The following is a 69,309-nucleotide window of genomic DNA, read 5'->3' as shown; positions in this document are numbered from 1 at the left end:
TTGGGTGAGACAGGCCTGGTCCTCACCCACCCAGCTGGGTCTCTGTGAGGAGGAGGGTCCTGTGCCCCAGCGGCTGCCCCCCACCCCCCGCCCCATCCAGGGCCGGACAGCAGTCTTGCTGTCTGGGAAGAGCGGGACCAGCCGGGGTCCGGGAGGGCTGTGGGCACAGCCTGGAGGCAGGGCATGGAAGAGGAGGCACCTGCCAGGACTCGCTCCCCACCTGGTGGGGGGACAAGGCTCTGATCGGTGGGGGGTAGGGTGGGTTGGGGGTGGCGCCTGAGGCCTTCTCAGGCTTCTTCATTCCAGGGTTTCCAAAACTGGCACCATTCCAGGCCCATCACGACCTCATCACGGCAAAAGAACTAAAACGCCTCAAGAAACACCTCGCGAGTAGAAACTCCCCAGAGGCTCCGTCCCCACAGCCCGGGGCAGGCATGGGGGTCCCACAGAACCCTGCGCATGCTGCCCAGAGCCTAGTGTCCTGTTCCTTCTCCTGCTGGGCCCAGGGGAGCGTGTCCACCTAACTCTAGGGCCCGGGCCCAGGGAGGTTTGCCACCGGTGGGTGGGTCCTGAGCACCTCCTGTCCTTCCACCAGGACAAGGAAGAGATGAGGCTTTACACCCCAAATGGTTTCTGCAGTGCTTCATCGGCTGGGCAAGGCCCCCAGGCAGACCCAGTCCCACCTGCTCCCTGGCCCTGGCCCCCAGGGAGGCCCGAGCTCAGCCTCACCCCTCAGACCAGCCGGCCCCCAATCAGCAGCCCTAAGGCCGAGGTTCATGGCCCAGAACAACCCCGGAGAACCCAAGAGGACCCCTGAGGAGGTGCCAGGGGACCAGCTGTGTCCTCTTTAGCTCCCCAAGGAAGGCCAGGGGAGCCTGCAGAGCGACAGGCCCTCAGCCCATTCTGCGGCCAGCCTCGAGCCTCTCGGGACGGGTGGCCCCCGAGGGTGGGGCAGAGTCTGTGGCCTCCCAGGTTCGCATGTCCTGCTGGCCAGGCCCTTCCCTGGAGCCGTCCGGAACCCCATCTTCCCCGGGAGGAGGGCACCCACAGGAGGGGGTGCGGGGCCTTCTCCGATGGAGGCAGGGGGTGGCGGGGACTCCCCGTGGTCCCGCTCTCCCAGACCCCCTTTTCTCTCACCCTGAAGCTGTGGGATGTCCACATGCTATATGGGGAGTGCAAGCTCACAACCATGGCACACACCATCCTCAAGGTGCACCGCAGTAAGTGAGCCCACGGGAGCCCAGGCGTGCACGAGGGTGGGGTCAGGGGCGTTGGGCCAGTGTGCTGAGGAACTTTCAAGCCTTGGTGGAGGGACGGAGGCCAGGCAGGTGGCTTGGGCAGGACTCCCTGCAGAGGAGCAGCGGGCAGGAGGCCTCCCCCTGCCCCGGCTCTGCCTGCCGCGCTCCTGGGCACAGCTGGACCTCAGCAGCTGCCCCTGGGAGGCAGACTGGGGTGGCAGGGTGGGGCCCCGCTGGCTCGGACTCACACACATTGCCCGGAACCCCTCCTGAAGCTGCCTCTGAAAGGTCTTCGGGACTTCCTGCAGGACACGTTAGCCCAGCCCCTGGCCCTGGAGGATGAAGTGTCAGGACACCGTCAGGCCTCCATGGCTTCGCTCTGAAGGATGAAGTGTGACCTGCCCCACCCCCAGGTAGGCTCAGGGCCCCCACCCCTCCGGATTCTCCCTCCTGGGCAGCACACAGTGGACAACGCCCCAGAACCTTCCTCGTCATCTCTGTCCCTCTATACTCCTGGCTCCAACCTCGGGGACCCCAGGCCAGGGCGGGACATATGCCAGCTCCCTGCAGGGGTTGGGCATCAGCAGCCTGGAGGGTGGTTGTCGGGGCAGGCCAGGGTGGACACGCAGGGAGCCATGAGTATACCCTGCGGGCCCAGCCAGCCGGGGACAGACAGCCTGCTGGAGGCGCTAACCCAGTCTGCCTCTTTGCAGTGGGCCCTGAAGAGTTCCCAATGCCCCTGGGCCTGGAGCAACGTCCCCAATGCCCAGGCCTCTTTTCGCTTCTCGCGGTGTTGAGATGCTCCCCAGAGTGAAGGGGTGGCACCCCCAGGCCCGGCGCACACCCTGAGCAGCCAGGAGCCTCCCACCCCCAGCCAGGCCATGCTCAAGGCCAAGGAGCCACTGCAGGTGGAAAAGTCCACGGAGTCCGAGGCTGCCCACCTGTGGCCGGGAGCCCCGGCGTCAGGTTCTGGCCCAGCTGCCCTCAGCCCAGGACCCCTGACTGGCCCGCCTGCTCCCACAGTGATGGAATTCCCCCCCCCGCCAGCCTCCCAGCGCACCAGGAGAATGCAGGAAGGGGAGTCCCAGACATGACGCCGAAACACTGGGTCCTTTTCCCTTCAGCCCCTGCCTGGGCCACCCCAGCGGTCACACCACAGACCAGGCCCCAAAATGCCCCTGGGAATCCTGGGACAGGGTCTCCCCAGCCCACTACAGATGAAGCTGTAGGGCCCAGGACACCCTTCCTGCCCTATGGCCTCTGCAGCTCATGACCCTCTCTGGGGAGTGACTGGCACAGCTGAGACACATCTGGGCCAGCGCTGAGCCACCAACCCCAAGGCCCCACACCTTCCCAGGACCCTTGGATTCCACCTATACAGGGAAACTAGATGCTTCCTGGCCTCTGGAGTAGAGCACGATGCTGAGCGTGCGGACCCTGAGGCTCTGGGCAGCCAACACCATGCCCTGCCTTGTCACACTGGCCTTCCTAGAGGACAGTACCCACCTTAGGAGGCACAAGTTCCTAACCCAGAACGATCTCACTGAGTGGTCCCAGGTCCTGGGGGGTCAGAGACGACCCAAGTCCCCCTAGGACCAGAAGGAATACTGATGGGACATAGGCCCCATGGCCCTGGCCAGCCCTGGGGTCTGTCCCAAATCTGTTTTAAGTTCTCTCAGGGCTCTGTGTGGCCAGCTGGGACCTGGGCACGCCCCATGGATCCACATCTCCGACCTAGGGCAGCACTGGGGACCACATCTCACCCCGGTTAGGGCAGAGCAGGGGCTAGCAGGTGGGCCCCGCCCACTGACCCCCACAGTAGGAGACAGGTGCCACCAGAGGCTGGGTCACCAGCAGTCTCATGGCAGCCATGGGGCAGAGGAAGAGGTCATGCAGACATGCCAGGACCCTGTCCCGGAACCCCAACACTTCCCTCTGACTCGGATCCGCTGTCCTCAGCACCTGGCTTTAAGGGGTCACTGCATGGAGTCAGCACACCCCCAAGGTGGGGCACACTAGCTCCCGTGCCCCCTTGGGATTTCAACATTCTCCTGAAGGAAAGGCGGGTCTCCATCCCCAGGAGAAGGCTCCCTCCCTTGGTTCTGAGACCCCGCTGACTGTTGAGAGTTCAATAAAGTGGTGTCGCGTGAGAATGCGAAGCCGGCCTGTTCCCACAGCGCCACAGCTCTGTGCCAGAAGCACCAGACAGACACCCAGAGAGAAGAGGGTGGCTCTGCCCCGGCCGCCTCACCAGCCCTGCAGGCATCCCCGAGAGGGGCTTCCAGGCAGACAGACACAAAGCTGAGGGTCCCAAGTGCCTTCCCATCTTGGCCAGACGCCAAGGTCAAGACCATCCAATAACTGACTGGGACTCAGCCTGTGGCCACAGGGCCAGGACGGGGCTAGGAGGAGAGTGACAGCTGGGGTGCTGGGGCCTCCGGTCAGCACATCTGTGCAAGCATCCTGGGAGGTCTACTGCCACTCTGTCCAGCCGGTCTACAGTGACTGTCCAGGGCGTCTGGGGTGGCCGGGGTCCTTCTTCCTTCCCCTGCTCCTTCCTCTGTCCCCCCTGCTTCTGGCATCCAGCACCTCCCTGCCCTTGCCTGTGCTTCTGGGGCACAAGAGGGCCTTCGGGGATGCCAGGATGGCCTGAAAGGGACGTCAGGAGGGGGGGGACTTGCAGCTCATGCAGCCTGGGCCACCGTCCTTGGGTGAGCTCCGTTTCCCCAACCTGCGCTCCTGGCTCTCTCGCACCAGCATCTAGAAGGCGTCCTCACGTCCTAGGAAGAAGGGGCTTCTTCAGAGTAGGAATTGGCCTAGTGGCCTAGCAGGGGGAAGAGGACTAGTGGCCTAGCAGGGGGAAGGGGACTGAGCGACCCAGTCCTTCCCCACCTTCTCTCTACCCCGTATGGGTTCGGCTCATCCGCAGCCCCACGGCGATCCTTATCAGGCAACTCGTTCCTCCGGACCTCCCCCACGGGGCCGGTCCTTGGTCTGGCTCCCAGCTTGAACATCCCCTGTCCCAGTCCTAGCTGACCGACCAACCTTGTCCCCAACAACGCACGAAGGGGACAGGGCCAACAAGGACCACCCTAGCAGCAGGGACTTCTGACTCTCCCTGGAGCTGTGTCAGCCCGGACCCTGGCCCCCCCTCCCTCCTTTGGCCCTGCCATCCAGGACACTCACAGCACTAGGGACTGCTGGGTCCCAGGGGTCCCAGGGCGTCCCCGAGAGTCCTGGCGCTGGAGCCCGAGCTTTCCCTGGAATCCTTCACTCCCTGCAGTCCCATCTGCTCCCTGCAAGGAAGAAGGTGGGAACTGGTTGTCATGCTGCAGGCACGGGCGTATCCAGGACCTTGACAGAAAAACATGAGGAGAAACAGGGACAGGGAGACCCCCGAGGGCCAGCCAGCAGCTCACCTGTACTGGAGTCCTTGAAGGACTTGGTGTTGTTGATGGTAAACACACACAGGAGGTCTCCTCCAGTGGGCATGTACTGGTCTCCGTGGAGCTAGACGCCTCCTGGCCCGCGCGTCCAGAATGTCCAGCAGGCTCGTCTCACCATCCATAACCACTTGCTTCTTCCTGCCAGAGGACAGGACTTCAGGAGCCCACTCCCGCCCTCCTCTCCTGGGATGGGGAGACGTGCCCCTCCCGGGGACCTCTCCTGCTCCATCCCCAGGTCCCACAAGATGGGGACAGCCTCCTACGGAGCACCTAGCAGACAAGCCCACGTCAGGATTCACGGCCAGGGGCAGCAGCACCACTCCCGTCCGTGGCGGGGTCACACTCAGCCACAAAGTCGGTCCGGATGAGCTGGATGGTCAGGGCATCTCCCCACACCTCCAGCGCCCACCTTCCTCCGCATAGATCCTGAAGTCCATTCTTGTCTCACATCACTGGGATGCTGGGGAAGGTTCTGGTCAGCCTCCTGGCTGTTGTCCTCAGAATCAGCAGGCCCGTCTCCTGGACTGAGCCTTCCGGGCTTTACCCTCGAGGTTCCTCCCCGTCTGGGTAGCGGTCTAACAGTGTGTGTATTTTACCCTGACCCGGGGCTTGCCCTGCTTCTCAGCGGGGCGTTGGCCTAAGCGTCTGCTCACCATCTCAGGAGATGGGACCGCCTTCCTCTTTTTGAGATACAGAATACAACCTGTGCTTGGGATTCTACTCCAAGCCCTCGGGAGGCCCAGAGAGACACATTTCTGAGAAAGAGCGGTGACTCCTGTAATCTGTGCCTTTGGAAGTAACTAATTTAGGATTAGCCACTCACAATGGCCACCAGGTACCCAGACTGGAATGACCTGTTTCCCCACCCTCTTGGGAAGGAGACTGGAAAGGGGAATAAGTTTTCTGTTCGGGACTCAAGGTTTTCCAGGAGGACTCATGGCTCTCACGTGTAAAAACCATTACACTGATTTACAGTTCCTGGACCAGGCACCTCAGGTCTGCTGTGACCTGGCCTCACTTTCAGGACCAAGAATGTCACAGGGGCCATCCGGGTTTGTAGGTACAAGGCGCCCCCCCTCATGCGACAGGTCTCTGACTGTCCCTGGGAAGACCCGGTCCACGGACGCCCCGTGGCTCCTCCGCTATTACTTCGGTGGCCCTCCAGGTCAGCCCCCCTCCCGGACCCAGGTTTTAAAGCACCTGGTCGAGCTACAGAGCTCTCCGCTCTCCACACAGACACAGCTCTGCCTCCCGCCCCTATTCACCTGCACGTACCCTGTGTGGGCTCACCCCGCTTTCCCGTCTCGCTAGTCCCCGTAGCATCTGGGTCTTCACTCACACCCGGAGAATCAGCACCAAACCCGGGATTCCGGCAAGGACAGACCGTCCAGAGAACCCTAAGGGGACTGGGGAGGCAGGAACACGGCCCGCACACCAAGGAGTCGCACTGAATCCTTGCAGGCTGGAGCTGGTGTGGGGGGCACGCGCCCACCGGGATCCCCGTTTTCTAAGATGCATGCGGAGATTTTGACAGATGAAATAGACCTGAGGTCTGGGGTTTGCTGGGACACACTGGCTGCTGGCGACGCGTGTGGTGAGCACAGGACCCGGGGCTACAACCTGGCTGACCACACTTGGGGATTCGTCATAATATTTGTCTTTACAAACAGAAGAAATTGTCTGAAATAAAACGCAACAACATTCAGAACTGTAGAAAAACACCAAGAGGGGCTGTCCCTTTGACCCATGTGACCCTCGTTTGGTCCCTGTGTGTCCTTGTCCAGCCGAGTCTGTGCTGCCTGGTCCCCGGCTCCCCTTAGTGTCCCCGAACCACAGCCCCACCCTCTGTCCCCTGCCCTTCATATACTAGCTGCATGACACCTTTTGGAGTTCAGCTCACATAGGGACCCCGGGAGGCTCTCGACCTCAGACTCTCAGGGTGCGCGGAGGGGGCACCTGGCTCGTCCACAGCACTTCTACCATGTGGCAGTATTTTGTTTGCTGCCAACGTCCCCTCCTCTCCTCAGAGAGAACCCACGTTCCCCACACAGAAGCCCAGGGGGGGTCCCCAGAGTGTCGCCTGTGGACCCCAGCGCCCTGCTTGCCCGGTGACCTCACCCGACGCCATAGCAATCTCAGAGCACGATGTGGTTGAGAAGGTCTGGTTTTAGTCCATACTGATCTGCTTCATGTCCCCGGAGAAGAGCGGGTCCTGCCCCGTCCTTGCCTGTGGGCAGAATGGGGGAGGTGCAGCCAGCAACTGCAAACGGAATCTAACTGCCACCAACTGCCCTTCTAAGCAGGAAGTGCCGTTAGCTGCCACATGAGCGGGTCGTGCACAAACCTCCTTCTGTCCCCTGCCTCTGAAGCCGGGACTGGGCACCTGGGCCCCACGTTCCCGTGCTGTCTGTGTCAGAGACTGTGCTCTGCCGCCCTGGGTGGGGAGGCGACTCCGGATGGTTAGCCCAAGGCCCCTCACCTCCCCCTGCCCCAGGGCCTGTCCTCCAGGACTGAGTACCAGCCTGGGCCCTGAGCTTGACTGCACTAGACAGCAGAAGCGAAGGCAACAGAAGCAAAACTGAACTAGTTTGACTCCCCCAAATGAGAGAGTATCTGCTCAGCCACTGATGCCGTCAACCAAACGAAAAGGGAATCTACTGACTGGGAGCAAATACTTGCAAATCACACATGTGATAAGGTTCATATTCATAAACATATAGAACTCATATTACACAATAGCAAAAATAAAAACATTAAAAATAGGCAGAAGGTCCCAACAGACTTTCTCACAACAAGCCCTACAGGTGGCCAACGGGAACATGAAAAGATGCTCAACATCCCGGTCGCGAGGGAGCGCAGGTCTAAGCCACGGGAGTGACCGCCTCACCCCCGTCAGAAGGGCTGGCATCGGAAAGACAAGAAACACCAAGTGTGGGCGAGGATGTGGAGAAAAAGGATCCCTGGGGCACAGTTTTTGGGAATGAAAGTTGGTGCAGCCCCTGTGGGGAACAGCAGGGAGGTTCCTTGAAAAATTAAAAATTAGAACAACAACAACAACAACAAAACCCTCACTGAACAGAATTACCTTGTGAATCAGCAACTGTGCTTGGGGGAGTTTATCTGAGAAAAGCGAAAAAATAAATGTGAAAAGACGTCCGCCCTCCACCCTTACTCCGCGGGGAACGACCCCGTGTCTGGCGGGGGAGGAACACACAGAGAGGACGAGTGTGGACACACCCCGGAATATTCCTCAGCCGCGAGCACGAGTGAAATCCCGCTGTTGGCAGCGACGTGCCTCGGCCTCGGGGGCATCGCGCGAAGTGAAATCAGTGAGACCCAGAAAGACAAACCCGGACGGTGTACGTGGTTCACGTGCTCTAGCGCACACGTGTGCGAGTGCCCACAGGCACACGGGGCACCCCGTGGTCCTCAGATGCGGGCAGTCTGACTTCCTGGGTGCCGCCCCGGGGAAACTGTCCCTCACAGGGGAAAGCCGCCTGCAAGAAGGTCTCGGGGGTTGGGGGGTGGGGCGCGGGATGATGGCAGCAAACCGCACCCAGCTGCGCGGTTACATGCTCAGGACCACCCAGGTGCCCCCTCCCAGCACCCCAGGGTCTGCGACCTGCGGACCGAATGAGGGCCTCACGGACCGAAGGGACAGCACTCTTGGTGTTTTCCTATAGTTCTGAGTGTTGTTGCGTTTTGGACCCTTTCCTCTGTTTGTACAGATAAATAGGTGAGTGAGCTCCCTAATGCCGTCCCGGTGCGGCCGCGGGTCCGGTGCTCACCACCCGCGTCGCCAGCAGCCAGTGTGTCCCAGCAAACCCCAGACCTCGGGTCTATTTCATCTGTCGAAATCTCCGCAGCATCTTAGAGAACGGGGACCCCGGTGGGCGCGTGCTCCCCACACCAGCTCCAGCCTGCAAGGATTCAGTGCGACTCTTGGTGCGCGGGCCGTGTTCCTGCCTCCCCGGCCTCCTTAGGCCTCTCTGGACGGCCTGTTCTCATCAGAAGCCCAGGTCTGGGGTTGATTCCCGGGTGCGGGTGGGGCCCCCGGCGGCACAGGATGCCAGCAGGACGGACGGGAATGCAGTGGGAGCCCAGGAGGGCGGGGTGCAGGCCGATCGCTGCAGGAGAGGCAGCTCGGTGTGTGAGGGCTGGGCGGCTGGCTGTGTGCTTCAGAGCCCGTGGGCCCGGGGAGGCCGACCTGGAGGAGCCGCCGGACAGCCGTGGACTGGGCCTCCCCACGGGGCTGTCCCAGACCTGACTCGGGAAGAGACACTGATGTTCCTCCACCCAGGGCCGTCGCCCTAGCACCTCCAAACCTAGGGGCCGTTGCGACAGCCTTGGCCCTCAGACTGTGGCCGGGTCACAGCTGACCTGTGATGGCTGGTCCAGGCTGAGCCAGCGTCCAGCAGCCCTGCGGCCCCGGGGCACCCCCCCACATCCATCACCCCATGACCGCTGCTGCACCACGCACCTCGCAGAGAAGGCCCCGATGTGAGAGGCAGGCCCGGCCCGGGGCTCACCTGCCCACGGGATCAGCAGCTTCTCTAGGCTCTCATGGCGAATGCTGCGGCTTCTGGGTCGGTCTGCTGCCATCCTCGAAAGCGGCCTGTTCTCTCCGTGGACTCGGCCCAGCTGCATCCCCAGGAGGGACTCCGTGTGCAGCCCTTACCGGCCTCACCGGGGGCGGGAGTGCATTGTAGGCATCAGAAAACCAGTGCGCCGAGGAGGGTCAGGCCGCAGGCTTGGAGGAGGAGGCTGGTCGGCAGAGGGAAGACAGGCGAGAGAGGACTCCTGGGTAAACCGGAGTTTATTTCAGTCAGAAGCGCGCGCTCTGCAGAGCCACCGTTGAGAGCGCGGAGGAGCGCCGCGGGCCGGTGGGGGGCGTGTTTCTGTTCCTGCACCGAAGGCAGATGGAGGACACGCAGCTCAGGGACAGAGAACTCCACGCAGTGCACAGGGGACACAAGCTCTGAGCAGACACTTGAGCAGAGAGGTCGCGCGCACGGGGCTGGGCACGCATCCCGTGGGGGGACAGCGCGAGGAACCAGTGCCCCACGCCAGGACCCCATCGACGCTGCGCACACACCTTGGCTGCCTTGGGCTCAGGGAAGGAAGCCAGATGGCGTCTGGTCATGTCCCCGGGATCTGGAACCAGCCAGACCACAGGGAACAGGGACCTCAGGGGCTTCGGGGAGCAGTGTGGGGGGAGCACCTGGCCACCAAGGGGACGTTCATGGTGGGGCCGCTGGTCCAGGGCCAGAGGGCCCAGCTGGTGGCTCAGGGAAAACCCAGGAGCTGCCCAGCCCACGGCGGAGCTGTCACGGAGGCGACGGAAAACACCAGAATGAAAATTGACTCTGTCACACTGGATGTCTGAGGTAGCTGCCTGGCATTGCGTGGAGACCGGGCCCTAAAGACGTCAGCCATGGAGGTGCCCTGAAGACCGCAGGCCCCGTGCGCTGGATTCTGCCCCGCACAGAGTGAGCGACGCACCAGGTGAGGGAGGGCGCAGGTGCGGGAGGGAGACGTCGGGCTTCGTGATAGAACATGTAGAAGTAGGATGTAACCTTTGTGGAGCCGGACTCAAACAAGCCAACAGTTAATTATTTTTGAGACAGCCAAGGTAATTTAGAATACAGAGCAGGCATTAAGTGACCGTAGATAATAATTACTAGTTTTGTTAGTTGTAATGATGAATACCAGTTCGATTAGTAAAAAAAAAAAGTGTGGCTGGTGATTGGTGGATTGTGTCTGTAGTGGTGGATGTATACTGAAGTATTAGGGTAAAAGTGTGTGATGGTTTGGATTTCTCTACAAACTTCCCAATAAGAGAAAAGGAAAAGAAATAAGGGGAATGAACAGATGAAACAGTGATCAGAAAATTGTTCTAATTTTTCCTGCTGAATAAAAGGACTCCCATGAATTCATTATGCTGTTCTGTCTCTAAACTTTCTGTCTGCAAAATTTTCCATAATCAAAGTAAAAAACAGAATGATTAAGAGATACTGTTTCTTGCAGTCATCAGAACCCAAAATATCACGGAGTGTGCACTCGATGCCAGGGACTTTGGGACGGGTGGGGAGACAGATGCTCGTCTTCTGAGAAGGGATTGTGCGTGTATTAAGGTAAAATGTCCTAGGAAGGAGTCCAGCAGCAAAGAGCACCCACGTGAAGTCAGGCCAACTGACTTTTGAGCAAGGGAGACAGCACCTCAGGAGAACCAAATGGAGGGGCAGCGGGGTGATCAGAGGACATGGAAAATGATGGGTTGGGGCAAAATTGAATGGAGCTGGGGTAGAGATACTCTCTGCAGAGCAGATCTGCATGTAAAAGGGCTTAACATTGGGCCCGCTGGGGAAGCTGACTCAGAGTCCCCAAAAGTAAGATTAATGTGGGATGTTGTGTCCAAGGCACCCCCCCCCCAACACTGAAGCTCTGCATGTAGTTGGAAACGGAGGCTACTTCTTTGTGTCAGAGACCGCCCCCCCCCTCACCCTCTGGCTCCGATCTTGCAGGCAATAAAGGGATGTTCCATTCTTAATGACACGGCTTCAGATGGCGGAGATTTTACGGTGGGAGGGACTCTCAGCACAGTGTCCTTGATGTTAACAAGAACCGCTGCCCAAGTTCACGGTGGTATCCCCAGGATTCACCTGCCAGCCCTGCTCCTCCTCGAGAGCATTCCCCACATGCACCCCTGCCCCTAGTAACAGTGACCTTGAACTGAGCGCAACATAACTCATGCACCAATGACAAGAGCCCACAAGCCTTTCCCAGGGTTTACCACTTTCCCGGGACTGGCCAAACACGTGACAAGGTGTGCCCCATTTTCACTATCCTGTGTGAAGCCTTTAGACTCCGAGGTGTCTGGGCATGTTCCCGTTTGGGGAAATCTCAGCTTTTGGAGGCTAATTCCCCGAGCTCAACACCACCACCAATCCCAGGTGCCTTCACTGCCCTCGAACACGAGGTCTTCGAGTGGGCACAGCACTTTTAGAGGGAAGGGAGGCCTTCTGCCCTCCCAGAATCTCATCAAGCACACTGAGTTCTCCTCCTTCCTATTTCTCCTTCTGCCTAACAGGTATTTACAAGTCTCCATACACACCTGGCCACGCAAGGATGGGCAGATAGGGTCCTGGTCTCCGAGGAACTCCGCCCCCCAGTGGGCATCCCTAGCAGGAGTTCTTTACCCTCCACGTCTGGGTAGGACTTGTTCAGGCCAAGCGCATTCCTTCCTTAGAGGCAGGTAAGGAAAGCTGCCTGCTTTATGCTGGCGTTATGGTCACCGCGTGCTGCCAGGGCTCCTACTCCCTGCCCTGACTTCACCTGCCTGCGGAGGATCTACTGCCCCTAAAGCTTCCCTTCTGAACTGCGGCACCCCAGGGAGGGTCTGGAGCTTTGCTGCCCCCTAGAGGTCTGCCTAAAGAATATCACCTGGTGCTTCTAGGGTTATGCTTGCGTGCAGAACAATTTTTCATTTTTTAAAATTTGGTTTGCTTTTACTTTTGAAAAGCTACAGCAAGATATTGAACGATGTCATCGCTGTGTGGTAGCAAGAGCTATGGACTGGACATGTCATTCCAACAATACCATGCTTGTATGGGTAAACATTTCAGCTCAAGAGCCCTGAGGATGAAGTTGATGAGAACTCAACTTTATCATTTTACGGAGTTTGTCAAATTCACTTCCAGCTGGAGAAACCAGACACCTTGTGTCTATTCACTAGCCTAAATTATTTTTGGGACATGCATGTCCATTTTCAAGATTAAAATTGACTTTAAAACAAGGGTCAGTCTGTCTGGCCTCCTTAGGTCAGACTGCCCTGTCTTTGTGCGGGGGGCTTTGCAGCCAGGCCAGGCCTGAAACGCTCTGCATTGCCCAGACTCACCTCCTCTCCATCTAAACTTGGCTCACCAGGCTCTCTGGAAGCCTTCCCTCCCTCCCTGGGCAGGCTGGATTGTTTTCTGTTCCGAGTCTCACACTCTCTTCAGGGGCCAGCTCCTTTGTCCCTGATACACCTGGCGCACCGACTCACCTCACTCGACCCCTCGCCCCTCAATCCTGAGCTCTTTTCTGCTGCCTCTGCCTATGCAGCATTCGGGGGGCCCAGCCTTGTCTGAGCGCCTTAATAAAGACCTGGCGATCAAGTGAGGGGGAGGGGAGAGCCAAGGAGGCGAGCACACCAGGGGATGGGACCCCACGTGCGAGGCCGGGAAGGGGACAGCGAGGTCGTGTGGGCACAGGACATGACAGCCTCAGGGACCGCTCCTCGTCCCACCTCCCTCTGCCTGCTGTTCTTCCTTCTCGGCAGTCGGAGGCAAGCCCTTCTCTAGCTCACAGACTGGGGCCTCACTCGGCTCTGGGTACTCTTCCAAGTGTTTAATGTATTTGGACTAATTCTCATGTCGACCGTTGAACTGTGCCCCCCACCCCAAAGCTGATCCCTAGTACTGGAGACTATGCCCTTAGTTGGACAGAGGGTCTCTGCAGATCAAGTTAAGAGGAGGTCATTAGGGTGGGTTCTGATCCCATATTGATGAGGGAGCAGGAGGCTGGCTGAGGACAAAGCAAAAGCTGGCGCCTTGCCTTGCACCACCCCCTTCATCCGCACCCCTCCATATGTGTAGCATCCCTCAGGCAGCCCTGACTGCCATGAACAATAAGCAAATAGTTAACTTGCAGAGCTCACAATCCTGCTAGACCGGAGTCTCCCTTGGCTTACAAATGTCCTAAATCTCACTAACAAAGACGATTGATAGCAGGATTGTGACACCCCACCAAAAAGTCTCCCAAAGATCTTAATGTTAATGGCTGGTCTAAAGACAACATTGATCCAGCAGCAAGGGCAAGGCCTCCGGCAGGCCTGGAACATCCTGGCACCTTGTAGGCCCTCTTTAGCATATGAAAACTCCACTGAAACCTCCCTTCCCCTCACCTTCCCCCAACAGCAGGGTACATAACCTGCCATCCCTCACAACCCGGGGCAGCAGCTCTTCCTGCCCACGGGTCCTGTCCCCGTGCTTTAATAAACCACCATTTTGCACCAAAGATGTCTCAAGAATTCTTTCTTGGTCATCGGCTCCGGACCTCAGCCCACCAAACCTCACCTAGGTTCTAGAACTTCATCATATGGCGCCCAGCGTGGGGCTGTGAGTCTTTACATTTGGACTCTGAGCTTCGGTGCAAAATTGGTGAGTACTTTCTTTCCATTTACTCTGATTTCAGGGGCTTTTCAAGGAGTATGGTCTTATTGGAACACTTGCATGTCAATTGCTCAGGCTGTAATCCTCTAGCCCGTGGCTACTCTATGGGGAGGAGAGTGTCTGCCTTTTGGCTGTAAGCTAGTACCCTGGCCGGAATGGCAATAAGACCCAGAAACTTGATGGCCTCACTCTATTCCTGTTCTTATAGAAAGTTGTCTCTCTTGGGCACGGGACAGCCAATTAAGTCACCAGGACGGCTGCCAATCTTAAGACTCCCGTGTGAGGTTTCCTCCTGATTGATCTAATGTGATCCCCTCCACATGCCCGGTCTAGCCACTTCTGGCCGCGGGACCTCCACTGGGAGCCGGTCGAAACCAGTACCCGATTGAATTAAAATGCAACCGGGGACCGTTTCCTAGGGAAGTGGGCTGTAAGGACCACATGTGTTGGAATGTCGCATAGACCATGATGGATTTCAATCTTTACTGTTTCTCGTCAGTGTCTTCTGCAAACCGCCTAAAGCTATGAAATTGAGTAATTTCCCCTTGCCAAACTTTTCTAGTATTTCCATGGGTTAATATGGCAAAACAGTATGCAGTCTTCAGGACATACGATAGCATGGCACAAGCGTTTTAGTCCATTCACCAGGCACCCATCAGCAGCCTAGGATGCGATGGGGAAGTGGAGGGACGCCGGCACCCCTCCAGGGCCTTTAACGGCAGGAATGTCTTCCCAGGGAAGGCAAAACGGTGATCAATAGCGATTTTTGTTGAGGGACGCCTCCGGTCGCTTTTGACACACAGGAACCTCTGACATATCCTGCGTGGGACGCTACCCAGGAGTCAGGGGGGATTTGGTAATGGACCTTCATTACTTTTCTGGAAGCATGGCCTCAGTAGGCTTCTTCAGTTCCCAAGGACTCTACCTTGGGGTGCCTTTTAACCCACTGGAAATAATTTGGATTGCAAAACTTAGGAAAGGACTGAGCTGTAACACTGCATGGCCTCAGTGGGATCTATCAGTTAGATCTCCTCTGCAGGAAACAGGGCAAATGGACCTAGGATACCTTCACTGCTCATACCTAGGCCTTTATTGCTCTATACCAGGACCCCAGACTAAGGGGCTTTTGCGAAATGTGTTTGCCCAAATGAGTCAGCTAGTAAACTTTCTCCTGACATATTGGATGGTAATTACGTAAATAAGCCTTCTTCTAGTAAACCCAGGTTGCTGGGCCATCCCTAGCAAAGGGGACTCTGGCTTTATTTCTCTGTTTCTCTTAATAGATGTGGGGGCTTCTCCCTCACTCACGTCCCGTGTTAATGGCTATAACTGGAGCCAACTGGGGTTGGTCTAACTCGAGACAGAGACTATAAGGAATATTCCCAAGCAGCTGCCGAAACTCTCTTTGTTTCGGGGAAGTTTCCCTGTGTTCTCTGGCCTGACTTGGACTGCCTAACCCCTCCCCCCTTGCTGGTGGGAAAGCATGGCATCTGCTCCTCTGGGGCTTATGAGCTCTGAAACCGGGAATCCTTTCTCTGCCTCCTGGCAGCACTTTGTTTCTTCTGTTTCCCCCTACTCCTGTTTCTGTGCACCAACGTGCGTGCAGCCTGCATGACTAGCTTCTAGATCATGCACCACGGCTCCTTCTCTCTTCACTGTCAAGGAGCAAGAAGAGCACCCCCACTCCAGATCTTCCCACGCATGTCTCAGGTAAACATTCAAAGCGGAGTGGGCCCAGGTGGAACGTAAATCGCTATTGAAACTAAGTTAAGTTTGTTGGTTTAATTAAGATAGATGCATCTTTGAAGTTACCAGCAGTAAATGTGAAGCTTTATTCTATCGAAGTTTACTGAAGGTTAAATAAGCTTATGTTACTTGTTAAAATTTGTTAGCAAAGAAATGACTAAACTGATGGTTAATTGTCTGTCTCAAAGTTCTAATGGGTAATTGCTGAAGTAGCTTTCAAAGTCTTTGGTAACCTGAAAGTTTTAAAGTTTTGCTTGGATGACAAATGGAATTAAATTGTGGACATCAGTATCTTAACCAAACAGGATAAAATGCTAAGTCGTTAATTACTGGATGTAGGTTTGTGCTTTTGACTTAACTGCAAAGAAACGAAAGGGTATTTAAATCTGTTGGTAAACGTGTTTTGCACTTTTCATAAATTTGCACGGTTTTATAAATTTGTCATCTAAAGAATTGTTGTAGCAGTTCACAATTGGTTAATAACTAAAGGTGTTTCTAAGAATACAAAGTTCTGCTTAGTGTAACTAAGACTGATGGAAATAAAGGGAAACTCTGTATGTAGGAAAGTAGGAGATATGTAAGGAAGACTTAAGGAATGGAAGGTAAGGGAAGGTAATTTTGTCCTAAATGAGATGGTTGTTTAGAAAGAAATGGCTTGGGACAAAACCTGAATGCAAAGGAAAGTTGTGGAAGGTTTGTGAAGGGAAATCTTCAGAAAAGGAATTTTATCTATGGTCAAGAATGGATTAAGATTGAAATGAATGGGTTTTAAAGGTACATTGGTACAAGACTGAAATTGTCTCTGTTCAAAAGGACAATGTTTTCTTAGATCAATTGATCTGCTGTTAAGAAAATGTAAATGGTTTTCTCTTTGCCAGCCCAGAAAACCCAGTTTCTATGTTTTGTTTTATCAGGTGTTCAACATCCCTAATTATATTTAGGCATGTGCTTCAACACTTTCTAAGATTTTAGGAAATGTTGACAAGATTTAAATCGTAAATCTCTTTAACTCAGGCTTTTCCTTGGTATGTGAAGTTGCTCATGAAGTACTACTGAACCAATGATAAACCTTGGGTTACATTTGGGAAAATGCTATAACTATTCTAGAGATTCTACGCACTTCCTAAAGTTTTAACGTTTTGAGAGATCATCGCTTGATACTGTAATTATGGAAATGTTATGTATCACAGAAGTAACCTGATTTCCTTGCAGCTAAATTGTATAAACTCTCCTCATCAACTCTAACCATATCCATTCTGAATTTTTGTCATTTATAATTGTTTTAATTCTCTTGTAAAATTATCTTCAAGGAGATTCCTGTAAAGGACTTTCAGGACAAATACAGATATTTGATATGCTTGAAAATCCTAAAACTGAAATGGGTAAGAATTTCCAAATGGACTTAAGCCGCATTCACCAGAATTAGTAACCTGGGACTAAATGAACTAAAAGATTATATAGTGTTGTGTCTCTTAATGTTTTGTCTTACTTTAAACATTGCTGGTTCTCTCTAATGTTTGCTCTTCCAGACTAGGGATACTTTTTCTTAAGTTATCTGTAACTTTACAGAGATGTAAAAGTGCTCATTTGTAAAAGTGCTCAAAGCATTCACCTTTTCTCTCCATCTGAACCCTCTGAAACCAAAAGGTCTCAGTTAAGTATTCTTTCTTCCATAGCAATCAGTCATTTGCATAAGTTCAATAAGAGTCTGTTCTCCTTTAACAGGACACCATTGGAAACATGGGTTATTTTACCAAGGCTTTGGCTGGAATGTCATATTTGAGAAAGACATGCATAGACTCAGATATGACCAGACAGCTTTAAAGGAACTAAGGTTGACTTTATGAAACCTGGAGCCATAAAGCCCCTTGGGACTGTTGGCCTGATTGATACGTTGCTTACAGAGTTCCCAGCAGCCTCACCAGGTGAGTAAAGAATGTCACTCTTTGGTAGGTGCGGAGACTCAGAAGAGGCATTCGCCCAAATTAACAGGTATTGCAGGCATGCCTGATGGCAAGTATGTGGCTTGGCTTCTGGCCCGGAGAGGCTACTAAAAGTTCAACCTAGAGATTCCTTATACAAAGTTCCAGCAAAGCAGATTCTAAAAGATCTATATGATCACACTCAACTGTTCTTGCTGAGCTTATGTAAATAATGGGCCAAGTTTGTTAAAACTGGACTTGTTTCACAAGTGAATTAGTCCTGATTTGGCTATCTCTGTAAATGAGGGTTATTTTAGAGAGAAAAATTGTTTTAGTAACACCTTTATGGATGTTAAATTCTAGATTTGATTGTCTTTAAATGTTTGTTTACCTATGCTAAACAATTTGAGGTAAACTTCAGAAAAGTTGCACAATAGCTTATTTAGTCGATCTTATTATTTTGTGGATATATGAACAAGACCCCACAGCACATGATTAAACAACTGGAAAATGGGATTGATTCCCCTACAATTGTATAACTTAACTAACCCCTTATGTGTGGCTGGGATAATGAAATTGCCTAAAAGCCACCATACCACACTCCATAGGATTAACTATGGACTTGTGGAGATAATGGATGACCCCACTTTCTTTATGAGTGGATTGGATGATGCATGGCGGACTCCCCTTATCTCTTGACAAGTTTTCTCACTTGCCAGTGATCCTCTGTAATCAGGATATTGTTAAGGCTGGACCACTCAAAGGTCTTATTGGTTTTATCCCTTAGTCATATTTATCTTAGAAGTCACCTCTGTTGAGGTGCAATTGCAAACAGATGCTTTAGCGAAACTTAGAACAGCCTTCCTCATAAAAAGAGCCTCAAAGCTCACTATGGGACAGTCCTTGACTGTAATGATGTCACATCAGGTCCAGATTTGTCTTAGAAGCCAAAGGCCACCAATGGAGGATGTAGGCCAACTAATTAACTATTGGACTATACTTACAGATATGCCAGAAATAATATGTAAAATTTGTCAGACTTTAAACCTAGTTACCTGTATGCCTGAACCTGACCTGTACTCCTTTCTCTATAGAGCAAAAATGTTCAGAGGTTATTGATCTTGCTTACTCTATTTGTCCAGATTTAAGATGCCCCTGTTAAAAATATGAATGACAGTTGGTTTTCTGATGACAATAGTTTTCATAGAGAAAATAAGATAAGCTAGGTGTGCCAAAGTGCTCACTAGCACTTTTCAATTGCCAAAGCCTAAAAACATTAACACTGACTCCAAATATGCCTTCCTGGTACTACATGCCCATGGAGCTATTTGGAAGGAAAGGGGATTGCTGTCAATCCATAACTCCCCAATCCAATATGGGCCTAAGTTCCAAAACCCTCCTTATTGCTATACTAAGGATGGCCTTAGATGTCCTGACAGCAGCACAGGGTGGCACATGTGCAATTATCAAGACAGAATGTTGTGTGTACATTCCAGACTATCACAAAAATGTCACAGGACTAATAAAAGACATGAATACCCAGATTAAGGCCCTACAAGATCCTTCTCTCTCAGTGAATGGTTAAGTTCCTGGTTTGAAGGAGGGCTATGGCCAAATCTCCTTTTCGGGCTTCTCATTCTTATCGCCTTATTAACTTTAATATGTTGCTTTGTTCCATGTTTCTCTACTTGGTGCCGAGACTCCATTGCTGCAATGACTTCACCACGACAGATGATCCTTACCACGCGCAAAGACACTCCTTCACTGTCAGCGCTGGATTCGGCTGCCTCTGCCTTTCGTAACTCCCCTATACATTCCTCCACTGATCAATATTGACCCCAGTAGGTAGGGACAGCTCTACGCCCCTATTCAGCAGGAAGAAGTTACAGAAGAGGAGACCTTCCACCTTCAACCACCTTAAAGATTTAAGGGTCAAAATTGTTCAGGGGGGAATGATGAGGGAGCAGGAGGCTGGCTGAGGACAAAGCAAAAGCTGGCGCCTTGCCTTGCACCACCCCCTTCATCCGCACCCCTCCATATGTGTAGCATCCCTCAGGCAGCCCTGACTGCCATGAACAATAAGCAAATAGTTAACTTGCAGAGCTCACAATCCTGCTAGACCGGAGTCTCCCTTGGCTTACAAATGTCCTAAATCTCACTAACAAAGACGATTGATAGCAGGATTGTGACACCCCACCAAAAAGTCTCCCAAAGATCTTAATGTTAATGGCTGGTCTAAAGACAACATTGATCCAGCAGCAAGGGCAAGGCCTCCGGCAGGCCTGGAACATCCTGGCACCTTGTAGGCCCTCTTTAGCATATGAAAACTCCACTGAAACCTCCCTTCCCCTCACCTTCCCCCAACAGCAGGGTACATAACCTGCCATCCCTCACAACCCGGGGCAGCAGCTCTTCCTGCCCACGGGTCCTGTCCCCGTGCTTTAATAAACCACCATTTTGCACCAAAGATGTCTCAAGAATTCTTTCTTGGTCATCGGCTCCGGACCTCAGCCCACCAAACCTCACCTAGGTTCTAGAACTTCATCAATATGGCTTGAGTCCTTATAAAAACAGCAGAGTCTGGGCCAGTAAAACACACAGGGAGAGCAGCCGTGTGAACATAGAGACCGGAGGGACACAGCCACACACCAAGAGCGTTGGGGCGGCTGGAAGCTGAATGCGGCAAGAACACATCCTCCCCTAGAGTCTGTGGAGGGAGCGTCGTCCTGCTGACACCGACGGCCACCTTCTAGCCCCAGAGCCACAAGTAAGTTTCTGCCGTTTCAAGCTGCCCCATTTGTGGTACTTTGTGGTGGCCTCCCCGAAAGCTATTTACAACCCTGTTATGATGTATGATCAACCCTGGGGCCACAGAGGCCCAAGGTCATCCGTCAGCAGGTGGGAAGCTGGAGCCCAGGCTGGAGTCTCAGCCACTGCGCTCTACTGAGCCTCAAGACTAGACTGGAACCTTCTTTCATCTCTCGTGATGGATGAAACGGGCAGGACACTCAAGCTCGCAGAGCTGGTCCATGAACCTGCAAAGTGGGAACAAAACCCAGATCCGAAGGCCAGGGACTCGCGGGAGCTCAGCTGCGGAGCTCAGCAGGGGCTCGGCGTGAGCAGAGCGCGCTGAGGAGCGGAGCTCCCTGACGGGGCACGGACTCGCCGGCGGAAGGGCCTGAGCGCCTCACTCCAGAGCTCGCCCACCCCACCAGCCCGCATCCTGGTCCTCTTCCCTGAAACTTTAACCTGACCTCAAAGGGGCGAGGACGCATCTGGTCCGGGAGACAGTCTGATTCATGATTCAAAACTCAGAAGCTTCTCGCTCTCAACCGAAAGCCCGGCCCCAAGCCCCAGCTAAACAAGTTAACTTTTACATCTCTACACCTTAGAAGGAGGATACGTAAGTAGCTCCATTTCCAATGGAAAACATTTTCCTATTAAGTAAAGAGTCACTTCTGCATAATTCTGTAACTTTCCATTTCCATGCTTAGTCGTAGTCTCTTTTCCACTGTTCTTCCTCCTGACCGCGTACGACTGCCTCTAACGAAGCAGAGAGAGGGAAACAGACAAGATTTCTTCCATATGCTTGTGACAAGAGGAAGCGAAGGTCTCAAAAGCAAATACTTTCAGTCAGCAAATAACTACCATAAAACAAGGATTTAAAAGTAAGGACAGTCATTACGTTCCTTTATCGTACTCGACCAGTTGCTTCATGTATAAAAGTCCCTCTAAAAGTATTAAATAAAAATAAAAATTTATTTTAAATTTACCACTGGTAAGTGTATACACAGTATAAGGAAAACTAGACCATTTCCAGATCACCGCAGTCCACACACAAACGGCTAATTCACAATCTTCATTCTGGTTTTGTCCTGAATCCCACGAAAACACCAGTTTTTTTGAGTCCTAAAGCCAGTCTTCCTTCCTGTTACCAATGAACGCCCACCTTTTGAGGAAATAGTTTTCTTTGTAAATACTCCACCAATTCCACTCTTGATTTTAGCAACTCAATCTCATAATAGGGGACCTGTAAAGGGAGGGAAATAAAAGACATCATAATGGGTCCACACTGTGAAGTCACCTTGGTGTCCTGGTTTCCTGAACCCCCGTGGCAGAGTGCAGGCTCCCGGGGGGCGAGGCGCACAGCCCTTCGTTGTGTGGCCCCAGGGCCTCCGACAGTGGCTGGCACACAGTTGGCACATAGTCGGGGCTCCGGGAGCCAGAACACGCGGGAACAGTGGTGCTCTAGGGCCGGCAGGAGCGCAGCCGGAGCCGGAGCATCGATACTCCGAGCAGCAGGGTCCAGTCTGATGGGGGAGGCAGCCAGGGCAGAAGGAGAGCCCGTGGGGGCACTGGGGGCGGGAAAGGGGCCACAGAGCTCGGCGTGGCTGTGGAGGGTCCTGAGCGCTCAGGTGCAGAGGGCTTCTCGCTTTCTCCCGTGAGCGGTGAATGCAAAATAAAGGCTTTGGACACGCAGTGGGGTGCGGGCTTGAGAACATCCGTCTGGGGACGCAGCTGAAACCCGCGGTGGGGAAGGGACCAGACAGGACAGCAGACACCGGCAGCTCCAGGCACCTTCCTCGCAGGAGCCCCTGGTGGGCCGCTGCTGACGCGACCACGAGCGAGGCCGAGGCACAAGGGTGGGGGGACCCCGGATTTCACGGGGCCTCCGGCTACTCCCAGCCGTCGAATCGGGGGAACCGAAAGCACAACAGGTATTCTACTAATTTAGAAATTCTAGAAGCAGAGGTTAGCATAGCTTATGGAGAGTACAGGGACAGAAGGTGTGAATGTTCTATATTTCCAATATACATACAGAGATTAAGCCTAATGAACAGAGTTGGCCTTTACACTAGATGTAAGATTCTGGGTGTCCACTGGGACCAGCACCGTGGACAAAGCCCATCACAAGCAGCAACTGCTCTCGCAGCAAAGGCACCCTAAGTCGTACCTGCACCACGTGGAAACCCAGCAGGCGCAGGTGTCTCTGTTTCGTGGCTTCCTTTCCCAGTAAGTGTTTGGTATTCAGAGAAAACCTGTTTGGATCATCGATGCACAGCGCTACCCTGAAAGATTGGAGGGAGAAACTTAATTTTTTACTATTTTTTAAAATTCTTTATTTAAATTCAGTTTCGTTAACAGTGTATTGTTAGTTTCAGAAGTAGAGGCCAGGGACTCCCCAGTTGCGTGCATCAGCGCTCCCAGTGCTCACTACACCGAGCGCCCCCTCAATGCCCATCACCCAGTTACCCCGTCCCCTACCTCCCTGCCTCCCCTCACAGCAACCCTGTTTGTCTCCAGTTAAGAACCTCTTACGGTTTCCTCCCTCTTTCCCCTGCCTCCCCTATGTTCATCTGTTCATGTGTTCGATTCCACATGAGTGAAATCATACAGTAGCATTTGTCTTTCTCTGGCTGACTTATTTTGCTTAACATAATACGCTCCAGCTCCAGCCACATTGCGAATGGTCATCCTTTCTGATGGCTGAGTAATACTGCACCGTGTATGTACACACCACATCGTCCTTATCCACTCATCTGCCAGTGGGCATCTGGGCTTTTCCACAGTTTGGCTTATGTGGACATCGCTGCTATGAACACTGGGGGGCACGTGCCCCTTTGGATCACTACGTTTGCATCCTTGGGGTAAATACCTAATAGTGCAGTTACTAGGTCATAGGTCGCTCTATGTTTATTGTCTTAAGGAACCTCCTGTTTTCCAGAGAGGCTGCACCAGCTTGCATTCCCACCAACAGTGTAGGAGGGCTCCCCTTTCTCCGCATCCTCGCCAGCATCTGTCATTTCCTGTTCTGTTAATTTTAGCCATTCTGACTGGTGTGAGGTGGTATCTCAGTTGGTTTTGATTTGTGTTTCCCTGATGCTGAGTGATGTTGAACATCTTTTCATGGGTTTGTTGGCCATTTGTGTGTCTTCTTTGGAGAAATGTCTGCTCATGTCTTCTGCCCATTTCTTGACTGGTTTATTTGATTTTTGGGTATTGAGTCTGAGAAGTTCTTTACAGGTTTTGGAGACTAGCCCTTTATCTGATAAGAGGGAGAAATTTAATTTTTAAGACAATCCAAAATACTTATATATTCTTAGTGGCAGAGATTCGCTTGGGATTCGGTTATTCCTATGTGTCAGCATGATTTCCAGTAGCTCACAGGTGTGCTATCCTTTCCTGTGTTGAAATGGCACTCAAGTTTATTAACATTAATGTCTATGTTACACGGAATTTCCACAATCGGGATGCTGCATGCCAGTGCCTTCACTTCTAGAACCTCGTCTCCTCTCCCACCCTGGGAAAACAGCATCGGTTACCAAGCCTGCCAAGTCTCGCCACATCAAACCACACCAGTTTTCTTTACCTCTTATGCACATCTTCATTGACTGTAAATGGCAGTACTAATCCTTCTTCGTCTAATTTAATTTCAACATCTGGTGAGAGAAGAAAGGAAACATTCTCCGTGTGATACCCTCACAAACACTACACGCCTGTCCTCCTCCTCCTTCTGTTCTGAATTCTTCCACACTGCGATGGGCCAGCCACGCTGAAGTCTGCGAAGTAATGACCACACCAGACCATGGTGAGAATTTCACTTTAACCAGCTCTACAATCACCCAAGTCAGCCTTAAGTTAAGGAGGCTCCGCCATGAGAAAACCAGGAGTGGCGCCCTCTAGATACCGGGCAGGACAAGAACCTCGCCTTTCTTCTTCTTCTGTAGAAAGTGGCGGGAATCCTTCAACCCAGAGAGTGAAGGAAGCCCTTTAAGCGAAGCACGAGTATAACCTCCGCAAGTCAGGACTTTCATCACTGCGGCTCCCAGAGCCTCCCCGAGCAACGCCTCCTGCACCCTGATGTGCGGCCGCCGGGCACGGCGGACCACCGCCTCCTTCCCTCTGACGTCCTGCCATTCCTTCTGTAGAAAGAGCCTGTGTGAAGAAGGTGAGCTATGATCACCTGAAGCTGATAAGGCACTGTCACCTTTGAGCTGACTTTCTTTTACTCATTAATTAAGGAAAAAAAACGTGACGGGCATAAGAACGTGAACTCTCTGGTCAGTGCTGTGCAACAGAACTTTCTGTCGCGAAGCAGGTGTTTTCACCTTTGCTGTCCATCACAGCATCCGCCAGCCTCCTGGGTGTTTAAGTGCTTGATGTGTGGCTCATGCAACGAAGGACTGAACTGTGGATGGGTTTTCAATCGAAGCTGATGGAAACTTAAGTAGCCACGGGGACTACTGGCCGCTGCATTGGCCAGCGCTGCCCTGGATGGCGACAGCAGCTAACAGGGACGCAGCGCGTACTACAGTCCCGGTACCTCTCTACACTTTCCCTTGGTCCTTATGCAATTCTGGGTCACTGTGCTTCTTACATTCATTTTACAGAAAAGCAGCAAGCAGAGAAAGGTTACTCTGCCCAAAGACATTCCGCTACCACATGGGACTCCCCTGACTGTCTGGACTGCACCCCCACCCCCCCAATGTGCCTTCAGGGAAGGGCCACCCCTGCTACATTTCTAGACCTTGCAGGGGCGACTAAATCCCACAGATTCCCAAAGAGGACAGCATGCCGAGGCTGGTCAGGCACAGCAAACCCCCTACTACTTACCTATTGTGTAACAATACGGCGTTAACACTTTCGGAGCAAAATACGATCTTGCTCCCAAAAGGTCAACCAGTCCAATCTTCACAAATTTGTAAAGCTGGAAATCCACAGGCGTCTCCAGGGAAGAACATGGAGTAAGAAATGATCTCACTCGGTATTTAGGAAGAAGTTTCTGACCCTAAAAATTGGATGTTTAAACATGAGAAAGGAAGAAATGATACAAAACAAGAAAATAAATCCAATAGTTCAATGTATCTTATAAATATGTTTTAAAAGTAGTCAGTGGGGGCCCCTGGGTGGCTCAGTGGTTTAAAGCCTCTGCCTTTGGCTCAGGTCATGATCTCAGGGTCCTGGGATCGAGCCTCATGTTGGGCGCTCTGCTCAGCAGGGAGCCTGCTTCCCCCTCTCTCTCTGCCTGCCTCTCTGCCTACTTGTGATCTCTCTCTCTCTCTGTCAAATAAATAAATAAAAAAAAAGTAGTCAGTGGTCACAGAAAGAAAGGGAGGGGTAGAACAATAATGCTATTACATATTACAGCTCCAGAAACATCTTTGGAACTCTTAGAATTACTTTACGGGCCTTGAGGACACTCGTGTTTTCAATAGAGGACAGTATGAAAAAGGTGACATTTCAAATCAGGGAAAAAAGGATAGCTATATAGTAAATGCTGCAACTGGTAGTCCACCTGGGAACGAGCTAAGTGAGAGTTCCAGCGAGCACTGTGGACTATCAGAAATTCCAGGTGAGATAAAGAGCTAGATAAAGAAAGGGAAATGATACTTTTGAAAACTTAGAAAAATATTTATACTACCTTAGGACAGGTAAGGTATTCTCAGTGAGAGAAGAAACCTTAAAAGATGGATAGATTTTACTACAGAAAACTTAAAAATTTTTATATAATAGAAAGATACCATAAACAATATTAAATTAAAATTAAAAAGTAAGAACTATAGGGGCACTTGGGTAGCTCAGTCAATTAAGCGTCCAACTCTTGATTTTCAGCTTAGGATCTCAGGGTCCTGAGACGAAGCCCGCTGCCGCAGGCTGTGTTCAGTGTGGGTCTGCTGAAGTTTCTCCCTCTCCCTCTGCATCTGCTCCTCCCCTGCGCCATGCACACACACACACACACACAACCTCTCAAAAAAAAAAAAAAAAAAATTTAAGAACTACAAACCAGGAGGGCACCTGGGTGGCTCAGTGGGTTAAGCCTCTGCCTTCAGCCCAGGTCATGACCTCAGCGACCTGGGATCGAGCCTGCATTGGGCTCTCTGCTCAGCGGGAAACCTGCTTCCCCCACCCCCTCTCTGCCTGCCTCTCTGCCTGCTTGTGATCTCTCTCTCTGTGTCAAATAAGTAAGATCTTAAAAAAAAAGAACTACAAACCAGGAGAAAATATGTACAACATACACAGATATACAGGAACTAGTATCTCCATCTCACAATGTGTTCTAGGATGAGACAAAGAGAAAAAGGACAAGCAACCGAACAGGAGCGTGAGTAAAGACACGGATTCGAAGAGGATTCGTAGCAACTTAATTTCCATGAAGCACTGTGGAAGTACGTTCAACTCGTTATTGCTCATGAAAATGCAATTTAAACATGTGACACAGTAGTGTTCCTCAGGGAGCCGAATGGTAACAATTAAAGGACTGATAACACACAGCGACAGAGGGGCAGGGCCATGGCCGGGGAAGGGACATCTACAGCCATCAGCGCCAACAAGTGTGTAGGTAACTCAGTCATCTCACTTTCAGGAATCTAGTCTCTAGATTGAAAAACAAAAAGGCTCCAGTAGGGAAGGACACGTAAGAAGGTTCACTACAGCCCGCTGATGGAGAGAAACGCTGGGGAAAAACCTGCGAGTCCAACAATGATGGAACAGAATAAGTATCTGGAAATGGCGTGCCATTCCTAAAAAGAGCACATGTCACCTTTGTGTACTGTTCCCAAGGAATGTCCATGATGTACTGTGTATACATAAAAGCACCCTGTCCTGGCAGTAGCCCCATTCCAAGGCAAGAGAGAAACCAGGACAGTGTTCGTGCCATTGTGTCCATTTGGACATAAAAACTGCGGTCAACACCGCTCCCTCAGGGATGGAAGGAGGCTGGGCTAAGTCACTGCTCTTAAGCTGCCTTAGCACTGTTGAAGCTGCTTTAAACAAAATAGCTGGCGGTGGTGGGCGGGGGGGGATGGGGTGGGGGTAGCCCAGTTGGTTAAGCATCTGCCTTCGACTCTGGTCATGATCCTGGGGTCTTGGGATGGGGCCCCGCACCAGGCTCCCTGCTGAGCGGGGAGCCTGCTTCCCCCGCTCCTGCTGCTGCTCCCGCTGCTTGTGCCCTCCCTCCCCCCACTGTCAAATACGTAAGTAAAATCTTAAAAAAAAAAAAAAAAAAGAAGAAGAAAATAGTGGCATCTCCATTTTTACACCTTACTCTGAAAGGAGCTGCTCTTTTTATTTATTTATTTATTTATTTGACAGACAAAGATCACAAGTAGGCAGAGAGGCAGGCAGAGAGAGAGAGGAACAGAGAGCCCAATGCGGGGCCCGATCCCAGGACCCTGGGATCATGACCTGAGCCGAAGGCAAAGGCTTTAACCCATTGAGCCACCCAGGAGCCCCTGAAATGAGCTACTCTTAAAGGCGATCCAATGTGACCCGGAGGACCAGGCAAAACGAGCAAGTCTGGAGATGCCATCTGGGACCCCACACATGGGGCCTGATTAAGTCAGGACAGTTACTCTCTAGAGGCCTAGATGGGAAGCACAACCTCCACCTCAACTAAACAGAGAAGAGGGAAATTTCTGGTCTGGCTTAAACATGTGCTTGTAATCATTTAAGATTTGTTCAGTCCAGAGATTCGCAGCTTTGTATCCAACAGCTGTGGGGAGCGCTAAAGCTCTTCACAGCCCTCAGAGGGAATCTAGGGGCGCTCTGACTGTGGCACTTGATGAAATATTCCAAGACACCCTGTCGCAGGAAACGGTCCCAAGTCGGCAGCAATGGGGTAATTTCTCAAAGAAAATGTTACCGGGTGGCAAGTAACTCCAAGTGAAGGAATGTTCCGCTTTCTGATGTGGTTACTGAGATAAAAAGAGGACAAGTTTCAAAGACTAGAGGCGTGGACACAAAGCAAGCTGCCTCCATGGCGGAATCAGGCAGCAGGGCTCTCGCTCTTACCTTATAGAAAGGGCATTCTAGGACTGCGCTTAAGAACAGTTGGGTCAGCTGTGCGAGGCTCAGTCTGTCCAAATGTGATTCTTCACCTGAAATAAAAAAGCGTTCCGGTTGGGGTTACATTTAGATTTTGTTCTGTGTGATGACAGAAAGGAACATCCAGGAACGTACAATGTATATTAACCGCCCCGGAAGTAACGTACTTTTAAACGACCCTGGCAGAAGAACGTGTCAGAGTTAAGTACGCTTGCCATCCGTGAGATCTCATTTTAACTTCCAAGGAACTCAAGCTCCAAATGACAAAATATAATTAAAAGAAACAGGTATGTTAAAATCAGTACGGAGTCCCTTGAACTGGAGACATGGACACCCGACATGTCTGGGTGGCCATCCACTGAGCTGACGGACGCCAGCCTTTCAAAACCGGGAAGTCTCCAGTTGCCCTCACAGCTTCTGACGTGTTGTGACTATGACCGGGGCTACGTCATCCCACAAGACTCGGGCCGGCAGTCTGTTGAGCCAAAACTCTTTTCCCTGTGTGTATTCCATCACCCTGGAACTCTATGTTTTGATTTGCACCTGACTCTCTTATTAAGGTTATTACAAAAGGGGCAAGTGTATGGGCAGACAGGTGCCTCAAAAACCTCACATGTTCCAGGGTTAATTTCCCCACTTGAACTTATAACCAACCCACCTTGCAGCTTTTGAAGAAAATAAGGGCTGAATATTTTTGCCATGAAGTTGACCGGATGGCATTCAATTAGTGAACACGTATGGAGAATTTTCAGTAGTGTTTTGGGTGGAAAATAATTGAAATGAGTGAGCAACGTGTTTTCTAGCTTTCTAAAGAAAGCAGAGGCATTCGGGGGCAAGTAATTGAGTTTTCCAAATGGTTCAATTAACTCAGAGATCTGATGAGGTGAGAATTTTTCTGATTGGCAAACAAAGGTTTCTGCCACTGCATCGAGGATGGATTTTGAAAGAATCCGCTTCCTACTGCAGTACTCCGTGACCTTGCTGACAACCTCAGGATCCAAAGTGAGACACACTGAGGCTACATGCTGCTCAAGAGCTTTTGTAAAAAATCTGTCGTTGTGCCCAAAGTATATGAAAGCCTCTAAGACTTTTCTGAGCTCTTCATTAGTAAAACGAGGGATATGCCTCACAACGTATTTTCCCAATTTTATAACCAGAGGAAGTGCCTGGGTTTGATCAAGAACCACCAGGGCACGGAGGATTTGGCTCATCGATGTCGGACTCAAGCTGTAAACTACGGACAGAGCAAAGTTGTTTAGCTTATTAAGAAATGCTTGGTGTTGGCCCACTTTTTCAGTACAAGCCTGCAGGATTCTATAAAGAGCCACGATACCCTCAGGGGTAAATTCTTCCAACTTTTCCCTTTGCAGCTGACATATCACCAGTTCTAGTGTCGTGCAGCCTGGCCCCTGCAGTTTGATCAGACTTTCCCCAAGAATACAAAGACTGTGGACTTCCAGGCCACCCGCTTTGAGGCGACGCTGGCATTCTGCCACCAGGCTCAGAACCAAGCTACTGTGGGGATCCACATGCAACAGAGTCAGAGCTTGCAAAGTGGTCACCAACACCGTGTCTGGCAGACCTGAGGGTTCCTGCTCACACTGAATGCACAGCGCCTGAAAGACACGGTTCTTTAGTATTTCTTTTGGCAGCTTTTCATCACCATCTTTTCTCTCCACTTCACAAATCCGCTGTAAGGCGCCTGCTGCTAGAGTATCAGGCAAAGTTTGCAGTTTGCAGCTTATAAAACTCAACACTTCTTCTGAGGACGTGAAGCTGTTTAGTCTCCTATAAAATGTCTGCTCATCCACACTTGTAAGACTTTGTTCAGGCCTGTCCCAGTCGTGTGCTTGAGAGAACACTGCCTCATCAGCCGGATGAGGGTCATTTCTGTTTTCTGAATGGAAGTTTTTACAACAGCCGTGATGGAACCTGACCCCGAGAGGCTCAGCCTGCGGTGAGCAGAACCACGGACACAGACGCTCCTCGGCTACCTTGTGAACATGAATCACAGGATGGTTTTTCAGAGCGGCCAGAGCTCGGTGGATCCGAAAATCAGATAAATGGCAAAGGTTCCTCCACAAGGTAATTAAGGCCATGCCATCAGATTCTTCACACTTCTTGATTTACCACTATAGGAAATTAAAAAATTAAAAAAAAGTCAAATACATACAGTGCATACTCCAACCACATGATTGCTTAAGAAACCGAGCAGGAGTACTGGAGACAAGTGACTCATAAGCCCAAGTACCCAACACCAGTCTCCGCAGCGGCAGCTTGGAAAGGCGGCCGGCATCCAAGAGTCATACTCACCGCTACCTGGCATCCTCCCGCCTCCCCCTGCTTTACCGGCAGAGCTAACCCTCACCACACAAGGCATCAAGTACTTCTGCTCATTCTACAGATGAGAAAACTGAGCCCAAAGAGGTTTGCGCGGCTCATCCGCGGCCGAGCGGGGACTCCCCCTCGCGCGGTCCGCACCCGAACACGCCTCCTGCGCGGCGGCTGGCCGCACTGCGTTTGGGAAAACACACCCAAAGGGGGCAACGGTAAACGTAGGGGCCACGCAGAGCGAGGCTCCAACGCGGGGAAACGCCCGAGGCGTCGCCCTCCTCGCGCAGTTCCGATCCGGCCAGGGCTGAGCAAGAGCGGGCTGAGTTCGGGGAAAAAGGCAGATGTGAAAGAAGGGACACGACGCAGCGCACGGAGGGGAAGGGGAGAGCTCCGGGTCCACCTAAGCGCTCGCGTGGGACCTGGGGACACGAGTGGGCAGGCCCGGGGGACGCGCGCCCCAGGACCCGCGTCTTCGGAGGGAAAGGACCCCACGCGCCGGGCGCCTGTAAACCCGGCGACCCGGGAACCTGCGCTCCAGCCCGGGGAGTGCAGGGGCGGCGGCCGGAGAGGAGTGGGCGGGCCATGGCGACACGGACACCTCGGCGGCGCCGCGGGCTCACGTTGCGGGGCCGGGACACCTACCGCGCTGGGACACGTACGGCGCTCAGACCGCGGGAGCTCCGAGCGGCGCCGAGCCACCGGAACCTCGTGGGCTTCCGTACGGGCAGATGCCCCACCCCCAGCAGCTAGGCGCATGCGCAGAGAGAAGGCCACGCCCGCGCCGGGAGCTCTGTGATTGGCTCCGTTCCTTTCCGAGCTCCTTATTGGTCTTGGCGCTGGGAAGGTGCGCGCCGTGACGGAGCGCGCCGCGCGGGAGCCGCCTCGCGTTCCTACTCTTGCCCCGGGCGCTTCGGGCTGGGCACGGTCCGGGGAGAGCGCTGGCTGCGGTTCCCCGGGCTGTCGGTCCGCCCGGCTGGAGCCCGCGGGGAGGCCGTACGGGTGGGGGAACGCACCGGCCTCTGCGCCCGCACGTCCCTCTCGCGGCCGGGGCGGGGCCCTCACGGGTGGGTCAGGGACCGGGCCCGGTTGGAAGGAGAGCGGCTGGGCGGGCTGCTCTGGGGCCTGGGCCTCCCGTCGCCGCCCGGGAGCGGGTCGGGCCCCGCCGGTCCCTGTGGGCGCCTCCGTGGGCGTCTGTGTCCCGAACACTTCCCTACACGGGGGGCGAGGGGACCCAAGGGGGCGTCGGAAAGGGGTGCGGCGGCGGGGGTCACGCGGGGTGCTGCTTCCCCGCTTCTCCGCCTGCGGGAGCCGGGCGGGTGCCGGGGATCCGCCTCGGAGAAACGGGGTCCCAGACCTCTGTAAGGTGGTGGTGGGCCTGAGGGGTTCCTCCTCCTCGGGAGCGCCCGGGGCTGTGCCTGGCGCCCCGAAGAGCTCGAGGTCCTTAGCTGTGGTGACAGTAAGCGGTGACATTCCATCACTGCATTTCCACAGTTGCCGCTGAGCCCAAAATGTGTGTCGATTCGTTGGTTCGGGTGACTTACTGACCGCCTGCTCGGAGCCAGGCGGCGTGTTGTTCCAAGGGCATTCCGTGCGCTCAGTGTTACCCGACACAATCCTTTAAATTCTTCGCGGCTTAATTTATCCCTAGACGTACCTGGCCAGTGGATATAAAACTTCTGATGGCCCATTCCGAAACGCCAGGATTTGATACGGGTTTATTGAAATCTGCCCCTACAAGTTGGCAGTCAGTCCCCCGGTTTTGTCATTATTTTTTTAAGTGTAATATACTGAGTAATCTCTACACCCCCTGCGGGTGCTGGAAGTTCACACCCTGGGGGTCAAGGGTCTCACACTCTGGACTGAGCCAGCCAGGCGCCCTCCAGTGCCCCAGCTTTAGATCTTGGATGAGTTTAGGGAGACAAGTCTGTGAGAGGCCCGTGTTTTACTCCTGGTTTTCTCTTCAGGAAACACATCTTCAGCTTGAGTGGATTGGAAATCTTTCCTCTCTCTCCGTGCGTGTATACGTGTGCACTCGCGTGTGTCCGTATCTGATACTGAAGTAGAGCGGAGTACGGAGCTTCATGTACGTCACTGCTGTGATTAGCTTATTTGGCATTCGGAACAGGTAGGAACAGAATCGTATACTTCCAATGGAATTTTTACACTTTTTTAAAAGAAAAGCATGTATTCATCTGAGAGCGAGAGCATGCGTACAAGTTGAGGAAGAGGAGAAGCAGACTCTCCACCGTGCAGGGAGACTGCCTCAGGGCTCCATCCCAGGGCTTGGAGTTTATGACCTGAGCCGAAGGCAGGTGCTTAATGGACTGAGCCGCCCAGGCGCCCCATTGCATTTGTTAACATAAAAATATCATATGTATTGAGCACTGCTGTCTCAGCTGCGGTTCAGATCTCCACAGCTGGCACATCTTTGTCGGGGCAGGGTGCTGTTACCCCATTTCAAGGGCGAGGAGCTGAGGCACAGACCAGTGGAAAAGCTTGCCCGCAGTTCTGCCGTTGTGCATGATGGGCGCCAGATTCGAGTGCAAGTAGTCGGACCCCAGCGTCCGATTTCTGAACCATGGATTTAGAGCTTTTCTCCTGTATTCTCCCTGGTTGGATGAATTCTCTTTTTTTAGACTCGCTGAGTATTACGCTCACGTACTCAGAGAAGCCTGTTTCATGTTACGTGTGGATATTGTCGGAGGCTTTTAGAAAGACTGAGAGGGAGAACACCTGTGGTGTATGCCTCAGTTAGGAACAAAGAGAAATCCCTGTCTCTTCTGTTCCACAGTGTGTTGAAGCTGTAGCACATGCCGTGAGGCGATGAGGAGGTTTTTGTTACTCTATGCTACACAGAAAGGACAAGCGAAGGCCATAGCGGAAGAAATATGTGAAAAAGCATTCGCACATGGATTTTCCGCAGATCTTCACTGTATTAGTGAGTCAGATAAGGTGAGTGGCTGCTCATGGATTTTACTGTGTTTTATGCTCAGAGTATGTTGGTTGGGAGGTGATGTTAAACAGCAAAGTAGGCTGCTAAATGTCTCCATGCTCCCTTTTCTTTCAACACTTAGAAATTTATTTTATCAGCTCTTGTTAAGATTTGTCATTTTTTTAACATACAAGTGTACATTTGAATTTGACCCAACAGTTTCAAAAGCAAAAACAAGTAACTACTCAACTGTGAGGGGTAGTCGTAGTGCTTCCTTTCTCTCTCGTTGGCTGTGAGAACTAAACAGATGAGTGTTTGCTTGCACTTGTGTGTTTTTCAACTCACGAATCCCAAGTGCCCCGTTTGCATTTCCTCAAAATAAAGACTTTGCCATTCATGTCAGAGTTCCTCCAAGTGAAGGACTAGGCAGTTCCTTTGTGGACTACAATTTAAAGCAGGAGTGGAAGTTCTAGAGAAGATTCAGCTTCTTTATGGCAGGGAATGCTTATTTTTAGGCTCAGTCTCTGCAGAAATTCCTCCCTTAGGTCATAGAAGATTGTAACTGATCTGTATTCTTCTTTCAGTTAGTGTGATGGAGTTTTCTGGATTTTACTGTCTTCTACAAGTCAGTCTGTAGCAACTAGCAGGAGCTTTTTATATAAGGACAAGTTGATGTGCCAGCCACTAACACTTTAAAAATATCCCTCAGTACTTAAAAAATTAACCTCAGTGTAGCCGGTATACTCAAGTTCATAGTCTCCTCTGGCCTTTTCCACATCTGTAGTTCAAAGGACTAGACTGTCAGCAGCACAAGTGAATTATAAACTCCACTCATGGGAGAACCTTCATGTATCTGTATGTGTCAGGGTCAAGATGACTGCAGATGTAGCCACTCACCCCGCAGGGAGCGTCCTGGAGGACTCCGCCAGTCAGCAGTTCCTGTGATCCTACGGCAGCTTCGGTGTTGGTGTGGAGGGTGCCACACGCTAGAATATAATCTGAATCTGTTACTGTAAACAACAAGTTGTCAGCAGCATATAACTAGCCCTGTTTGGCCCTTTGGGCTCACCTCACCACCTAGGCCAGCAGCTATTTGAACCTTAGGTGAATGCTGCCAGTCATGTTAGCGGTCCTGTTTGCTCTCCCCAGCTCATTGGTTTCTCTAGTTCTTGATCCACGTTTAAACAGATAGCTGTCTACTTGCTGGGTCATGGTAGTCCTTTTTAAGACAAAGTTACATGAACTGTAAAAGTTCACTATACAGGGTGTGCTGTCTCCTGTAAGCATTGAATCACCTAGTAATCTGTTAGCTCAAATCCTTGTATCAGCATGAAGAAGAAGTGAATCCCTCAGTCAGATTCGATGATCCACATGAGCAGTAGAGATCATGGAGTCATTAGGAATAGAGAGGGTGACGTGTTCTCTTTGGAATATTTAAATTAGGTGAGGCTTAGAGTGAAGAAACTTATCTGTAAGTTGCCGACTTTTCTGCCGATGGTTTCCATTCCCCGCCTCCGTATTCCCAGCTCCCAGGATCCGGAGGGGGTGAGGAGTGGGCCGGGTTCCATGTTACCTGAGGAGTAACGCTTGCACTCCCCCTCCTCATCCTCTGCCGTGAGGCCTCGGGCAGCACACATGCCTGGTTCTTGATAGAGGATATCTAGCTGGTTGCCTTGCTGATGTGTCAAGCCAGAACTATGTACAGCTGTAGATCCCTGACGCGTGGTTCTCGTTTTGTAGTATGATCTGAAAACGGAAACCGCGCCTCTCGTGGTGGTGGTTTCCACCACGGGCACTGGAGACCCGCCCGACACCGCGCGCAAGTTCGTGAAAGCAATACAGGACAAGGCCCTGCCGGGAGACTTCCTTGCTCACCTGCGCTACGGATTACTGGGTATGGACCGTGTTTGCGCTCTGCCGGTCCTCGGTTATTCCTGGTTTAATTCTGGTATCTGAATGTATCCTTCAAAACCATGATATAGAGTTGTGTAGATTTTGTTGTTGGTTTTCTGCTTACGGTTACATGTTTTCTATTTCTATGGTGTCCTGTGTTCTGTGAATGCCTCCCTTGTCTTCACTTCATAGCAGCTCCTCTGTGGAGCCCCTGGAATAGCTTTTTTTTTTTAAGATTTGTATTTATTTGACAGTGTAAGAGGGAACACAAGCAGGGGGAGCGGGAGAGAGGGAAGCAGGCCTCCTGCTGAGCAGGGAGCCCGATGCGGGGCTTGATCCCAGGACCCTGCGATCATGACCTGAGGGGAAGGCAGATGCTCAATGGTTGAGCCACCCAGGCACCCCATTTACATTTTTTTAATTCAAGTTTTTTCTAATTTCTGTTTTCAAGAATGAACATGTATGTGTTGCTTTAAAAAATTCCTCAAAAAAGGTATCAACCATTCTAGTCACTGTTAGGCCATTTATGGACCCTCCCGTGCCCACTGCAATTGCTTACCCTGTTCTTTTTTTTTTTTTTTTAAAGATTTTATTTATTTGGCAGAGATCACAAGTGGGCAGAGAGGCAAGCAGAGAAAGAGCGAGGAGGAAGCAGGCTCCCTGCGGAGCAGAGAGCCCGATGTGGGACTCGATCCCAGGACCCTGAGATCATGACCTGAGCTGAAGGCAGAGGCTTTAACCCACCTGAGCCACCCAGGTGCCCCGCTTACCCTGTTCTTTTTGTGAAAGTATGTGGAGATGATTAAACAACTGAGAAATTAACACTTTTAACCCTAAATTTTTAACCAAGTATGAAAATGTTAGTCCATTTTCTTGCCAGGAAACATAGGAGTTCCTATTTCACCTAACACAGAAATACAGGAAATTATACTGCAGACGTACCTGTCTATGCTCTCAATTAGGGGTCAGTAAAATCTATAAAGGGCCAGAAGATAACTGTCTTAGGCTTTGCAGACCATGTGTTCTTTGTAACAACTACTTAACTCTGTTGTTGCAGCTGGAGAGCTGCCGTAAACTATGTGAACAAATGGGCTTGGCTGTGTTCCAGCACGACTTTATAAGGACAGTCCAGGGGGCACCTGGGTGGCTCAGTCCAGGAGTTGTATTTGGCCCACAGGATGTAGTTTGCACAAGATCAGAAGTCTGCAAATACAGATAACTGTTTTTTTTTTTAAACCTATCTAATTTTTCTTTTAAGATTTCCATATTTTTTCACAGATTCATGGAAACAAAAATGTGAAAATATTTGTTAACAGTGGCCAAGAAGTGTTTCTATTTTGATGGGTCTGCTACTGTAATATTGTAAAATAGAAGGCAAATATTTGATACTTAGTATATACCCAGGGCAAACCTCAGGAGACATGAAGGTGTGCATTATTAATCAGAGCATGGAATGGTATTGTTTTAAATATTTGTTCTGTATAGCTTCTTTAAATTTAAACCTTACCGTGTGTGCACTGATAACCCGTTTGGGCTCCCTAGGGCTGGGTGATTCGGAGTACACGTACTTCTGCAACGGCGGGAAGATCATTGACAAGCGACTTCAGGAGCTGGGTGCCAGACATTTCTATGACACGGGCCATGCGGATGACTGCGTGGGGTAAGAGCAGTGTGCTTCCCCTCCACATTTCCAGTCAGCCCCTCTTTCTACTACATGAAAGCTTGTGAGTTTATGAAATATGATGACTTTTGATTTAGCACTGAAGCTTTTATTTTAAAAGTTATTTTCCTTTTTTTTTTAGCTTTTTTTAGCCCTAGGACCAAAGATCAGCGAGGGCTTGATTTCTATATTCTGTTCACTTGAAGTGCCTCCAGATTCTGCTGAAAGAAGAAATCTGTAAAGATGTCCTGGAGGCATTTGTAGAAGTCCGCGTTTTCTTTAGGAACTTCGATCGCCTGCATGTTTGCTTTCTGCCCTGCACACACAGAGACTGGATGCGGGTCCTCGCGCGGAGGCTGCCCATCCCGCCTGGCATCCCTGGCAGTGAGCGCCGGCCAGAAGCGTTCACGTGCCGGCACGCTATGGGCCCTGGCTCTCTCTTTACCGTCTTAATGGCTGCTTGCCCTCATGCCAGCCAGGAATCTAATTCCTGTTTCCATTAGTTCACTGGTGGTTTTACACCTCAGCATTTTACCCTCTGGGCCACCTTTGAACTCCTCTTGATGTGTTTATTCAGAGATCGAAAGGATGTTGTCCTACAGCTAAGTTATCGTTCAGCCTCTGGCTATTTCAGCAGATGACAGCTGACCATCTCTTTTTTTTTTTTCCTACTTGGTGTGCATATTCTCACCCGCTTGATCTTTGCTTATGAATGACGACAAATTCAGCACACGCCGTGCTTTTCTGCATAGCACCGCCTTGCTTGGGTCTGCCGAAACACTTCTGTTACTGCTTAGCCCGCCCTCCGCTCCCTCATGCTCCGTCTGTGAGGGCGACGCGCTGGTCTTTTCGCCCGGCGCAGTGCGTATGTTCTTGATCGTGACGAAGCTCTGCCATATTGCCTCGCGTGTTCACCTTCTAGTCTGGTCTCCCTTTATGTTGATTTCTTTGTGTGTGTTTTTGTGTTTCTTGTTTTTTGCCGGAGTCATGTTGCCTTTATTTATTGTCTTGTATGAGCCATGTGCTTGCTAACTTCTTACACCCACGTGGCCTGTCACTGAATCCACATTTTCCTTCTCTTCAGTCTTTCAGTTGCCCTGTTCGTTTACGGGATCCAGCGTTAAAATTCCTGAAGGTGTTTTCATCAACCTGTAGCTCTTCAATTTTCAGCCTAACTACCTCGCTTGAGTTTGCCCTCTTCTAAAATTATTTTCAAGGAGATACCCTGGCGTAGTGTCGTAGCCCCCACACTGATGGGGACAAGGATGCAGAGTGGGGTCCAGTCGCCTGCCTGCAGATCCTTGATAGCCAACCGCCTTCACGGAGCACTGAAACCTTGGTCGTATTACTTACTTGTGTGCTCCACGCTCTCCCTCTGTGAGAGGGGATAATAGTGTGTGTCGTGGAAGATTTGGGGGAGGAACAAATGACTTGATGCAGGTTGTCGTCTTAGAGTAATACTTGCCCTGCTGTAAGTGTGCCGTGAACATTAGCTCTCCTAGTGGACGTGTTAGCCACTTCATGTTTTTGAGCTGCGAAGACGGCTTTTAAACGTAGCTGTCGTTGCTGAGCGGAGTTTTATGTCCTTGCTTTCCCAAAGGCTCTGAAGGATGGGTTTGTACTAACGAGATTATAGCCAGAGTCCTAGTAAGACAGAAGTCTGAAATGTGCCTTTTTCTGTCACTTAACTTTATGAATTAGGATTTACTTGACACCTCCTTTGAGTTGTGATTAAAAATGAAAAGGCTGTGATTTCCAAGATTCTGATGCGTGGTTTCTTACTTGTTCAGTTAAAGTTTCTCCATTCGGGGAACGTAGGGAATATTATTGTTGGCTTGCCCTACTTTGTCTGTTAGTGAACACACTGCCACACTCTAAAACTTCTCTATGATTCATTCAGCTTTCCTACAGGAATATTAGGTTTTCTTTCTCTTGTGTTCAGACGCCCTGAAAATTTCATCAGAAATGTTCAGAACCCGTTAAAGGTTTGAACTCTTAGAATACCTAGCATTAATCCAGAGGGATTTCTTGGTGATATTTTAATTTGTAGGGGAAAAAAATTCACTAAATTAGGGGGAAGAAATGATGTTGCATTTGACATATGTAATTATCACATGATCCTAGAGTAGGCTTGGATTTGGGATAAGTTCTGTTATCCTCATCAGAATTTCGCAGGCCTACTTTCAATGATAACTTCTTAAAATAGTACCAACTATATTTTAGGAAGTTAAGAGCAATCCCATTCATGCTACCTATTATTGAAATGGCTTCATTTCTGTTCTGACCTTTATGCTCAATTTTTTTACAGCTGAAGTTCTAACAAACACACTGTAATGCTTTTAACTTAAGCATAGGTATGTTTTGTATTCCGAATAATCATTATATTTAGTGTTTTTGACATTTGCATAGCGTTCTGCCAAGTAGACTGCCACTATCCCATGATTTTGTATTTAAATGGAGAACTTAGGCATTTTTTTTTCCTTTATTTATTGCAACAACCCAGTTTAGAACTTGTGGTGGAGCCATGGGTTGATGGACTCTGGGCTGCCCTCACGAAGCACTTCACGTCCAGTAGAGGAAAAGCGGAGAGAATCGGCGCTCTCAGGGTGGCATTGGATGCTTCCCAAAGGATGGATCCTCTGAAACCAGAATTACTACACATTGAATCACAAGTTGAACTTCTGAGATTAGGTGATCCGCGGAGAAGGGATTCCGAGGCGCGGGGACAGAATGCAGTGGACGGAGGTCGGTCAGGTGCCCCAGGGGTGGAGTCGGAGTCCAAGTCCTCCTCGCTCACCCGCTCAGAACCGCCGCTCTCACAGGCGGCGCTGAGCATCCCTGCCGCGCCGCCCGAGTACCTGCACGTGCGCCTGCAGGAGTGTCCGGGCCAGGTAAGTGCTTTCCCCCTCCGGCCGCCGGCTGCAAAACCTCCGCTTCCCAGAGCAGCCGCTTCGTCGGCCTTACTGCATTGCGGCAGGGGTCTGCAAGCCGGCCTCGTGGGCCCATGCGGCCTGCCTCGTGCCTCGGAAAGTAAGGCTTATCGGGACCCAGGCCTGCGCGTCCGTCCCCGTGTGGCCCGTGGCTGCTTCTGTGCCGCAGCGGCGGGGTTCGGGGGGTGGCAGAGGGGTGCCTGGAGGCGGGCGCGCCTGAGATGGTTACTGTCTGGCCCCTTCCAGAGAAGGCGCCTGGGCAGAAGCGCTTGCATAACGTCATTTCTGTCTTTGAAGCAAGAATAGCTAAGAGCTCAGTTTCTCTGTCATTTTGGAGAATTCATTTGTTTCTTAATTTCTATGTGGGTCAGGTGATGGCAGGTGTTGTAGGCACTCAGGAAATGACCTCAGCTATACTTAGAGCGCGACTTCACAGCACAATCGCTTTTCCAGCAGGGACTTTGTGTCCTGGGAGCCCTGGGTGCGCCACTTTGGGGATTATTCTTTTTCTTGGTGAAATTTTACAGCCTGGTTTTTGCCTATATTGTCATTTTTTTGTCGGGTGTGTTTTTTCTCTTAATAAAGAGTGTCCTTAAAGTGGTCTCTAAATTTTGAGCATTGGGTTGATTAACAACTCATTTCTCCTCAGCACTGCCAGCGTGCGGCACGCTGACACTTCTTCCATCAGGCCGAGACTCTCCGCCGCAGCCCGTCTCTCCGGGGAGCCCCGCCCTCTTGCTCCAGCGTGGCTCATGGTGGCGCTCCCTGTGGGTTGTCTCCCATAAGCCTCCCCGGGTGCAGGATTGCGATTTCTTGTTTCTTGATTTATTTTAATGAAGCAAGGCCAGCATTTTAGAAGCAATTTAAGTACAACTTAGAAGCAATTTAAATACAGCTTTCTAGCCCTTAGAACGGTTGGCCAGCACCTGATAGGATGATGTTTTTCTAACATCTGCTTATGGTGTTTTCCTAGAGCATTCAGGCAAATGTGTTTCTAGAAACAGCTGTCAGGTGTTGCTTTCCACTCACGCTCCCGTATTGTGCAAATTGCTTAGTTAAGTGAGGTACTTAGGGTAAGTATTTTTTCAGGCTTGGGAGTAGAGGGGAGTGAGCAGTGAGCCTCTGGCTGGACAGCGGGTGGGGGTGCGCGGGCAGGGTGAGCGCCCCCGTTGCAGGCCGCAAGGACAGTGCGTGTGGCAGAGGCATAGGAACGTGAACGTTCCTGAGGAGGAGGGTCTGAGAAGGCTTGGGGTATGGCACAGGTCGTTAAAGAGGCTTCAGTTTCTGGTCATGTGGTGGAGATATATTTAAGATCTCACCCAGTTAACGCATATTCGTGTACATTTGCTCAAGGGGTATGCTTAGACGACAAGGGGTTGGAAAAAGATTTGGGGGGGCATCCTCTTGGGATCCTCACATTAGGGAACTGAGAAGGGGAGGAGGAAGCAGCACTGGGCAGAGCGGGCAGCTGAGCCTCAATGTCCTCTCGGCCAGGCCCGCTCCACACAGCGTCAGTTCCCCAGCGCTGTGTCTCAGAACCTGTGGGGTCTCCGGGTCTTGTGGTGCAGGCCGCAGGGGCTCTCGTCCACACCATTGCTCAGAACTGCTGCACAGCCCTTTCCTGCTTGGGCCCCCTCTCACAGCCGCTGCCCATTGTGTCCCCTGGTGCTTGGGTCGGCACTGTCATCCCAGGTGTGGCGAGTGCTGGTGCTTGCAGGGCCTGAAAGGCGCGCCAGCTCTTCTCCCGCTCTCCAGGGGACGTGAGGTACAAGATGCACTAGCGTGTCCTGTACTGGAGGGGGCGTCCTGACGTGCCTCAGGCTGCTGGACTCCTGGAAACTGGCCTCTCAGTCTGCACAGGGCCTGGCCTTTCCCGAAACTCCCACACACTGGCCACTTTGCACATTGCGTGTGAGTCGGTAGTGGGTAGTGGGTAGCATAATGTTCCTAATGTCGTGGGCTGGCGTGACATTCTGCAGAAGGTCCAGATGTTCTGCGTCGATTCAGGCTGTCCTGAAACAGCTGGCAGGAGCATTATCACAATCTGGTGTCAAAATGGTAAATGGAAATTGTTCCAAGTGAAAGTGTGCCCCACTTTAGGGGTAGAGATGGAAAAGAGCCCAGCGGCTAACTCTGACCACATGCCCTGTGCCTGAGGCCATTTTAATCCACCAAAGGAAACCATCCATCGTGGAGGCCGTCACTGGGGCTGCTGCTGCTGTTCCTTGCGCTTCATTGTTCTCCCGCAGCATCCGCCTGGTTGCGTGCAGGGACTGGGTTGGTGAGTTAGATGGAGACCATCCCTGGTCCTGTACGTTTTTAGGGGTAGTATTGATACAGTATCGATACCTGCCATTCCTCAGGGTGGAGTATTTGTCACTTTCTATTTGGGTGAGGGGAGAGGACAGCGTCAGATTTAGAGGCTTCCTCTTGGCCTCCCCACTGTACAGCCCTTAGCCACAGGCCAAGGACTGAGTGGACCCATGGAACCAGCCCTGGCCCAGGATTCCCGTTTACAGCCTGGCCCTGTAGGTCGCACTCTAGTATGTGGCCCATGATGACACTTTGAGTTCCTGGGTAACAGCATAGCTGGACCCTCTTCTAGCAGTTCCTGGAGTATCTGGGTATTCCCCTTGGCCCAGTGTATGTTTTCCGCCTGAAAGAACTTGACCGAGTATGATCTCTGCGATGTTGCTGAGTCTCCCCCACCACCTCCCCTACCCATGGGAGACTGCGTTCAGCCACCCCTCCAGCCTTCCTGCTGGGATACTTAGGCCTCCCTCCAACACCCCACAGGACTTTGCTGACTAAGCGCTCCCACGTCCCTCTGGTCTTTGGTGGTCCGCCCTTATTCTTGGCCCAGTCCGTTAGCTCGGGCCGGCAGAGCGGCCAGCCCTGAACTTCTCCATGATGTCGGTGCCCCTCACCAGCACTGTCCTGTCGGCCTTGGCAATGGAGTGTGCTCTGGGCCCTCCAGGGAGCAGCAGCATCCCATAGGTTTTGGCTCTTCATAGTTTCATCCGTTTTACTCTGTCCACTTCTCTGAGCCTTTTACTCCTGTCATCTGGTGCTGGCCATGGAACTGTCAGCAGTTCTTCCTCATTTAGTGTGGACTTTAGCTTCCTCCTTGGCCTCATAACCATCTCTAGAGGCTGTTGCCAAGGTGTTAAAGCCAGTATCCTGAGATAGTGCTCCCAGTGAGCAAAACTTCTCTGTCCAAGTTGACATTCTACCCTTGTTGGCCCGGGTCCTCAACGTTCCGTCTTGTGCACACGCTGCTGGTTTTTGCTGGTGCGGTTGCTGTGTCCTGCACACTCTTCAGAGCATAGTCCCTCTCCTGCCTTAGCTGGCCCAGCCCATCTGAGGCCTAGTGTATCTGACTTGAGCCTCACTGGCCCAGCAGCCAGGAGAGGAGATGGGACTCAGGAGCGGGGATATGGGCCTGTCTTGCCGGACGGAGGTCTGAGTGCGAGGAGGACGTTCTTGCTCTTCTTAGGAAGAAGTAGTCACTTGTGCAGGCTCAGCAGGTTCAAGGACATCTAGGGAGTCGAGATTTTTGACCCACATGCCCCTCTCCCAGCTGCCAGCAGGCCATTCTTTGCCTCCCCGAGTCAGGTCTTAGCATTCTAGCAGCAGGAGATGAGCAGCTTCTTCGTGTGCTGCAGAGCTGTCCTCTGGCTTTCACACTTAGTGCTTAATTGTTCATTAATTGTTCTCAGTTTTTTTGCATTTTTTCCAGAGTTATCATGGAAGGCTGGCAATACCCAGAATTCTGCAGGCCTTATCAGTGCCATTTCCCCATAGATCTCAAGCACCAGCTACTGCGTACACTCTAATGCCTTCCCTCTTATGGTGTATCATCACATTTAGCTTGTGCACTGTCATCACCTTGTGCTCCCTCTCTCCCAACTGTGCTCATTGTCAGCCAGGTGGGCTATGCAGCTCCAGACGCCCATGTAGCATCTTCCTTGAAACGGGGCTAGCGCCAGCTGTCACCGACTGGCTTCCTTTGAATAGAACTGTGTGATTATTTCTTAGGTTATCCCCTTGGGATCCTCACCTTGGGGAATGCAGAGGACAGAAGCAGGAGTGGGCACAGTGAGAAGTGCCCTGTGATGTGTCCCAGCAAAGGCCCCGGCTAGCCTCAACAGGGTTCTCCAGAGCTAGGATGGCCCTTCAACATTGTCCTGAGTTGGGACAAAGGGCTGGGCCTTTATAGTCCTCGATGAGCCGTTGGATGTGGGCTGCCTCTGAAAAGGGGTATGACCTGGGAATGCTGAGGTCACTGAGATGACTCTGAGCTAGCTGAGGGCCATCTGCTGACAACCTTACCAGCAGCCTTGCCGAGGTCGGTCTTGGGCGGCATCTCCCAGTGCCCCATATGTCATGACTGTCAGGCTCTGAGTTTGATCCTTTTTCTAGTTTTTCCACATAGCCATTTATCCACTATTAACTGATGAGCATTTTGTAAGTTTCTGTCTTCAACAGAACTTAGAAATGTCAAGTTAGAAAAGAAGCAGACGTAGTGCAATGAATTGGGTTTCTTTGCAGTTTCCCAAGACCTATGCTATCTAATATAAAAGCTGCTAGTCATGTGTAGGTGTGGAACATTCCCACGCCAGGGCCCGCCACTCTGCAGATTCTTGTGAACCTTTCTTCAGGCGTCTTCCAGCCCTAAATGTCCTTCCTTTTAGAATCTCCTTCCTGAAACTGTGCATGCATATGGTCTCCTTTTGCATGGTTTATTTTGGAATACTCTTAGACCTTCACAGGAAAATGCTGGTATCTGTTATTTTCAATATATACATCCCAGAAATTTAATCAAGGAGTTTAAATCAAATGATAGTCAAGGAGTTTAAGATACAAATGAGCTCTCTCTTCTGAAAGATTGAGAGGCCTATGTCTGTAACCATCTGTCTTAGATAAGAATACTTCAATATCTAGGACGTTTTATAAAATCCTATTGATCTTACCTGGTCACTAAGTGAAGCAATGGCGAGTAAGATGGAAAATTGCATTTAGTAATATTTTATCACATTTGTTTCTCAAGGAGGAAAGCCAAGCATCTGTGACTTCAGTGGATCCAATTTTTCAAGTTCCAATTTCAAAGGCAGTTCAACTGACTACAAATGATGCCGTAAAAACCACTCTTCTGGTGGAATTGGACATTTCGGTAAGTTACAGAATTTATCTCTCAGCGCTGTTGTCAGGAAGCGCGGAGACCTGCGTGCTGTCGTAGTCCACACGTTCGGGAGGGAGGAGCGCCTCTACAGGAGCTCTGGCCTCTCTACTCTTGACCCCTCGTTCTTCCTCCCCACCTCACACCCGTTCTTGTCACTTCAGGAAGGAGCTTAACATGAGGAGTGACCCCGCAGGTGACTCAGTTTGAAAGACCAGCGTTGCTCCCTTACCCAGGAAGCCGCGGAAGAGTAATGGAGTCAGAGCAGCCTTTTCGGTGTGAGAGGAGTCCTGAGAAAGGCCCCTGCTCACCCGAGGTCAGCCAGTAGTTGGAAGTCAAGCTCAGGCCGGACGGGCCTACAGTGCTTCATTTTTTACAGTGACGGTCTCATTCCTTTGAGACTCTGGAAGAAGTCACAGCCCGCTCCCCACCCCGCAGGAAAATACTTACATAGAAACATTTTTCATGTAGCTTTGGAGGCTCCCGTGCTGCCTCTCACCTCCGTCCACGTCCACAAGCCCACCCCTGCCCCAAACCACTGGCCTCGGTTAAGAAGCCACCCGCCAATCCCGTAACCTCAGTAAAGCTTGACTTACATCTTCGGAGTCACTCTGCTCTGTGTTTCGATGGAGGTGCTGGGAGGAGGGTTGTGCTTGCAGGAAAGGGTGTGTCAGGGCTGTGCGTGTAGATTTCAGTGAACCCCTCCTGGGGAACGGATGACAGGCATCAAGACCAGGTGGTTTGCTGACATACTGTTGGATGTTCCACATTCCACATTTTAATATCCATATTGTTAAATACTCTTTGTCCACCAAAGCATTTGTTTTTTTATTCTGTTCTGTACTCTTGTCATAAAGTGGTGAGGGTTGGCCAGTAGGTGGGGTCAGGCTGTGCCCGTCACAGGCCAGGGCCGGGAGCACGTGTGGTCAGAGGCTGTCTCCGGATGCTGCCCTCGCGCTGCAGCCCTCCATAAACAGCCGTGCGGTGGGGGGCGGCTCGCCCAGCCCTCGTTCACGCACAGTGCCCAGCCAGGTGCTGCGGTGGCCTGTGCTCAGTCGGGAAAACTAGTAGTGTCCTCTCCGACCCGTCGTCTTCCCCTACAGAAAGGAAATTGAGAACCAATGTGGGCAGCCCTAAATGGTTTCTCTCCCTCATCATGGATGTTTTCATAAGAGGGGTTTTACATTGGTAAAACATTACTTACTGAGACACCTTAAATGAGAATAGTTTTAACTAACATGGTAAAAAATACTGAAATGATTTAAAGCAAAACACTGGATAACTGAGTTTTTTTTCTTTAAAGTAACTCTTTGGGTGCCTGGCTAGCATGTGACTCTTGATCTTGGGGTTATGAGTTTGAGGCCCGTAGTGTGTATAGAAATTACTTAAAATTTAAAAAAAAAAGATAATTTATAATGAAAGATTCAGGGCCACCTGGGTGGCTCAGTTGTTGGGTGTCTGCCTTCAGCTTGGGTCACGATCCCAGAGTCCTGGGATTGAGCCCCACATCAGGCTCCCTGTTTGGTGGGAAGCCTGCTTCTCCTTCTCCCACTCCCCCTGCTTGTGTTCCCTCTCTCACTGTGTCGCTGTCAAGTAAATAAAATCTTTAAAAAAAAAAAAGATTGTTCGGTTGGGCTCATTTGTTTTTTGCAGTTAGAATCATTTTGTTTCTAATTCATATTTTTAAAGGATCATATAGTAAAAAACGTGCTTTTGTTACCCCATAACTAAAACTCTTTAACTCTTGGACTTTTTTTTTTCTCTTTCATGTTGGTTGTTTCTAGAAAACAGATTTTTCCTATCAGCCTGGAGATGCCTTCAATGTGATCTGTCCCAACAGTGATTCTGAGGTACAAAACCTTCTCCAAAGACTGCAGCTCACGGACAGAAGAGAACACTGTGTCCACTTGAAAATTAAGGAAGACACAAAAAAGAAAGGTACACCCCTGATCTCTTCTTAGGATGTCATTGGGCTAATGGTGACAAGTCTAAGGACCCCCTCCCCAGCCCTTTTGTGATGGCTGCACAGGTGGTCCGAGGTTGGCCACGGGTTGGTGGACAGAATCCCAATAGTCTCTCTGGTTTGTGGGTTTTTTAACTTTCACATCAGGTACACTGAATGAGAGGATGGTGGATTTTATGCTTATTTGGACACTACTGGACAGAAAATGTCCAGTAAGAGTGCTGGAAACTCTGCATCCAGAGTGTAGCTGGAGTCTGGGAGAAGCCGGTGCATTAGTTGAGCTGATTTGTTAGTTTGCTTTTTGAGTTAGCATTATTTTGTTTCTGAGTTATACAAGAGTAGTCCTAAAATAAAAGTTTATTATATGAACCTTTTTAAAGTTTTTTTTAATCATGTGTATTTCTCATAGTATATTATTGCTGATTTAATATGTAAAACATTTTTTCATGATTAAAGGAAAGTTGTTTTTTTTTTTTTTTTAAGTTATTTGCTTAGAATCTTGAACTGGAGTTCCATCAGTTTGAAATGCTTTTTGAGAATAATACGCAGTGTTAATGGACAAGTGCCATCTTTTGGGTTTTTGTTTCTTGGCTTTGGATAATTACCCTCTTGTTTGGCATACTTTGATTTGGTATCTTTATGAAACACACCAAAGATTTATATTTGGTAGATTTAAGATGTGGCTAATAATGCTATTGAATTTATGATTCTTTTATTTATTTATTTTTGTAAGGTATTTCTCCCCCCTGCATGCATTTTGAAAATTTTTTTGACTCCGCAAACATGGCCGCAAATCACGTTTACATTGCTAGCACTGTAATGTGTACAGTTAATTGTTTTTTAAGAAAGCAGAGATGTTTTGTTCTTTACTTTCTGTGTCACGGACTCTCTTCCTCTCTGTCTGAAAAGGAGCAGCCTTACCCCCGCACGTACCTGACGGACGTTCTCTCCAGTTCATTCTGACTTGGTGCCTTGAAATACGAGCAGTTCCTAAAAAGGTACTTTTCTTTGGGTAACTATTTAAAAGTGTACTAGCACTGTGTAGGATTTATTAAATCTGATATTTGCCCTTTGAAGGCTTCGAAAATAGGGCTTTCGTACCATGTTTTTAAAAATGGATCCTAAAGGTACATTGTATTTTTGCAGTTGTCATAGATATTTTTGTGTTACGCTTGTATTGAAATTTTGTTTTGTATTGAAATAAGGTTTTTAAAGTAGCGCTTTTTCTTATTTTTACTGGATATCCACTTGATGTGCTATATTAATCAGTGATTCAGGTGACCCCACATGACCTTGTGTCACCCAGCTGCCCTTCACCTTGACCCTTTCTGTGACTGATGACAGGAAGCTTAGGAGAGTTCAGGCTTTCCCCAACTTGTCACCTGTTTAATGTTGAGATCTCTTCTGTGTGAAAGTACATAATTCTTTATTGTTAAGTCAGAATTCATCAGGAAACGTGAAAGGTTCTGGGAGATTCGATTGATGTTTGCATGAACGTGGAGAGAATGAGGCACTAGATGTCAGCAGGGTTCCGGGAGCTGTCTTTTAAACTGTGCTCCTCTCTGGGCCTGTCCCTCCCATGGGTATGAATGGGGACACCTCCCAGCTGTGCTTTGCCACATTCGTATCGCCAGTGCCCGAAGATAGTGCTGTTATCAGGCTGCCCTCCACAAGGCCTTTTTTATGCTCTGTCTTATGAATGTGCTTGTTGCATGCAGTCTTTGGGAAGCAAACTCCTTTAGAGAGAGGCTCAGACCTAAATATGATTTGAATAAATGTGGTAGTCACTGTGATAAGAACTTCTTGAATAAATACAGTCAGTTTCACAATTTTAGTTCAGCTCTACAGGTCATAAAGCACGTATAGGTAAACACGTTTTTCCTTATGAGTATCGCACTCATAAAAATTCTGGACACAGAATTAAGTAACTTGGGAAACAGAAGTCCTTTATAATCAAATCCTCAGGCTTAATGCTTGAATTTTGTTTCGCTAAGAAAAAAACGAGATCTTCTAGTATGTATGCTGTTCTGTCATGTCTTCTTTACCCAAATAGAACTCAGGAGTTTGTATACCCCAGCACGGAGAAGGTCTCTTCCCAGAGGTCCGCGCAGAGACACGGGTGCACATTCGTCCCACGCAGTTTCCCAAGATAGTTCCGCGTTTGGTTCTGAGCTGGCGTTTTGAAGAAGGCATGCGATGTGCTGGTCTCAGGGTAGTTTCGGCAGGGCTTCTGAGCAGGGCCGTGGGGACCTGTGGCCCTGACGAGGAGTGATCCCTGCTGAGGGAGTTCAGGACACAAAGGTGCTCGAGCCATGGAATAAAAAGTCCCTGTTAGCATTTCACTTAGCATTTGATGTAGTTTGTGTGCTTAATTGCTTTATTCTTAATCCTTGAGTGGTCAGAGCCATATGTGTCGTATTTGGAATATGTTGAAACCAAAAGTCGTTATTGGCAAGTTTGGTCTTTTGTCCAAGAGTTTGGACTTGGCTCTGTCTTTGGCACTTGGGATTCCGGATGTTGTTGCTTTGCTTTCTTCGTTTATATGCTCCTCCTCTTTCTCCAGTGAGTCTGAGATGACTAAGAGTCTGTGTGCAGGAGGCTTCTAGAGGTTCTGGCCCAGCTGGTCTTTTCAGCCTTCGTCCCGTGTCCGCATGCCTGGGGCCCACATGGAACTGCGTGTAGCCCCGGGAGCGAGCCTTTGCCTGCCTCCTATGCGTTCCTGCCGTGGGGCCATCGGCTTAGCCCTGCTTCACATTTTCTTCCTGTGGGCAGCCCTCAGCCCACGCTTGCGTTCTGGTGCACCTTCGGCTTCAGAAGCCCCTGACCTCCTGGGTGTGCCCCTGTGTGCCCCTATTGGGGTAGTTGGCCTCTTGCACGCTGTCCCTCGCCGGTGAGCCCTTGTCAGCACAGAGCTGTCATGCCCACTGCCTGTTGTATAAAGAGCACTAGCAGTTGTCAGATGGACGCAGAAGTCTGGCTTGGAATCATCCACTGAGAGAAGAACAAGCATTTCGTCTTGAGTTAAAGCGATGCGTTAGGAGATCGCTGGGCATTGTTACTCAGATATATCGGACACGTAATTTGAGATCATACTTGGGACTGATGAGGTTGGTTTAGGAAACAGGAAAGGTGGCTAAAAGGAGAACATGGAAGGTGATTTTTTTAAACAGGCTGACATTAAAGCAAATAAGTTAAATTCTCTGTTCTTGATCGAACTCCGAAGGGCGCTGTCACTTTTTCTTGGGTCACTGCGCACATCCCCAGCTCGATCCTAACCAGATTCTAGCAGCCTGACCGCACGAGGTACTTTCCGTCTGCTTCCTTTGCCTTGGCTGCAGGCGTTGCTACGAGCCCTCGTGGACCACACCAGCGACGGGCGGGAGAAGCGAAGGCTGCAGGAGCTGTGCAGCCGGGAGGGCGCGGCCGATTACAACCGTTTCGTGCGGGACGAGCGCGCCGGCCTGCTCGACCTCCTCCTCGCTTTCCCGTCCTGCCGGCCGCCGCTCCGTCTCCTGCTCGGTGAGTGCCGCTGCGCCGGCCCCTGCGCCAGCGGGCCCTCCGGCGTGCAGCCCTCTGCTTGTCAGCCTCCCGCCAGAGGCTGTCTGGCACGTGGGGACACGTCTCACTGGGGAAACATCCGAGTGTGTTCAGGGCCTCCTGCGAGTGGGTAGGAATCCCTCTGCCGAGGTGGACTGGCTCCTGCTGCTTCCTCACCATCCTCACCAGCCCTTGCTCCCTCACCGTAGCCGGCCCGAATTCTCTCTCCGGGCTCAGCATGCGGCATCCTGTCTACTCAGTCAGCGGGTTTTCAGAAAGCTTTGTTGTTGTTGTTTTTTTTTTTTAGTCCAGTGTTAACTAAAAATGAGTTTCCCAACGAAAAGAAAAGACATTTTTTTTTCTTCTTTTTCAAAGCTGAGGAACATTAGATGTAGTTGACAGAGGTTAATGCAGGGTGCTGTCTGTGCGCAAGACAGAAAGGCTGCATCTGGCCAAGCTCTTCTCCGGGATCGGTGAGGGCCGTGGGGGGAACCCCCCACCGCCGGCCATGCCAGGGCAAGTGGCCTTGTTCAGAGTGCTCCAGGCTTCAAGCCGGGACACGACCTGTCGCCAAATGCTCAAATGTAAGGCGATTCTGGTTTTTGTCCTCACTGGCCCCTGGGGTCTTCATGCCCACAGAAGAGAGAAGATCTGCCTGAGGAACTGGGGTCAGCAGAGGGGGTTTTGGTGGTGACCTCGCTAGGGATCGGGGGCATTTATGAGGGGCAGCGACTGGGGGAACTGGACAGGATTCTTAAACCTTGAGTACTTCCTGCGCTGGCAATTTTCTCTCCTTCCCTGTGGGGACAAGTAATAAAGTCTCCAGAATTTGCATTTGTCTTCGGTGATGGGAAAGTGTGTGTTGTGCTTTTCACTTTAAGGCTCCAGGATCGCCCGATGTCCATTTCAGTTCGGGGGACTCTCCTTTATTAAGTCAGATCCTGCTTTCTCTCCCTTTTATTATTCCTTTTCCCCCTCGAAATGGTGACGTTACTAAGTGACGTGGCTCTTCCCACTTGCCTGTATTCAAACACACACTCCTCTCCTTCTCCGTTTAGAATGAATGCAGGGGTCGGGAGAATAATCAGAACAGATGTGGGGAAGTTGTTAGAACTCTTGTAAAGCTGTCCTGCGTATGACAGTGTTTCAGTTCTTTGTGTGGATTTGCTGTGTTGGGTTTTTTTTTAAGCTTGTATATAACATTTATTATGTAGTTCTATAAAAAACTGATAAAAGCATTGAGACTTAAAGAAATTTATTTTCCACTTCTTTAAGTAAACATATCTAGAGCTTAGTATTATGTTGAGCTCTCTATTAAGCTTATTCTTTTATTTATTAAATTTTAGAAAGGTCTTTCTGAATCTTTGCCAGATAACTATTGAAAATATAACCTTGAACAGAAAAAAAATTCAGAGTTTATGTGTGGGCAGTTAAGTATTCAAAGATTGATTCTTTGACCTGCTTTTACTTATTTGTTTATTAAAAGATTTTATTTATGTATTTGATAGAGAGACAGTGAGAGAGGGAGCACAAGTAGGGGAAGCAGGAGAGGGAGAAGCAGGCTTCCCGCTGAGCAGGGAGACCGATGATGCGGGGCTCCGTCCCCCGACCGTGGGTTCATGACCCGAGCCGAAGGCAGGTGCTTAACCAACTGCCACCCAGGAGCCCCTTTGTCCTGCTTTGAAAAGAGCCCCAATGTATGAGAAACCACTGGGGCCTGGGTACCTTAAAGGTTTTATCATGACGCTCTCATTTTGTTTTTATAGAAATATAAGAAGGAAAAATATTTCCTTTTTTTATTAAGAAGGAAAGATATTTTAAGCTTAGGTATTTCCCATTTCCCATAATCCTTAAAATAGTGATCTTTAACCTTCTGGGGGGTCATCATCTTATTTCAAATATGAAAACTCTGGACACTTCTGCAGAAAACTGTGTACACACAGAAAATTTCATGGGTTTCTTGATTCTGAAACCCATTCGTGAATGCTTTTATTATCCTTCGGTTTAAGAAACCAGCCTTTAGAATGACACTGATTCCAGGTAAAGAAATTCAGTATGTCTGGTTTTTAACGTGAGGAATTGGAAAAAAATAATCAGTAGAGACTTACTTAGGTACAGTGAATTTACACTTGCTCTAAAATATGAATTAAATTAAAATGTTATTTTGGGTGTTCTAAATAAGAAAAATCCAACTCAGTCTTGAATTTTTACAAACCCTTTCATATAATTCTCAGTAGCAGTGAATTAATTGCTTGTGTGTTTTGTTTTTTTTTTTTCCCAGAACATCTTCCTAAGCTCCAGCCCAGACCATATTCATGCGCGAGGTACTGATGTTTATTAGCGTACAACATCTTTAAAAAAAAAAAAAAAGCAAAAACATAGAGTATCTTTCTCCCAAAATGTGAATCTCTGGCTTCCACATCCTTATTACCCAGGGAAAATATACCTGATTTGTGGACAGTAGCCGGCATGGTAAGGAATGGCGGAGGCGCGTGTTGGGACTCCCGGCCTGTGGGCGTGCAGAGAATGTAGAGTCTCCGGCAGCACAACCACATTGTGGTCCACAGCCACGTTTCCCCAGGTCGGGCTGCGAGTGCCTCGCGCCTCTACCTGCTGCCTTTACGGCCGTGCCAGGCCATCTCCACTGGGCACCAGAGGCGGGCAGCGGGGAGATGAAAAGTTGTGTCAATCTTACGGAGTCTTAAAGCAAACAGGTCGTTGGAAACTTTTCTGAATATCACAAAACGGGGGCAGGAAAGGAGGAGCTTTTAAGTAGCAACAGAAGTCTTTCCCCTGAAAAGTAGAGGTAGAGGACAGCCCACAGGAAAAATCCTTCAGTTTAGGAAAAAAGGCTGCATCTGGCCTGTATGCATTAGTCCTGATGCAGAGTTTAAAACTGACCTGTGTGTCTCTGCAGCTCAAACCTGTCGCACCCAGGGAAGCTTCGTTTCATTTTCAACATTGTGGAGTTTCTGTCTCACACCACAAAGGAGGTTCTGCGGAAGGGCGTGTGCACAGGCTGGCTGGCCGCGGTGGTCGCACCAGTTCTTCGTCCAGACATGCGAGTGTCCCGTGCTGAAGGCGGGAAAGCCCCGGCTCCAGAGGTACTGGGAGTGCACGGTTTGGGCGTTACTAGAATGACGCTGTTCGCCTAGTTAGGAAGAACGATGTGGTCTCCCCTGTGTTGCCCGTTACCATCAAGATTATTCAAAGGAAAATGTTTGTCCTACTTGAATTTTAAAATCTCTGTTGGAAAGTCAGGAAAACATTACTTTTTTCATTTACTATTTTTTTTTATTTTTAATTCTTTTAAAGGTTTTATTTATTTATTTGACAGAGGGAGACAGAGATCACAAGCAGGCAGAGGGGCAGGCAGAGAGAGGGGAAGCAGGTTCCCTGCTGAGCAGAGAGCCCGGTTCAGGGCTCAATTTCAGGACCCTGAGAGGCAGAGGCTTACCCCACTGAGCCACCCCAGTGCCCCGTTCATTTACTATTAAAATCTATGTGTTTCTCGAATATATAAAGTGTGAATTTTCCATAATACTCTTTTCTCCTTCCTCATCATATTCATAGAAAAGACAGTCTTTGGCTAATACTCTTGGAAGACTGAGCACAGGAAAAGAGCCAAGTAAAGACTGAAGTAAAGTCTGAAGGCCGGTGTTGAGAGACAACCTCGTCTTCTGTGTAGACCATACCATGTCCCAGGTGAATCCTTACTTGGCAGTCCGTTCACAACCAAAGAGTAACTTTGTCCTTCAGTTTAGGGTAGTAGGATTTTTGCCGTTTCTTCCCTTTTTGTCTTAGTGTGGTGTAGAATCCAAATTAGCGCTCTTCGTGTGAAGGCGTAATGAGGGGGAAGCACTTTTGAAACACGTAGGAGAAGCATATTCCTTGATAATTCTCGAGTGAGTGAGTGACCAAACCGTGGACACATTTACATGCAGACTTAGTGCCATCCTTCATGCTTTGATACAGCACTTGGCAAATCTCACTCAGGACCACAGCGTAAGGTACAATTTAAAGTCCCTTCCTGCCCATAAGGATGGTTGAAATAAAACAAAACCTTTCAGGTGTTATCATGAAGTCGTCTTTTTCTGTGGTATTGAAAAAATGAACGTGTCATCTGTAGCATTATCTTAGGACTGGTTTGGTTGCTGTAAGTTATTGGAGTTGAAAAGTTCATGCCCTAAGGGGAAAGTAAGACTTCAGTATATGCCTGAGAGGGCTCATGGGAAGCTGCTGCTTGAAATTGCCCTTTTCCGTGGTATTTTCCCATAATGCATCAACAAAATATTAAGAACTTGAGACACTGTTCCTTTTTTGAAAAGAAATGTTATGGTATGGACAGAAAAGTATTATGTCATTTTATGATCCTGTAAAAATGGATGCTCTCCAGAAAGTTCAAGAAATAGATCTACCCACGACCTATCCCAGACACCCGGCATGGGCGCCGTCCACACATTCATTCTTTCCTTCCTGCTGCCTTTTTCTCTTTTCTCCCTTTTAACAGATCTTCATCACAGACTGCCTACTCTTCAGGCACTGGAGGTCTGGGAATAAGGATACAATTTAAATTGGCGCTTACTGCCGTGCATGATTGATAGGAAGTGTGGAGAATGTTCACATCACATGACCCACCCACACTCCCCTCCGGCTGGCGGATGTTGAGATACCCCGTCCCGTGGGAGGCTTAGGGCGCCCCCCCATGGTGTGCGGTCTGGCTGCGTCCCCGCTGAGCGGGAGCGCCGCACACCTGCTGGTGGGGCTTGTTTCTCCTCTTTGACAGGAGGCTGGGCGGATGCGGGTCAGGGACGCCCCTGGGGCTTGGCTGCCAGTAGGAGGTACCTGGGCTGCAGAGCTGTAGCCCGCCTGTGGCCTTTACGGCGACCAGGCAGAAAGAAGTGTTTGCTGTTGTCAGCATTTGAGGTGACTGCGGCGAGAGAGGGCCAGTCCTGGTCTCCGGACGGCCCCTGGAGCGCAGGCGGTGTGCTCTCGTACCCGCTCCGCTCCGGCCCAGGGTCTCCTGCTCTGGTTTGCTTCCTGGATCTTATTCCCAGTCATTTTACAGATGAATGTTTGATTATTGTCTCTTCCTCCCAGTAGAATGTAGGCCCACGAGGACAGGGTTTCTGTTCATTTCTGTATCTGTAGTGCGTGTCATACTGAGTACCGTCCGTGGGACTGGTAAGTGGTGGGTCAGTGAGACTCATGTGAGACGAGTGACAGTCTCATTGCAGAAGGCCAGCACTCCTCTCCCATCGCTCTGCCCGTTCTTTCCTGTCCATCCTGTCAAAATTCGAAAGGTTTTCTTTATGTTAAAGGTTAAAATGTGCACCATTACACCCAGAACAGATTCTGTGACTTGGTGTAACTCACTCATGGCGAAGTGACACGGGAACTGAAATATTTTTAGATGGATTCCTCGCACGTATCCCTAGCACATGGTTTAGGAGAAAAATCTTTTGAAATTTTAGCAAAAAGATTGTCTTTATCTGTGCGTGCTGCTTATTCCTCTGGTTTTGCACAAACACGTAACATTGAACTTAGATTAACAAACATGACACAGTCCTTCAGCATCTTTGGAGCGACCCCCTCAGTTTTCCTTCAGGTGCCAGTTTGCCCTTGAAGCGCTCACTCCATCTGGATGCTGGTCTTTGTTGCCCCCTTATGTGCAAACACAAAATCCCAGCTGCGGTTTGTTTGCACTCCTCCATGGAGCACATGGAGGGCTGCCTGCTAGGAGGTGTGTGCTTCTCATGGGCCTAGGAAAAGGACTTGTATCAGTGTTCTCCCTTGGAAATATGCTTGTGATTTTTAAACACCTTTGATTTTGATGGAAAAGAAAAATTTGCGGGGTACCTGGGTGGCTCAGGGGGTTAAAGCCTCTGCCATCGGCTCAGGTCATGATCCCAGGGTCCTGGGATCGAGCCCTATGTTGGGGCTCTCTGCTCAGCGGGGAGCCTGCTTCCTCCTCTCTCTGCCTGCCTCTCTGCCTCCTTGTGATCTCTGTCTGTCAACTAACTAACTAAATAAATAAATCTTTAAAGAAAAAAAAAGAAAGAAAAGAAAAATTTAGAAGATAGATTTTGTTTTTCTCTGTAATGACAGATGTGTTCATGGTTTCAGTAAGATTTAATGCTGCTGTTTTCTTTAGCAAAGATCATCTTGGTTATATGCTTTTGCCTAGGTTTTCTTTCAGACTTATGAGCATTGGTTTAACATTCCAGATATCCATCTCTCCTCGAACAACCAATTTTTTCCACTTACCGAGTGACTCCTCTGCCCCCGTCATAATGGTGGGTCCGGGAACTGGCATAGCGCCCTTCATTGGTTTCCTGCAACACAGGTATGAGCTTTCTTTGACTGCTGAGAAAATGTATCCCTTGTGATCCTCAGTGGAAATATGGTAGCCTTTTTGTCTCTTTAGAGATTTTCTTTTAGATATCAGACTTCAGTTGTGAAGTTTTTATTTTAAAAAATTACTGTCAAATGTGTGATAGAATAGCATAATTTGTCACTATGGGAAAAGTAAGCGTGATGTCTTCCAGAGGTTTTGTTTTGTATTAGAACTTCCCTTTCTACTATAGCACTTTCTTTTCCCCCAGCTGCACTATAGTTTATAACGTATGTAGCTGGGGACAAATTTCAGACACATCTTTATGCTGTGATGATGTACAGGCTGTTCCTTAACTAGATAAATTTGCTACTAACAGAGATACAATTACACCAGAAGTTTCCAAGTTAAACCCAAACATCAGTAGTTTTCAGCCGATTGCTATTCTAGAACTATATGACATAAAAGAAATTGTGCTTCTCTCCCTGTTTGTGAGATAATGAACAATTCTTCATGTGCCGGTCCACATTTAGTGGTGTAATAGCCTTTGGACAAGGTCTTTTTGTTGTTTTTATCCTTGGTTTTTTCCTTTAAGGAAGCAGAGAATAATGGCAGACATACTCAGCAAGTCTCCTTGCTGGGTCATTCCTGAAACCGTTCACGGCAAATAGTTCGACCGTTTAAAACCCTGGCCACTTTCTCTTACATTGATTGAGAGTTAATTTTATTCAGAAAGTTTCTGTTAATTTTTAATGTAGAAATTAGTGTAGGTTTCACACTGGGATATTTTGAATTATCCTCATAGATGTCGTACAGAGCTTGTAGGTGTCCGTAACCAACAGCTGCACGTGCTTGTCTGGGTATCTGCTGGGGCGCTTGGGTCCCTGTGGACGGGACGACAGTACCTCAGTGGCTAAACTCAACAGTGACGGTGAATCCTGTCTGGATTGGTTGGTGACGTTTCTGACCAATAGATGGGTTTTACATATTCTTTCTATCCTATCTCTGCTTTCTTTTCCATGTAGAGAGAAACTCCAAGAACAACATCCAGATGGGCACTTTGGAGCAATGTGGTTGTTTTTTGGCTGCCGACACCAAGATAGGGATTATTTATTCAGGTACTGTGTGATTCTGGTACTGGAGGACTCAGCAGCGGGCCTACAGTTCTCGTTTCGGACCTTGTAACCGTCAGTGACAAACCTTTCAGTGTCCCGTTACATGCTGTGTTTCAGGGAAGAGCTCAGACGTTTCCACCAGCGTGGAGTCCTAACTCACTTGAAGGTTTCCTTCTCAAGAGATGCTCCTGTTGGGGAGGAGGACGCCCCGGTGAAGTACGTGCAGGACAACATCCGGCTTCACAGCGAGCAGGTGGCGAGGCTCCTTCTTCATGAGCGCGGCTGCATTTACGTGTGTGGGTACGTGGCCGTCGCCCCGAGGCCGGGCAGGCGAGGGCAGCTGATGGTGTTTACTGACTGGGCCGGGACCATTAATCCAGACAGGGACGAGAGGTTTGATTCTTAAGGACTGGAATAGAAATACAAGTTCTGAAATGACTTTAATATACATTTCATAGCCGAGATGTTATCATTATCATGTAAATAGAAGTGAAATCAGCTCTTGCATTTCAGAGTACATGGTGCCGTATGGATACATGTTTTAGCCTCCAGAAGTTCTGTTTGGTGTGAAGATGCTACTTTAACTTGAAGTCTCAAGATTGATTTGTTGTATGCAAGAATATGTGATTTGTGCATTTGACCTGGCTAAGAAAACTGTGGCTTTGACTCTGAGAATGGAGATCTCAAGATTTTTTTTTTAAGGCATAATTTGTATTGTCAAAATTGGCAGTAAGCGAGGAATCATTTTTATGTTAAGTTTTATATACTTTCTGAGGCAAGATCTGTTACAGAAACTCAAAATTGCCGTGAAAAATGAAAGTTTTAGAAACTTACCAACTTGTTTTAATGGAATTCAAAAATACTGTGTTAATAAAAAAGGTCTTTTGAGTAAGAAATAGCTCTTTTTAATTCTGACACATCCCAGGCATTTAGAAACTTATATACATCACCAAATTAGGTGTGGGTTTTTTTTTTCTTTCTCTCTCTCTCTCTTTTTTTTTTTTCTTTTTTTAAGATTTTATTTATTTGACAGAGAGAGAGATCACAAGTAGGCAGAGCAGCAGGCAGAGAGAGAGGGGGAAGCAGTCTCCTCGCTGGGTAGAGACCCTGATGCGGAACTTGATCCCAGGACCCTAAGATCGAAACCTGATTTGAACGCAGAGGCTTAACCACTGAGCCACCCAGGTGCCCCTTGTTTTGTTTTTAACTGTGATACAAAGAAGAAATACTGGTATATGACCTAGAATAGATATAAATATAATAGAAACAGGTTTTATAAAACAGAACTTTTTCTGTTTACTTCTCATGACATAGTATGATAATTTTTGTTTCATTGTTTTTTAAACACTGATTTTGCCTTCTAAGTTGACTTTATGACCTGTTCATGGATTTTTGACTCTCAGTTGAGAAACCTTACTTTAGGTTGATAAAGGGCATAGATTCTGGACGTTGTGCTGGTTTACATTTTCATTTAGCTTTTAAAGAAGTGTCTGACCTTCACTTTGTAGAGGATAGAGCTGTCAGTATTGAAGAACAGGCTGGAGTTTTAAAGATTTATTTATTTATTTGAGAGCAAGAGCATGAGCACAAGTGGGGGGAGTGACAGAGGCAGAGGGAGAAGCAGACCCCCATCTGAACAGGGAGCCTGATGCAGGAATCAATACCAGGACTCTGGGATCGAGACCTGAGCCGAAGGCAGACGTATAACCGACTGAGCCCCCCAGGCACCCCCAGGCTGGAATTTTAGATGTGCGTCTAACTAATAGAGGCACAGTCAGTTGTACAAATACATGAATAACTGGTAAATGACAGCTTGGGAACATGTCAAATGTCCCAACACATTAGCCCAGAAATCGCTTTACAATCCCTGGTGCTTTCATTCTTCTGTCTGCACAGTGGAGTTGATAGTGTTCATGGTGGTCAGTGGTGCGGGCTCGGAGGGAGGCCCCATGGCCCCCTAACGCGGACCAGCCCCTTGGAAGGAGTGAATTTGTCCCTGAGTCCGGGGGACACTCCCAAGCAGGGGAGCCCTGTGCTCTGATAGTCCAGTAAGAAAACGGGGGGGGGGCTGCGTGGCGCAGTGGGCTAAAGCCTCTGCCTTCAGCTCAGGTCCTGGTCTCAGGGTCCTGAGATTGAGCCCCGCATCGGGCTCTCTGCTCAGTGTGGAGCCTGCTTCCTTCTCTCTCTCTGCCTGCCTCTCTGCCTATTGCGATACCTCTCTCAAATAAATAAATAAATAATATCTTTAAAAAAAAAAATGGTTTAAAAAAAAAAAAAAAGGAAGACAGAGGGGCCGGTAGGTTTGGCCGCTGGCGGCTGCTGGTGCCCGGGGAGCAGCCGTGGGACGGGCTGCTTCGTCGTGCTTGAGGGGAAGCGTGATGGAGGAAGTTGCAGTGGCCCCTGGAGACCCCCTTTTCAGGAAATGTCACTGTAAGGGACAGGACAAGCTCTCTTGCTGACATATTAGTGTCCTATCCAGTTTTCGTCATTCAACAGCATTCGGTGCCTCCCGAGTGCTGTGGCCCGGCTCAGGTGTTGAGAGATGCAAGGTGCATTGAGGTCCGCCCCCGCCGGCAGGCCGCCCGCTCTCTGGTGGGAAAGTAGGCGCCATGGCGGGGCCGCAGGGGGACTCGGGGGTGCCTCCCCAGTCCTGTGAACGACTGTGCTGAAACCCGTCAGCCCTGAGAGCCGGGCCCACAGCTGGGCTGGCGTGATCACGTCTGTTGGTGATTGGATGCGTGTGTGCACACGTGTGTACATGAAGGCTTGTAGGCGTAAAAGCCTGTTGCCCTTGGGAACACAGGTTCCGCGTGTGCGCGGGGATGACAGGCGGGGGTGACAGTGCCGCGAGGAGCCAGGTCCGTGAGGTCCCTCTGCACTGACCGAAGACTCCGCTGCTCCTGGGACAGGACGCCTGTGAGGGGCTTCAGCTGTGAATGACGGGGTCGGCTTTGCGGATTGGGTTGGTCCCTGGGGAGAGGCCTGACGGGTGACAGGCTGGGACACCTGTTGAGACGCTTCCCAGAGAACTGGAGGCCAGGCTGGGGGGTGGGGGAGTCCGTGGGAGTTAGATTTGTGAATTATGGAGGCTTTGGTAAAATTCTTGTTTTCTGAACACAGATGCTGTTCTTTTTTCTAGAGATGCTAAGAATATGGCCAAAGACGTCAATGACACCCTTGTGGAGATAATCAGCAAACAGGCTGGAGTTGAAAAGCTAGAAGCACTGAAAATGTTGGCTACTTTGAAAGAAGAAAAACGGTATCTTCAGGACATTTGGTCATAAAATCAGAAAATAAAGGAAGAGTACGATGCTTTTTTTGGCTGAACGTAGTAAAAGACTGGCTGAAACAGACTTTGCATTTTTAAAATTAAAAATGAAAATTTTTGGAGGAGGTAGAGCGGAGCGGCCACCTTCCCGCGGCGGCAGCCTCCCGAGCGGGTTTTCCCACACCGCTGGCTTCAGCCTGGAGGCCGCCTGAGCTGAGGGGCGGCCACCGTGTCCTAGAGAACATCACAGGTGCCGCCTCCGGGTCACAGGAGGGCGTCTGTCTGCATGTGATGAGGCTTCCTGGTGTGGATATGGGCACGCGCGCCCACCGCATAGATGGTTACAGCCTCTCAACTTCTGTTGCCAGTTTTTAAAATAAGGACAAAATAATTTATTTTTTAATGAACTCTCCCATAAAGAATGCCTATTAATGTATTGAACTGAACTCGGTACAGCGTATCTGATCACGTGTGCACCTGGACAGCGCCGGACGTGCGAGGGACAACGGTGTAAAGCCGTACTCGGTCAGCAGAGACCGCCCGCGTTCCAGCTCCAGTTCGAGTCCCGGGCTGCTGGCGACTGATCACCTCCGCTCTCCGGACGCTGGGCAGTGGCGCCGGTCTCCAGGGCCAGCAGCCGTCGGCGCCCACGCAACCGTTCTGTCCCGTCCTGCGGCGTTCAGTCAGTAACATGGGATCCTTCCCGTTACGTGACTGCGGGCTCCGTAAGGCTCTGAGCACGTGTGAGGAAGGAGAGGCCCAGCTGTGGTGTTCGGTGTCTTAAGTGCCTTTTGACCTAACGAGATTTTCAACTTACCATGGATTTATTGGGATGTAACTTCACTATAAGTTAAGGAAAATCTGTATAACCTTATCAAATGGTTATTTATTACCAAAGCTATATTTCTGATAAAATATTAAGGTAACGCTTAGAGATATTTTTAAAATGACTTTAGAAATGTGAAATGTGATTTTTATCACAATTGATAATATCACAGTTTTAGAATTTAGGAAATTTGTACCCTGTGTATAGGTGCAAGGCAGTACATATTTTAGTAAAACTACAATCCCTCCTACTCCTCCTCTGTGCTCTTTTTGGCATATTTTTTTAGTTTTTCTACATTAATCCCATGATATAAAATTGTATCCTGGGCTTAAAATGTCTGCTTAAATTAGTATCTTTGTATTTTTAAAAGTTCTACCATTCTGAATATTTACGTCCCTCCAAATTCCTACGTTCCAGTCCTAACCTCCATTACGATGACCTCAAGAGGTGGGGCCCCTGGGAGGTGCTTAGGTCATGAGCGGGGAGCCCTCCGGCCTGGGATCAGGGCCCTGATGGGAGGCCCCCCAGCACTCGGGCTCCTTCTGCCCGCCCCACCCACAGCTCACTCCTGGACTTGCAGCCTCCAGGACAGAGAGAAAGAAATCCTTATTTATGAGCCGCCCCTGGCTGGTGTTTTATTACAAGCCACCCAAATGGACTATGACAATTCCTAGTGACAGATTCTCTTAAAATTTATCAGAACAGAAGACAGTGTAAAAGGGTATGATTAATTTTTCTAGGCTCTGGTGTATATTGGTTTTTTATTCAAGAGATTGGCATTTCAAAAACATCTACCTGTCAAAGGTTTCTGGTCATTTTGAAAAAATAACAGTGTTAAGATTTGATAAAGCTTTATGGCTGTTTAATGTCTAGTCATATGTCTTACATCTTGTAATGGAAACAGACCTACAAAGTAGAACATGTCAAGCAGATCTGGTTACAGACCTAATTCTATGCATATGCTGTGTACATCAGCCAAAGCAGACGAGATGAGAACATTCAAAAGGACAATGTTCTTCACTGGTAAGTGTCACAAAGTGGAACAAGAACTTGTGTTCACCTGCCGTGTTGTCTATGAACGTGGCCCCAAAGCTGACCTGGAAAGAGAAACTGACAAATACGCCTTCCCAGTGGGTGCTGGCACCTGCCCTTAGCCGTCTCGTCTCCCTCCGGCAACCCCCTTACTTCCTTAGGCAGCGGTAGACGCCCAGCGTGCTTAGGTGTGCTTAGCGGAGTTAGGTCTCTAGAAGGTCCACGGCCTGTCTTTCAAGGTGGTTTCGACTTTCCAGGGGCAGGATTATGTCCCTCTTACCACTGTGGGCTGGACACAGTGCTGCTGTAGGGCCAAGCCTCAGGCACTCCCCGGGGCCCTCGCCAGGTAATCTGAGCTGTGTGTAGGGGTGGGGAGCACCCCCGCCTACCCAAACTCCCATCAGATCTTGAACACCACTGGTTCCACCAACAAGACATCCTTTCCAAACTCAGTCATTCCATCAAGCTGCTGTCGGACCCGTGGTTTTCAGTACCAATGCTGATCACCGAGGAGCTGGGCGGCCAGCTGTCTGCAATGTGGGTTTTTTTTACTAGAGTGCTAACTACACCCAAGCGTTCTTTACTCTGCATATCTGGGCCGAAGTATCCTATACTGAGTCAGATAACACAGGATTCCAATTTGACAGTTAAAAAACTAGTATATGCCACATCTGCTTTCCGAGATACGTGATTGGAAATGGATTATGAACTAGGCCATGGAGAAAACAGGTGCATAAAATAAGGCAAGTTCTCTGACCCTAATGGAGTTAACACTAAGCTGTAGAAAGCAATCCACAAAGCACATAATAAGAACACAGGCCATTGACTCATGGCGTAGGAGGAAATACCAGATCACAGGGTATTTGGGACTGATTTAGACTACTAAATGTGAGTGTGGGGTACAGCCAAAACAGTACGCAGAGGGGGCGTTCCTGCATGCCACAGGTGGTCGAGAGTGCTTTGTCAAGTACTGCTCAGTACTGCGGGTACAGCCGTGAGCGAAACTAAGCCTCTGTTCTCAGGAAGCTCACGTTCGCAAGTGGAGAAGAGACCTGTCGGTGAGTAAGCGATGGCCTGGTTACATGCGTCTGAGGAGGTGGTCAGGGTGCGGTGGGAAGGAGTATTCCAGGGGCCAGGCAACCTTGGGGGAGTCAGGGACAGTCTCTCTGGAAAAGGGAAAACTTGAACAAGAGAGCTGATGTGGGAAATAGGCAAAAAAAAAAAAAATGTTCTTACTACTTACAGCCCATTGACAGGTCCTTGAAACAGGCAGAGTGATGTTCCTCCAGGAGCTCAGCTCCTCAAGGTTAACACCTTGCTAAGGGCAAAAGGCGATCTTGGCCACACTCTCCAGGGTCCCGCGAGTCTACTTTACTCTATAAAGATTCCTTTGGGAACTTCCATTATCTCTACCCCCAAGATACATGTTGGCAGTCATCCCCGAAGCATATGACCCATCGATAGACATCTGAAGGGTCTCCGTGATCTGGGAAACAATGGCAGAAGAAAAACTTAAATGTCCTTACTACCTACAGCCCACTGACAAGTCCTTCAAGCAGGCAGAGTGACATTCCTCTAGGGACTCAACTTCGTTGATGTTGACCCTTTGCTATGGGCAAAAGGCAATCCTAGCCTGACCCCTGCACCCCCCCCCCCCCGCAAGATACATGTTGGCAATCACCCCCCAACCATATGACCCACCGATATACATCTGAAGGGTCTCATGACTTAGGGTTTTATCAGGTGGTAATAAATGACCTTTCCCCAACAATATCTAGCTCCTCTGGTCCTGGAAAACTTGCTTCCAAAATTCCTTAAACTTGGGAAGTCTATCTCTAAACCCTAAGTCTATCCCTATCCCTAACCCCCTCCCAACTTGAAAGTGTACAATCAGCCACTAATGACCCCAGTGCAGCTCTTTCTGCCAATCGGTGCTGTCCCTGTGCTTTAACCCCCACCACCTTTTTGCACCAAATAAATAGTGCTTTTCTGGCCATTGGTTTCAAACCCTAACGTCTCTCCTACATTAGAGCCAGCCACTGTGGATTTCTTCAGGCTGAGGGGAAAAGACAAAGGCCCTGAGGACAGTGTCTGGTCATGGGAGGAACAGAGAAGGGGAGGTCTGATGGTGCATGCCTGGAGGCCATTGCAGATTAAGGCGTCTACCCTGAGCGTCCAGAGAGCCACTTGATGGAAGGAGTAATAGGATCTAGCTTCCACCCTGGAGCGCTTCCTCTGGCCGTCCTGGGGAAGCCAAGGATCAGAGCAGCAAAACCTCTTGGGGAGCTGACATGATGCAAACAAGGGGTCAGATCATCGAATCAGACTCACGAGATCGATTGTACCTTTACTAACGCCAGGTGTGTGCAGGTAATTTCAGGACACGGGTGAAGGGTGGAGAAATCTAGGACCCCCTCCACTGCTCCTCCTTCTTCCCTCTCAGGTCCTTAGATCCTGGCTGAGAGTTAACATATCCATAAATCACAGAGGGGGCATCCCTCATACAAAAGGAGTTATTTAGGTCATGAAATGTCTTCATTTTTCATGAGAAAAATCACACAGTGAATGTAACACTTTCTGGAAAGCCAAGCCTCATAAATTTTCCATCCTAGGTTTACTTATAGTGTGCGTGCTGGACACCCTGAGTACACCCTGCACAAAGTATTTAGTAATTGCATTAAGAGTATGAAACAATCCAAGGAAAAGAAAGAATGTTAAGCAAACCCATCCATATGTTGTTTAGAAGAGACAAGCTCTACTTTATGTTTAAAAGCTTGGAATGGGACATGCCACGCACACAAGAAAGCAGATGCACTTAATATAAACAGGATTAAAGCAAGAAATGCTAGTAGAGATATTTTCATGGTGATTAGAGTTAATAAGGAAGACAGGAAAAATCCCAAGTATGCATTAATAACAAAACTCCAAAATACATACATTTGTCAGAAAAGCTAAGAGGAAGAAAAGCCAAATCTAAAATCCCAATTGGGAAATGCAATACACCATTCTTAGTAGCGGAAAGCACAAGCAGACAAAGCAGTAAACATTTAGATTTTTAGCAACAAAACCAATGGGACTGGTAGACATAGAGAGCATTCTGACACCGACCCCTTCCGAACTTCTGTTCTACTTTACACTGAGTCTCTGCCAGAGTTGACCAACTTCCAGAAAGATGGAGACCATACAGTGGACTTTCTAAGAATCGAAAGTCAGTATCTAAATGAAACTAGAAAACTCCTCAACCATTAAAAAATAAGTAACACACCACTCCCAAGTCAAAGAAAAATCACAAAGGGATTTAGAAATTATTTTGAAGAAGAAAAAGGGACATACCAAATTTGTAGTTTGCGGCTTGATCAGTGCTCTGGGTCTCCATGGGTGGATCTGAATTCTTATTAAAAAAAATCTTAGGCTGGAGCGCCTGGGTGGCTCAGTGGGTTAAAGCCTCTGCCTTCAGCCTAGGTCATGATCCCAGAGTCCTGGGATCGAGCCCCACATCGGGCTCTCTGCTCAGCAGGGAGCCTGCCTCCTCCTCCTCTCTCTCTCTGCCTACATGTGATCTCTGTCTGTCAAGTAAATAAATAAAATCTTAAAAAAAAAAAATCTTAGGGATGCCTGAGTGGCTCAGTTGGTTAAGCGACTGCCTTTGGCTCAGCGTCCTGGGATTGAGTCCCACATCAGGCTCCTTGCTCTGCAGGGAGCCTGCTTCACCCTCTGCTACTCTGTCTGCCTTGTGCTCACTCTCTCTGTCTCTCTGACAAATAAATAAATAAAATCTTTAAAAAACCCCAAAAACCTTAAAAGTCAATGATTTAAACTCATATATTGGGAAGTTAGAACATGATCAGGAAATGAAACACCAAGAATATGGAAGGATATTTCAAAGGTGAGAGAAGAATGGAATAGGAAAAAAGTGCACAATAGAAAAATAATCAGAAAGCCAAAGTAAATTGTTCAGGATTTCCCCAGCTTTACTAAGGTATAATTAACAAATAAATTTGTATGTATTTAAGTGTACAGTGTGATGTACTGTGCGAAGTGATCACATTTACAAAGGGTACCAAGGTTACGAAGGGGAACACGCTTTTCTCCTCACATGCTTACCACTGTGTGTGAGTGAGATGAGAACACTTCATTCTTTTAGCACCTTCAAGGGTACGCTGCCACATTCTTGACAGTCACCACACAACGTGTGAGGTTCCCCAGACCCTATTCGTCTTCTAACTGGAGACTTTGAATCTTTGACCAGCGTCTCCCCATTTCCTCACTCTCCAGCTCCTCCCTGACAATCCCCATCCCACTCTCTATTTCTATGATTTTGACTTCTGGGTTACGTTAGATTCCACATATGAGTGACACGTGTCTTTCCTTGTCTTTCCTTGCTCACTTCAGACTTACTTCACTTAGCTGCATTGTCCTCTGTGTATATTCATGTCACAAAAGGCAGGATTTTCTTCTTTCTCGTGGCTGAATAATATTCCCTTGTATAGATTTGGTAAAGATAAACCGAGGCATAGTGAAAGTTCCAAGATTTTATTTGAACAAAAATCAGTTCAAATCAGACAGCACCAAAACAGAAGTTGTTAGGAGTGCTCCCCAGGATGGAGCTAGGCTTTTCCAGAAAAGACAGGGAAGCAAAGCGAGGACATTATTGGGTTGGCTATGGCTTCCGGCGCTGCATTATTTGGGATAGCCTGGCTGCCTGTGATTGGCTGTCTTTCGATTTTCATTTCTTAACCCCGAGGCATTACAGACCATTTCCCCAAAGGGCCCCAATTCCTTTTATTAGAGAACCCTGACGACCACTGATCTCTTTTCAATACTTCTCATTTTGCCTTTTTCCAGACTGTGATATGATTAGAATTATACAACATGTGGCTTTTTGGGTAAGTCGCCTTTCATCTAACGAAACGGCTTTAAGGTGCCTCCATGTGGCTCCGTGAATCGGTATTGAGTCCCACTTTATCACCAAGCAGCATTCTGTTGTGGGAATGCATGACTGCTCACTCATTTGCCGACTGAAGGGAATCTTCTGTGTAAACACAAGACTTTAGTTCACTTGCAGAAACACACAGGAGTGGGATTTCTGGGTCAAATATTTAGTTTTCATTTTATTTTCCTTTTTTAGAAACACAATCATAGGAAACTGCAGAGCTGTCTTCCAACGCGGCTGTCTCATTTTGCATTCCCACCAGCAAGGAGCGAACGCTCCTGCATTTATTCTGAGAGCAGACTGGTCGGAGCTCAGCGCTGTTAGATCTCGCTGTCGGTGCCCTCCAGGCCCCCAGCCGCACAGTGACGGATTGCTGTATTTAAGCAGGGAATGCAAAACTTGATGTGGCAGCAATAGTCACTAGAAACACAAAGAAGCAGAACTTGGGTTCCTTCTGTGCTGTTCGTCTCTATGACCATTTGAAGTTGTGCTTCCTGGTGGCTCTTTTCAACCTTTGGAAAACAATCATTTATTCCTTTCCACCTCTTTATGTAAGTGGTAAATGCTCTCAGATAGAGGTAGAATCATGAAAAGGCTCCCCCTGCCGGAAACATGTGCTCATTACGAGGCTCCCCACAGAGCAAAGGCCAAGGTTGAAGTCGGCCTGCACCTTGCAAGGGCGTCGCAACCTGAACATGGAGAGGCCAGGAGAGGTGCCCCTTCGATTTTGTTCTCTGCTCTACGCCATGTTTTCTCCGAGCCATCTTTTTTTCTGATGTGAAATTTTAAATCAAGTAAATCAGATAAAAAATATTTACAAATATCCAGAACTGACCCTAAAAATCAGAGCGAAACACAAGCTTTGAAATCGTTCCTCGAAGATCAGCGCACAGTCCCGCCAGAGAAACCCATTAACTCTGCAACCAAAAACAGAAGCAAATGGAAATTTACACAGAAAGAAAAGAATCAGATTTCAAGGCAGAAT

General features: G+C 49.6%; 2 protein-coding genes and 1 long non-coding RNA gene across 12 annotated transcripts in view; 1 reads left to right on the top strand and 2 right to left on the bottom strand.

Annotated features, from left to right (window-relative positions):
• LOC309861583 overlaps positions 1 to 6,930 on the bottom strand; it is an 8,258-nt gene extending 1,328 nt beyond the window's left edge. The window contains exons 1-4 of one of the 2 annotated variants that reach the window (XR_014310035.1): positions 6,803 to 6,930; positions 4,658 to 4,822; positions 4,425 to 4,592; positions 1 to 4,018 (exon numbers count right to left, since the gene is read on the bottom strand). The exon at positions 1 to 4,018 is cut by the window's left edge and continues 1,328 nt beyond it. This is a non-coding gene — a long non-coding RNA (uncharacterized lncRNA). Of the gene's footprint in view, positions 4,019 to 4,424; positions 4,823 to 6,802 lie in introns of both variants that reach the window. The other variant, XR_014310036.1, reaches the window with a different exon arrangement.
• Positions 6,931 to 21,225: 14,295 nt separating this feature from the next.
• On the bottom strand, positions 21,226 to 31,466 carry FASTKD3 (FAST kinase domains 3). 3 transcript variants are annotated; one of them, XM_082723257.1, is made up of 7 exons: positions 31,382 to 31,466; positions 29,047 to 30,520; positions 28,356 to 28,441; positions 25,179 to 25,353; positions 23,935 to 24,004; positions 22,519 to 22,633; positions 21,226 to 21,594 (listed from the first exon to the last, which is right to left on the bottom strand). In XM_082723257.1, exons 2-7 carry the CDS (start codon positions 30,485 to 30,487, stop codon positions 21,496 to 21,498), a joined length of 1,986 nt encoding a protein of 661 aa, XP_082579383.1. In that variant the 5' UTR covers positions 30,488 to 30,520; positions 31,382 to 31,466; the 3' UTR covers positions 21,226 to 21,495. The 3 variants fall into 3 exon arrangements, with proteins under 3 accessions (XP_082579383.1, XP_082579381.1, XP_082579382.1); XM_082723255.1 differs by lacking the exon at positions 31,382 to 31,466 and adding an exon at positions 31,123 to 31,356; XM_082723256.1 differs by lacking the exons at positions 21,226 to 21,594; positions 22,519 to 22,633; positions 23,935 to 24,004 and adding an exon at positions 24,011 to 24,500 and having other exon boundaries at positions 31,382 to 31,464.
• An 84-nt stretch (positions 31,467 to 31,550) lies between these two features.
• Positions 31,551 to 63,225, top strand: MTRR (5-methyltetrahydrofolate-homocysteine methyltransferase reductase). 7 transcript variants are annotated; one of them, XM_082724244.1, is made up of 17 exons: positions 31,565 to 31,715; positions 32,214 to 32,321; positions 32,687 to 32,847; positions 33,514 to 33,674; positions 35,395 to 35,548; positions 37,090 to 37,207; positions 39,711 to 40,098; positions 45,188 to 45,310; positions 47,101 to 47,254; positions 48,189 to 48,277; positions 50,618 to 50,798; positions 53,098 to 53,140; positions 53,734 to 53,920; positions 57,044 to 57,162; positions 58,176 to 58,268; positions 58,383 to 58,565; positions 61,405 to 63,225. In XM_082724244.1, the coding sequence occupies exons 4-17, from the start codon at positions 33,546 to 33,548 to the stop codon at positions 61,547 to 61,549; spliced, it is 2,106 nt and encodes a 701-aa protein (XP_082580370.1). In that variant the 5' UTR covers positions 31,565 to 31,715; positions 32,214 to 32,321; positions 32,687 to 32,847; positions 33,514 to 33,545; the 3' UTR covers positions 61,550 to 63,225. The 7 variants fall into 7 exon arrangements, with proteins under 7 accessions (XP_082580368.1, XP_082580373.1, XP_082580371.1 ...); XM_082724242.1 differs by lacking the exon at positions 32,214 to 32,321 and having other exon boundaries at positions 31,551 to 31,646; XM_082724243.1 differs by lacking the exon at positions 32,214 to 32,321.
• The last annotated feature ends 6,084 nt before the right edge of the window (positions 63,226 to 69,309 follow it).

This window comes from Mustela nivalis (genome assembly GCF_964662115.1).
Source record: "Mustela nivalis genome assembly, chromosome: 3".
NCBI classification, from domain to species: Eukaryota; Metazoa; Chordata; class Mammalia; order Carnivora; family Mustelidae; genus Mustela; species Mustela nivalis.
Note: the sequence above shows the minus strand (reverse complement) of the source record. Positions and strands in the feature narration are given on the sequence as shown.

Coding starts and splice junctions, on each gene's coding strand:
- MTRR (XM_082724242.1), top strand. CDS start 33,546: ATGAGGAGGTTTTTGTTACTCTATGCTACACAGAAAGGACAAGCGAAG. Junction 47,255..48,188: donor GGAAGACACAAAAAAGAAAG/GTACACCCCTGA, acceptor CTGTCTGAAAAG/GAGCAGCCTTACCCCCGCAC. Junction 50,799..53,097: donor GCCGCTCCGTCTCCTGCTCG/GTGAGTGCCGCT, acceptor TTTTTTTCCCAG/AACATCTTCCTAAGCTCCAG.
- FASTKD3 (XM_082723257.1), bottom strand. CDS start 30,487: ATGGCCTTAATTACCTTGTGGAGGAACCTTTGCCATTTATCTGATTTT. Junction 25,354..28,355: donor TAGAATGCCCTTTCTATAAG/GTAAGAGCGAGA, acceptor TCCAATTTTTAG/GGTCAGAAACTTCTTCCTAA. Junction 24,005..25,178: donor GCCGTATTGTTACACAATAG/GTAAGTAGTAGG, acceptor TTCTCTCACCAG/ATGTTGAAATTAAATTAGAC.